Below are 72,089 nucleotides of genomic sequence, written 5' to 3'. Positions count from 1 at the left end.
CCTAAGTATATAATTTATCTTTGGCACAATCTTGTGGAGGTTATATTTCCTCCTCCAAATTGATATCAATATAGGGTGCTCCACTTATTCCAAAAGCTTCCATGAAACTCACTCTATCAATCTTCACTAGGTTGGATTTGTCCCTTTTCCTTATCACTTTGGCTAGAGGGTAGTAATACTTTATTAGGTCCCTAACTAGTTCCACATCCATTATTAAATTAATCATAATCAATTTCTCTAAGTTTATCCACCAAGGGTTGGAAATAGTGAAAGTAACTTTTCAATTGACCAAATTTACAAATTTTCCCATTTCATACAACAACAAATATCTTATAGGTTCTTGGAAAAATCCTTTATTAAGATCAAGGTTATTCTATAAATCCGTGAGAGGAAAATCTCAAACAATAAGGAATACCTTTAAATCTTCCCTAACTCAACATAGTGAGATCATATTGTCATTGGGGTACTTCACTTTGAAAATATACACAGTTTTATGTCTAACTAGTTAGCAATGAGATCTTGACAATAAACCAATGATTATAGGTACACCTTTAACATTAACATTAGTTCTATACTTCATTCAACTATATAGAAATATTAAGGACTATCACATCCACAAGGTAAGGGAGCAAGTACCAAAATTGCATTCAAATACAAGTACCCAGTTTGATTTCACCATAACCAAAAATTGATTAACTTATTCGAAAACCACACCATACCCTTCTACCCCTCTTCACTAAAATTGATTGCATAATATATGCCATAAAATATGATCTTTCAACTTCCTAAAGATTCCTATCCAAGCATACAAGCTTGATGACCCTTCACATTCCAAAATTTTCATTTTGCAAGAAAATATTGTCAGCAACATTTTTGACATTTTATTCTACCACATGCCTATTTCGCACATCAAGTAGGTCCAAAGGCTTACAATGAGAATTTTAACATTAGATTTTAATCCATCTATGGCCTTGCATGGTATTTTACACCTTTAGAGTGAAAGTAGAGTAGCTAGGTTTGGGTTGAGATGGTAGGTGTTAAGAGTGAAGGACAATGTTAGCAAACTGTTCCAAGTAGTCATTGCTAGAGAAATACCTAGGTTAATGTGTGGGAATAAATGAGTCTCGAGGATTCCATGTTCTTAGAAGAAGAAAAAAACTATCCACTGGACAGTAACACTGGCATCGTAATTTCAATAATAATGATTTTGCATCTAGAAATATATTAGAGTAATCAATCTAATGGATACATGGAGTCACATGGTTAATCAATGGGGTATAAAAGAGGATTAGAGCTCAAGAGACTACATAAACACTAGAACTAATCACTATAAGGAGTTTGTTGAAACTAGATGTACAAATGTGTAAGCTTTGGAAATTGTAGAAAGGCATTTTCATAAATAAAGGGGAAATGAAGATGATTTGGGAAGGAATGTGCAAGTTGGTTGGCATAATATTATGAGCATGATTGGTGTGTGTATTTGAAAATTTTGTATAATCTTGTAATAATTTATTATTTATTATTATATTCAAGATAATACTAATGCTTGTATGTTTACATTTTGTATATTTATAGCCTGAATATTTTCCTATGAAGAAAGACCATGCCTACCAATATGATCCTAGAATAAAATAAAGAGACAATTACTAGATTGTGGTCTCAGTTCTAAAGAAAATTTGATAAATTTAATTATCCTTGCAAAAAGTGTAAGGGCTTAAAGAATCAAAAAATTCTAATCACAATAGCCCAAAGTCATTTTAGGCAATATGGTCACATTGAAAGGGGCATGATTTTCATCAATTGGTCAATGTGGATTTCCAACTAGAGGAACATGGGGGTGTGAATATCCAAGCTAAGGATAATGCTCTCATGGAAGAAGATGATCCTATGGTAGAGAACATAATTGAAGACAATAGTATTGGTATAGCTAATAATGTGCTAGAGGACATGATTGAAGAAGATGGTATCGGTGTAGCTGATCAAGATGATCATGATGATGGTACTCGTGCATCTGATAATGATGATGAAGATAGTCTTGATATACCAATACTTGAGCTATCATATGAGCCCCTATATCAAAGCTCCCAAATAACTCTTACCACTATAGTGTTGTTGGTGAACTTGAAGGTTATGAATGGTTTATCCAATGTAGCAATGTCATGTATGCTAAGGTATGTCATTTTTTTCATCTTCAATGTTAGCATACCATTACTATTCATTATATTAACAAAACATATTTATTTTTGTAGGTTGATAGGTGAGTTTTTTTACCACCATCAAAAAAATTTCCTCATTTGTACCAAGAATTATCTACTATTATGAATCAAATTAGAATCAAGTATTAGACAATGCATGCATGTCCCAGTGATCACATTCTATATTATAAACAACATGAATTTGCAAAAAAATGTCTTGATTGTCATATTAGTAGATATTAGTTAGATCAAATAAAAAAAGATGCCTCACAAGGTTCTTCAGTAGATTCTCATTATTCCATGTCTTGAACAATTATTTAGGTGCACTAGCTTGGCAAAATTTATAGATTATCATGCATGCAATAGAAGTCAAGATGACATTATATGAATGTCTATAGACAATTCTACATTTAAGTACATAGAAGATAGGTGGCCAATATTTAAAGAATAACCTCATAATATGAAGCTTTCATTTGTAGAAGATAGCCTCAATCCATTTGGAGATATGAGAACTATTTAATCACTATGGCATGTTTTTGTTATTAACAATAACATTCCTCCTTGGATGTCCATAAAGAGGGAGCGCATAATGTTGTCAATGATTGCACTAAGTATTTTTTTCATTTAATAGTTATATAAATTAATTTAAAAACACCACATCAAATTGGTCATAATAATTATGTAATGTTTCTGTTCATTCAACCAAGCAAGTACCAAGTTAAAGATATGAACATGTATATTGAGCCCCTTATTGATGAGTTGTTAAAGTTATGGAATGGGGTCACTGTGTATGACATCTCTAGACCAATAGGACAAAGAAAATTTCAATTTCATGCAATGCTTGTATGAACAATACATGATGCCCCTGGGCTAACTCATTTTTGTAGTATGTTATATTGTTAAGGTCACATATTTTTGGTATGTTATAGAGCTTACACATTATTGTTGTATGTTTAAGTTGCACATGATAATTGTACATGAGTTTTTAGGTCTTTAGACAAAGTGAAAATTTACATGTCCAATTTGTGGTCCGAAGATGAAATCTTAACATTCAAGAAGTTTACGAAAGAAGGTGTTCGATGAATTTAGGCACTTTCTCCACAATAATCATAAGTATTGAATTACTAAAAAATATCTATTTAATGAGAAAGAGGAGACAACATCAAGGCCATGAAGAATCACACCTCGTTTGTGAAAGTTGGAATACAATAGACTAAATCATCAAGGTAATGTCATTCCATCTGATGATTTTTATTTGAAATTTATATTTTGATATTGTCTTTGATTTACTAATGATGTAATTGATGCTCGCAAAGGTTGTTAAGGCATCAATGACCAACTTCCTAGAGGAATAAAAAGTTATCCTACTCAATTTAGTAGGTTGTCATACTACAGGATCTCTCAATCATCCATTTGTTTGATGTTATGCATATTGGAAAGAATGTAACAGAGACACTATGGAAAATATTGGATGGAAGGCATGACAAAGAAAAAATTATCAAAATTTGTAATGAGATTCATGAATCCTATCATGCACTAAAAAATTTCATTGACTCAAACAAAAATGGAGACTGCATGAATATGAGTGTCCTTCCTTGGTTATTAATGAAGCAACAAAGTGATGCAGTAAAAGAAGTCATAAAAAAATAAAACTTCCCATAAGATTTGCTACAAATGTAAGCAGTCTTGTATCAAAGAAAGGTGATTTTGGGCCAGGGTTGAAAACACATGTTTGGCATACTTTCATCAAGGTAAGTCATGTTCTCTATTTACAATATATTTGTAAAATTACATGAACTTTTAATTTCATTATTTTATAATATATTAAAAAGATAATTTTTTAATTATTGTAGTATGTCCTACCTCTATCCCTCCCACACCAGTTTGACAATATTGTTAAATAAGTTATATATGATATTGGAAAGTACACGAGGTTAGAAGTGTTATTTCTTAGATTTGTTGTACATATATTTACAACTTGTAGTACTTTTTATGTAATTTATTGTATTTCTTTTTTCTTCTAAAATCTCATTTATATGTTCTTGCATGTTGAATCTCTTTTAGATGGCTATCATCTAAAAAAATTGATTATAAAGATATAAAATATTAGAAGAGAAAAATTCCCCAGCTTATGTTTGAAATAAAAAAGTGTCTACTTTCAACTTTTTCAATGCTCAAGAACACTACCTCATACATCAAGTTGAGGAGATTGAAATATGTGGGCCTATACAAACTAGGTCAATATGGATGGTTGAGAAGCACTTGACATTTATGAAGGGCTTGGTTTAACAAAGAACATGTCCTGAGGGATATATGGTGTACATTAGTGAATATCTTTCCAAGTTTGCAACAAACATCCATGTAGATCACATTTGGGATCCCAAATCTATTATAAATAAATTCAAAAGGGAGTACTTGATGGGGAAAGGTAGATTGAGGAAAGTGAGAGGTAATTATAAGATGTTATTGTAATTTATTGATTCTTATAAATCTTCAATATAATTTTTTTTCTAAGTGGTCTATTTGTTTTCTTTATAGTTAATCATGAGTGTGGTGCACTAAATTTTTATATTGCAAGCAATCTTTGGTTGGATGATGGTATGGATTCAAAAATCTCAAAAAAATGGTCACCCATTAACATGGGATGGTGTTGCATCATTGGTTAAAAAGACTCATCATAATGGAGATCCCAATGTTATGTCAATTGTACTTGATCTATCATATGGTTTAAGAGGTAGAAAGTTACGTATAAGATTACTAATCATGACCCATAAGTTTAATATCAACTCAAAGATCAGTGCAAAAAATCTTGACATGTTTGAATCATTTCAAATCAAACATCACAAAGCTATGTACTACCATGGCTTTAAATTTCACATAAAAATGTTACATGAAATGAAGAAAACTTGTGAATGAATTTTACATCATATTAATGAATGTTATGTGATTGTATTGATTAAATGGTATAGTTCATAAATAGATGAATGAATGAATGAAGTATATAATTAAATGTTAATGCAGAATTTAGATTGATGTTAGGGGGAGGGTGGGTGAGGCAAGATGAGCTTCCACCTTCATGTGGTTGGCCCTGTTAAGTAGATAATATTAAACTATTCTTGAAACCAAGTGAAGCTCAAACTAATATACCTTCATTATTTAATCAATTTCATTTGTTCTAGTTCATTACTCATAAGTGCATTTTGAATGTGTCATTGTCAGGCAACTACGTCAATGTCAATGTTGTCTCTCACTTTTTCCACTCCCACTCCCATCTCTACTCTCATTTTTGCAAGGTTCGAACTTATGGCTTCTCCCACCCATTCCCTGGCAGACAATGGGGTTGTTCATTCCAAGGGGATGGTTGGTCCCTTTGTTGTGGATCAGGGTGTGGCTTTTGCTCCTATGGCTCCTATTGGGGAGGCTCATTTTGCTCTACTTTGGGGTGTTGTGGGAAGATTTTCTATATTGTATGACGATGTGGTTGCCTATGAGGAAGATATTGGGGGTCAAGCTGTGAAGTTGGGGGCCCGAGCACTTGCGAATATTGTTGTAAGTAATCTAATTCTAATTCATCTAGTGTCTGAAATAGTTGATGAGATTTTCACATATGTGGAGGACTTCTCTGCCATAGCTACTATTTTTTGTTTTAGGGGATTTTGGCCCTCTTTGTCAGATTCGCATGCTTGGATATCCAAAAATTGGGAGCCTATCATTTCAGATTTATTTCAAATATACCTTGTGGTAAAGGGGTTTTTTATTGTGAAGTTTTCTACTACTAAAGATACAAAGGCCATCTTGTGTTATGGTTTCTCTTGGGAGGAGAGGTTCCCCTTGATGGTTATACCTTGGTATATAGATTTTGAGTCATTGACTAAATCCTTTAATAAGATTCCTCTTTGGGTTAGGTTATCAAATCTTCCCCTACACTTATGGTTGGATTCCATCCTAGAGGCTATGGGGGAGGCCCTTAGTGACTTCTTGATGGTTGATGCCGCATCTTCCAATGTGTATTGGACAATGTATGCTCACATTCTTATGGAGATAGATGTCTCCAAGGGGCTCCCTAAAATGATTAAGTTGGCCTCTCTAAATGGCTTGTGGATTCAGGTTCTTGATTATGATAGTATTCCCTTCAGATGCATGAAATTCCATAAGACCAGCCATCTCAGTGCAAGATGCTCATCTAAAAAGGCTAGATTGAGGAAATCTCCTTCTTGGTGGTTGGGGGTTTCAGATGATCACTACATGGTTCAGAAAGTTTCCCTTGTTGGGGATGGTTTGGATGCTTCTTCTCAAGAAGATTTTTCTTTGGTGAAGGATTATGTTGATGTCTCTGATGTTTCAAATGATGTCCTTATGATGGTAACTAAGAATGTTGCAGTAGCCCCTTCTTTGACTGTTGTAACTGTTGATTCATTTGCTACCCCTCTTGTGGCTTTGTCTCAAGATGGTGCTACTATCCCTTCTTCTGTTGTGGTCCAAAAATCATGTGGTGGATTATTTTCTTCTCCTACTATGAGGGTGTTGGGGGTTGGTGGCGAAGTTGATGAACTTGCGTGGCAGAAGGTTGTTGGAAAGGTGGAGGATGGATGGACAATAGTAAATCTTGAGGCTTGGTTTTTCCTTTCTAAACTTGTTGCTCTCCTGTTCTTTTGAGGCTATCCCTTTTTGTTTGGCTCTTCTAGCCTTTTTGGCCTACTCTTTCTTTGTAGTTTGACATGGTTTAGGACTTAATGACTATTTCTTTTGTAACCATGGGGTTTTAGGCACTTGTTTCAAAACTTGTTTTTGGTGGCAAAAGTGTACTATGACATCTATGAGGCCACCTTGGACACCTAATTTTGGTAGGTGACATGTTTCACCTTGGTACTGTTGTATCTTTTGTTCAAGCTACATTGAAAATATTATGATTTCTAAAGGGTTTGAGGTACTCTTCAAAACTTTATATCCTTAATCAAAAACTAACAAATAACAAACTAGAAGGGCCAATACTCAACTCGTCTAGCATGATTTGGCTTCATGTTTTGTAAGTATTCTCTTCTTGAATGTGTCAAATCTGCGTGGTTTATGAACTATTTGAGATCTTATCAGTCTATTTCATTTTTCAAAACTCCCTTTTCTTCTAAAAAAACTAACATTAAAATTATATTCTATTTCATGTACAAATAAATTAGTATATGGACACATTGACAAGGCTTGCATATAGGGGTACTTTATGTTTAATCTTGAACAATTAATTTGTGCTTAGTGATGATACTTGAGTTATTTTATGTAAATTTGACTATAAATACTCTATTTACACTTATGCTATATTGAACTAATTTTATTAGAAAATCATATGCATGATGCAAACACCAACATAATTTGATAGAGTTTTAGATTTGGGTAGATTAGTTCAGTTCCTATTTTGATGGTATGTTTAGACAAAATGTGGACATCAAATATTCTTTGTGAAATTCATCTTGTACTCATTTTATAATCATATCATTCATAAAAAAGGATATCTTGACTTGAACATCACAAGTCCATCTTTATTATGTCTAATATTTTTTTCTTCTGTTGTCTTTAGGGTTATTTTGTTCTTCTCCCTTAGATGCCAGTATATTTCAAAACTGTAAGATTTCTTCTCATCACAATGTATACTCTTTTTTAAAAACAATTTTAATCAAGAAATATGTCAAACCAAAATCACAAGAATCATGAATACAGGTTTAGTTCATTCATATTGAAATTTTCACTACATTTGAATTCAAGCATAGATGTGATAAAGTCACTTTCATCTTTGCATATAGGTATTTAATGTAAATTTGAAGCAAGTTGCATGGTTTAGTGCTACTCCATGGGGGACAATGGTAGTTGCAAGGTATGGTGTTGGTGTTGTTTCATACTTTTTGGTTCAATCTGGCAGTCACTACGGTGTACAAAACCATGTAGGTTAGTTAAAGATTATTGTGATTATAGCCAAATTGCTTATGTAGTCATAAGATTTTCAAGTAAAAACCTTGAATTGTGACAATTTTAAATAATGCTTTGTTGCCAAATTCTATCTCAACTCCCAATACCATGTTTATCATCATTCTGCCACTTTTTCAATTGGTTTGGTTGATTTACACTATTTAAAAAAAAAAATAGATTATCTGATTTATTGGATTTCATAAAAAAAACATCGGTGAACATTTTATTGATTAGATTTTCACAAAATTTTGAGTATTCACAAAACTTCAAGCCTTCAAATCTTATGAATATTTTTAGTTTTTTGAAATGGAGAGCTCCACTAATTGTTTTATACATTTAAAAGTATCAAAGCCGGTAGTAACTTCTCCCATGTCTCCAAAAACGTAGCATAGGTTCAAGGCTCCTTGGCTCCCAGGAATTCATAGCCTGATTATTTCATTCCCTAGGTTGCCAAGTTCGACAATAGTATAAGGTATATATATTATAAAGAAAAATAGTGAAAATAGATGTACAAAGCATTCAATTGTCACAAATCAATCTTCACAAAGAAATTATCAATGTAGAATTTAGGTTTTTCTTATAGTTGTAAGTGAAAGTGCACTTTGTTGGCCATTTTAGACAACAAGAGGAATAAAAATCAAATTATTACTATATCGTCATTCATGGAAAATTGTCGTCACAATCTTAAATCCCTCACTCTTTGCATGGATTTCATTTCTTCAAAAGGACAATGACCGAGGTAATTTATATAGCGTGCATTTGTTGATAGGAATCAATGTGCATAATGTAAACTTTCTACTCAAAAATAAGTAAAAGCTAAATTTTATTTTTTGGTTACAAGGATGAAATGAAGATGAAACTGATGGAATCAACATGGACTCTTCACACTTTTGATTATGGGGTTAACATGATTGTATTATAAAGAAAATTGAAAATAAAATCAACTTGATATTCTAATTATGTTTGTGGTGATATTATTGAGATTGTTTATCAAAAAGACCATGGAAGAAAGTACTACTAAAGTGATATAGGTCATTACAATATGAGTGAGTATTAAATACTAAATGCATTTAAAATTTATATGAATATAAATTATTTAAGTAGGATACAGGGAACACTGTCTGTGATAGCATGAATCAATTAGAAAATTTGGAAGTGTGGGACTTGTTCTTGATTGCTCATTATCTCCACCACAAGATAAAATTGGTGGAAAATGCAGTAGTATTATGGGAGGAGCTAACTTTATTTTCCCCTTTTGTTTGTTTAAAAAAGAGAAGGTATGGAGTACCTATGTGCAACAAGCACTTGAGTGACAATAGGTGTAAATTACTGAAGTGTGTGCATAAGGGAAACCAAGATCAAGGCATCACAACTTATGTTGCAATTCACAGTCTCTTCCTGGAAAGAATCCAACACTAACACCATGCAACTAGTCTAAAAACCATTTTATTCTTAAACCACTTGGTAAGGTACAACTTGAAAAATCTTGTTGAGTAGTTCATTTTGAGAGATTGCTTACAATATTTGGTGAAGAATTTAGTTTTCTAGTTAAATCACCCTACTGTAGAAAGGCCATAATTTTTTCTTGGTTATTGAGACTGTATCAAGTTTGATGCCTACACTTAGTCAATTATGTGTCTTCCATCTTAGGTGCCTCATACTACTGGTAAACATTATATCAATGCTAGAGAAGACTTATATGATTTCAAAGACTAGAAGGAAATTCATACGAATTGCCCTTGTTACTTATGCTTGAAGGTTAAATAGGATTAGAACTAAACATGCTAAGTTTTGTTTGGAGTTTATACTAGATTTCTAATTCAAGTTTCATTATAATTTATGAATTTATCTTATGAAAATTGAATGAAGACATATCATGATTAACAGTTCACCCTCAAATTTTTTATGCAAAATAGCATGTCATTTGTTTGTTATCTTGTCATGAATGCGAACTAAAAGGAAGCATAAAAAACCACTTTATATGATAAGATTTTGCAGCAAACACATTTTTCAAAAAATTATGTGGTGGTTATTGCATGCATCTTACTTGGTTTCTGTGCTCCATGAGGTGATTGGAATAGTGCATTAAGCATGAAATAGAAATATTATATATACAACTGAATAAAAATGCAATAAAAAATGAGAGAAAAACACAAGCACTTATACTGAAACCTAACATGCGAAGTAGAAAATTTGTTTCCTTATCTCTACTATGTTCTTGCAATTTTAAAAACTTACCACCTTCTTATAACCTTCAAGGATATCGACATTTTTCAACAACATCCTAACACATGCAAATGCTTTTGATCTATGGAATTCACTTTGTCTTCTCAGAAAAATGGTTATTATCATCCATCTTGGTTGTGAATTCTTCAATGTTTCTTAACACTTGGAAAGAATTGACTTGCAACTATGCCTTCTTGAGGCATTCAATTGTCTCCAGGTTGTTCCACAGTCATACATGGATTGGGTATTAAGAATGCAAAGTAGCACCTAAAGATAAATATCTAGATTAATCACCAACCAAGATGTCATTGGTGATTAGTCAAGATATTTATCTTCAAGGGTTTTGTTTTTTAAACCTTCTATATCTATCAAACTTAAGAGAGTGTAGTCAAACTTTCAACCAAAAGTACTTGAACTTTTGATCAACTCACCGACAAGGTCACTATCATGGGTTTAGCATCTTGATTAGATGGGAAACCATTTTCGACCAACATTGGTGGAAGGTTCAACAACCACATATGGAAAAATGTAAATGTCAATTTCTCAACCTTAACCAAGGCTGGTTGAAATAACCAAACTTTGTTGAAATTTTGATGAAATGAGCAACCAAGATATCATTGTTAGTTTGGTATCTTGGTTGGATGAGTCACCCATTTCGACCAGCAATGGTCGAATTTGCGATGACCACAATGGTCAAATGTTGTTATCGATTTTGACAAGGACTTGCGTGGAAAGTTCAACTTGAACAAGGATTCGTCAAAAGTTCAATAGAAAAAATACCAACAAGGCCATTTGTGGATCATTTGACCAAATTAGGTAGAAAATTCAACCAATTTTCGTTGAAAATAGAGGCAAATTTTGCTAGTGTTTGCATGTTTCCTCCTCATTTATGCTTTATTCATCTCCTTTCACGTATTTTCTAACTGCTTTTCTAAACTCCTTTGCATTATCATCTAGTGCTCTTCTTACCATATTATCTTCCGAGATTTTCTCTGCTTTTCAAACTCTGTTCCCCTTATAATGAGCTCAGTTAAAATGGTCTTGTATCATATCTATATCATGATCTATCCTATGCGGTCAAATAAATAAATTGTTCATCATTTCTCCAATGTGGAAGCCCACCATTAGTACTCAATGACCTCAATAGAACTATGTGAAGAAGTAGAAGATTGACAAAAATCAACCATCATTTGGCTTGTTCGAGCATAGAAATTTCTCAACACAAGTTTCAAGATTGAAACCTTCTCTAATGTCATCTTAATTTTTATGTACTGTTTGCAAATGTAGTAGCACTACCTTCTTGGTATGTGTGTTTCAAGTGCAACGATCTCTCTTTGTATTGTGGATGAGATATGGATAGACATTTCCCTTCATGGGACATGTTTTTTCATTGCTATTTAATTTATAATATAGTTTATTATTTAACTACTCTACACACATATATCACATATATTATATATATTATATAGATAAATTCAATTGAATCTCGTGAGTTTATCTAATTGAAGCTACCAAACTTTAACAATCTCCAACTTCAAAAAGTCTTTCTATTTATGTCTTATCTGCATACATTTGTTGATTCTAGGCTTGATATAAATTTCCCTTGAAGTTTTGATGATGTCCATATTTTTCTTTACAAAATCTTGTGCACTTGGTACTATATTGTCTTGGGTGATGAGATTTCCAAAAGATGTAGCTTCATGTCCATAGAGTACCTTAAATGGGTTCATTCCTATTGACATATGGTGAGTCATATTATAGCAATACTCTCCTAAGTGTATCCACTTAATCCATGTATTTTGATGTCCCATTACATATGTCCTTAGATATCCCTCCAACCACTTGCTGACTACTTTTGTCTACCCATCGGTTTGGGGATGATAACTTGTGCTAGAAGTCAAGGTTGTACCTACTAAATGGAAGAGTTCTTGCCAAAACTTCCTGAGAAATTTTCTATCTCTATCAATTACAATATTTTGAGGAAACCCATGGAGTCAAAAACCCTCTTTAAAGAATAATTTAGATACCTGGTGTGCCTTCTATTATGTAGAGATGGAAAAGAAGTGTGCATACTTTGTAAGTCTATCTATGAAGACAAATATGCTATCTTTTCCTTGGATCTTTGGAAGTCCTGTTATGAAATCCATTGATATACTTTCCCATTTTTGGCTTGGAATGAGTAATGTTTGTAGTAACCCCACAAAATTTTTCAATTCTAACTTATTTCATTGACAAGTTATGCATTCTTGTACATATTTTAGTATATCATTTCTGAATCCCTTCCAAGAGTATTTCTCTCTACTATGTTTATATGTTTTGTAGCATCCTTAATGACTTGCTAGTGGGTTGTCATGATATTCCTTTAATATTTTTCTTTTAGTGTTTTATTGTGGAGTTAAGTATACTCTTCCCTTATAATGGATAAGGTCATCCCAAATTTTGAAATCTTCATTGGGTAAATTTCCTTCTAATATATTTTGTGTTTGACGATTCTTGGCATATTCTACTTTGTATCTCCTTTCTAGTCCTTGCAAATGTTTGTATTATTATTAATATGGGGTCTTCTTGAGAGAGAAACTACATCCTTTTTATTAACTCCCTTAACATATTCTATATCAAAGTGGTAGGCTTGGATTCAGCTAACCCACTTCTGTTGTCTATCATTAAGAGCTTTTTGATTTAAGAAGAATCTTAAGTTGTTATCATCTATCTTCACAATGAATCTTCCACAAACTAAGTATTGCAAAAGTTTTCTAAGGCATACATGATAGCTAACATTTACTTATCATATATTGAGTAATGTTTTTATGCTATTGTGAGCTTATGAATTTCAAGGGCTATTAGGTGTCTCCCTTGCATGAATATTGTTCCAACCCTTCTCCTTATGCATCAAATTGTAGTTCAAAGGTTTAGTGAAATTTGCAATAGGTAGAATAGGACAAGAACACATGACTTCTTCAAGTTTTTCAAAAGCTTGTTGGGATATATCATTCCATGAAAAGGCTCCTTTATTTGTTAATATGAGAGGGGATCCTATTTTAGAGAACCCTTTAACAAAACATTGATTGTGGCTACATTAACCAAAAAAACCCTTGAGTTGGGTTAGGGTTTTGGGTCTTGGTCAATCCTTAATAGCTTTGATTTTTTCTCATCTACACTTACTCCTTTTGCACTAATTTTTTGACCTAAGTATATAATCTCTTCTTACCCAAACTCACAATTTGAAATTTTGGCATATAATGATTCTGCTCCCAAGATTTTCAAAACCTCTTCAAATATGTCACAAGTGTTCTTCCCATGTTTTACTATAAATAAGTATATCATCAAAGAATAGGAGTAGAAGTTTCCTTGGTGTCAAAAGATGTGGTTCATACAAGATTGGAAACTTGTTGGTGTATTGGTGAGCCCGAATAAATGGACTAAAAATTCAAAATGTCTATAATGGCATCTAAAAATAGTTTTAAGAATATCTTCTTTCCTCATTCTTATTTGAAAGGTATCCAGATCGTAGATAAATTTTCAAAAAGTAGCATGCTCTATCTAATTCATCCATTAATTTATCAATCCTTGGGATTGGATACCTATTTTTTATGGTCTTCTTGTTTAGGGCTTGATATTCAATACACATCCTCATGGTGTCATCTTTCTTTTTTACCAATACTACTGAAGAAGAAAATGAACCCCTACTAGGTTGAATGTCTCATTTCCAATAACTCTATGATTATTTTTTCTATTTTTCTTGGAATTTCTCGAGGTGTCAATATGGAGTAGTTATCACTAGTTTTACTCCTAATTCTATAGAATGTTCAAAACATCTTTTTTTGGGGGAGACCTTGGGGAATTTCTTCAAAGGTTGTTTTGTATTTTTTCAATATGGGTTTGATATCTACATGCATGGCTTGTCCTTAAGGATTAGACATGTTCATTATTACACATTGTGCAACCCATTTACATATGTCATGACTAAGTATTATGGTCATTTTCTTACACGAGACCACCTTTGGGGAGGAATTAGGTAACCCTTTGAGTGTATTTCCTTCCCTTTATGTTTGAAACATATTTTTGTATTAGGACTGCCCATTATGAATTGTCCTAAGAAGTTTATCCATGGCATTCCTAGGATAATTTCATTTTGGATATCAGTAGGATATTTGGATCTCTCCTAAGTAGGATATTTGGATCTCTCCTTAGGTGTATTCATCTCAAGTTTTTTAGCTTTTATGATGGCATCTTCTAAGTTCTAAGGTTCAAGAGGTTTTACTAAGCCCTTAATAGGATCCTTAAGTCCTTACATACACATATGGGTGAGCATTTTTTTAGAAAGATTAGGAATCATGACTGATAATTCTAGGAATTTACATGAATATTCTTCCATGGTTCCTATTTGTTTTAATAGGGTTAATTCTTGGAAATAGCACCCAAAATCTTTATCATCAAATATATTAATTAGCCTTTGTGTGAATTCATTAAGTAGTAATTTTTATATGGCCTAGTGTTTTGCGGCTATAATGCCACCAATTATAAGTTGGTCCTCTTAAATGAAGTATAACAAATTTGATGGCACCTTCTTCTGTCATAGGACTAAAAGATAAATATGTATCCAATTTATAAACCCATGATTGAGCAGTTTCTTCCCTGGGTTCATTAAAGCGTGTTAGTAATACCTTTTTAACCTTTGTCTCAAGATCTTTATTCACATAGCTTTCCTTTTTACTTTCTAATAATTTTCTTTCATAGTATTCTTTAAAGGGAATAATGTTTATAACTTGTGGGTCCAATCTTGTGTATATTTGGGCAATTTCTTCACTATTCGTGGTTGGTTCCTCTCTTGGGAAAAATGAGGGAAGTGTGTCTCAAAATGATGAATCTTTTGTTGAGGGTACATTTTATGGATGGTTAGAATGGGCCTCCCTTCCTAAATTAGGTTTAGGTCTTTTAATTATTTTTTATTGCCCAATTTTTGTATAGCTTCGAGGATCATTTTATTTGTGTTCTTGAATGTCTAATTATTTTTCTCCATGAAGCTTGTTAGTTCTTGTGCTAGTTTTTTAGCCATTGTTTTTTCTAATCTATTGGTGGTTTTGTATGGAACAAAATTCATAGGATGACAAGATTATGCTCTGATACCACTATAATGTCCCCACTAACTGGAATAAGAATACCTACAAAACCCATGTTAGAATTATAAAATAATAAATCATATTTCATTATTCTACCCTCTAACCTAACCCTAACCTTAAGAAGTCTTCATATCAAGATAGATAACCTTATTGAGGTTCGTTACATCTCAGGATACTTTTCTATCTTCTATGAAGTGCTCCTTTTAAGGTCCTTCCTAGAAGAGGCATTCCTGGCACTATCTATGATGCAACTTATATGCACCTCTTTTCAGTGTATTTCATTTGTATATAAAAAACTTAAAGACTATTTAACACTAATCTGGGTGCATATAAGTTGGACCATAGCCACTACCTAAATACTTGTCCTTGGACCCACTTAGTGAGGTGTCTCATAGACAATTTTTGATCGCACAATCACCCCCTTTCACATGCATGATTGCAAGTTGATTGGTACATATTGATTCATTCATGCAATTTGTTAATAATAATAGTACCGATGTTAGTTTAATTGGTATTTGATCCCCTTCCTTAATTTAATCATTTTTACTATGCATTGCTCGATGACCAAATAAATGAAAATAATAATGTAACAACGTTCTTATAGATGGCATTCCACGTGACACAAATGATAACTTAAATGAGAACATTATGAAATGAAAAATTATTAAGAATACAAAACTAATTCTTAAATAGGCTTAATGATCAAATTTAAATGATAATGAATAAATTGTATTAATTAATTGTTAATGAATCAAAAATGAGATTTTATTTGAAAATCATTGATAATGAGAATATATTGGTCCCATGCCATTATAGCTTAATCAAGGTTCATTGCAAAATGCTAAATAAAGTAAAACACAAGCTCGAGGTATGACTTATATATATCTGATATCATAAACGTTTTGCATGGTTGACATATATCATAAAGACTTGAAAATTGTAGTGTAATGCTTAGTTTTGTAATTATTTGACAGCTAGATGAAAGAACAGGGGCTCCATTTAATTCTATAAGAATGTAACTAGGGAAGCTGCTAATGTTGTGGGAGATTTTCACATTGCAATGTGGGAAACATGCTAATGAGAACGTTAATAAAATATAAATAACATATACTTCATGGAAAACTAATAGGTTTATTCAAAATCTAGTGGGTACCAAACAATTATCTCTTAACCACTGGAAGAGCTTAAACAGTCTGTATGTTGTGGTTGTTGAGGTGGGGAGAGGACCCTACATAAGGAACAACTCCTCAACTATTTGCCTTCAACCCTCAACAAGCAAGGACCCAGAGTTAACCGTGAATAAGTTTGACCTCATTCTCAAATCACTATTTGTTTTAAATAAGATCAGACACAAGTACCATTCACAACCCTTCAGCCATAACTTCCTTTAAAAGCTTGTTAGGCAATTGATTACCAAATTAAAATGTTAACTACAAAATTTTATACCACGTATTACTAGCATTATCTTCCCTCTTAACTGATAGATACTAAGCAAGTTTTGTGCATTAATTTTTTATACTTAACCTTGTCTCATTTCTAAAATAGAATTGTTCAAACTAAAATAATTGTCTATTAAGAATCAAATGCAAGATTATTAGTTCTTTTACAAAGAGAAGATATCCAATGCTAAGTTCGACTCAAAACCAACTCTAAAATATAACTAACAAAAATACAATAATCATCTTGGGCCAAAAAAAATTGAAGTCTTGCTAAATAATTTGTATTTATCAAATGGTCAATTTTTTTAATACATCCAACTTAACTTTGTATGTCAAACAATATGCTATTAAGGTTGCCTGCTGAAAGCATATTTATGAATGAAATAGAAGCTTTTTCAAATGCCACGTGCTAAGCATTATTGTCAACTCAAAAGGAACTGAGGAAACTTGCATAATTCATAAGCATTATTTTCAATGTAATATCCTTATAGTACAATTTCCTTTAAAACTTTCTTATTTGATTTTAATGTATGCCCCGATAAGAATAATTAACCTAAAAGAAAATTGGATGGTAAATATTTCTTTAGTATTAGTTAAAGTTGAAAACATGTAATATCTATTGACAAAATGACAAGAAAGAAAGAAAAAACTGACAGCTCCTGTTGTCAAAAAACAAAGATTGAGAAGTAACTTTTCTAAGTTTTCTTGCCCATATCAATGACACTATAAATCTGACTCTCTTTTCCAAGTTTAACTCAATCTTGCCTCCCATTGAAGTACCTATATGTTAAAACAAACTTAAGTCTTTTTAATTTTTTTTAAAAAGGGTCAATTTTAATTCATAGCTGATGTGTGAAAATCCTTGTAACCAAGAACCTAAAGGTGAAATCAAATTGTTAATGCACCAAATGATGAGTCTACCTTGAAGATGTGAGGCAAAAATGCATGTATCTACAGATAAACACTCATTTCAAGAATTACAATCCAACATGTAGATAAATAGCTAACACTATTAAAATTCATTTAACCTTCAATCCAAGGTTGAAAGCATTTATTTTTTTGAAGTTAAAATACAATGATGCATCAAAGGAAAAATATAGGCTACCAAAGAGTAAAGAAGATAATTGAAGAAACATGTGGTCAGTGCTAGGAAATATTTGTTAGTGCTCCATGTAAGTGGGTAAATAATAATTAAGTGAGTAATTATTATCATGTGAGTCTTAGCATTTAGTAATATTATTGTTATAGTAACACTAGTATATATTATAGTTTGGATTTGTTTTAACAACTCATATAATTTGCGGTGTGTATTGTTACATACATAATAATCACAACTAAATAGGGCTTTGTGGAGATAATATCTCCCTTCATATAGGAGTAGAATCTCCTATATGTGTGTGTGTGTGTGTGTGTGTGTGTGTGTGTGTGTGTGTGTGTGTGTGAGAGAGAGAGAGGCAAACATATATATACATACTAAGTAGCCAAATCTGGTATGGGTACATGGGTATGAAACATTGGTATAGCAAAATGTTTTTTAGAGTGTTCGGTATCGATATCAGTTTGTCCACATGTGTGTGTGTGTGTGTGCACTGCTAAAAAAATACCAATATCAAAAAAAAATTAAATTTAGAATTCACATACCAATACATATGCTAGCAGTTAAACAAAACCATTACAAATTTCAGATTTTGAAGCATAAGTAATTTATTGTGATATTGCTATCAAGATTTAATAGTGTGACTTTTAAGTCAAACTAATTGACCGATATTTCATGAGTAGTGGTTCACTGAACCCATCTCTCATGAGAATGAATGGAACACTTAGATTGGATCTAAGTGAAGCACTAGGACTTCCCAAGAGGTCACCCATCCTAGTACTACTCCAGCTCAAGCATGCTAAGCTACAGAGTTTCCTCCATGGTTGAACCCACTACGCACATAAGTAGTTTAATTTAAAATTCAGTTTTCGATATCAAAATGATCAAACTAGTGTCATGAAATATAGTCATTATTTAAAATAGAAATAATACTAGAAAGGATTGATCAGGTCACTAATCAGAACCATATGGGTCATCATCAGTAGCAAGATTGTCATCAACATTGACATTAGATGATTGAATCCCATAGGTACTTGCACTAAAAATTTGTTGGCTACTTAAATCCTCCATTGGTAAAGTTGGTACACAGAAGACCCAAGTTAGTAGACTCTGGTTCTACATCCCATAACGTTACTGCCCCTTCCTTGTACTCGACATTTTTTGTGAGTAAGAAGGCGCAAGTTTGAATACACATAAACTAAATACTCATCTTTTCTTGATGCCAACCGATTGCACTTCATTGAATGGATGAAGGAGTATGTACTCCAATTTCATTTAACTAAAGAAGAGCTAGCAACCTAATGAAGCAAAGGAAGATCTCATTGGAGCCTCTGAAATTTAAGTAAATCAAATGAGTTTTTTAATTTCAAAATGACAACCAAATTTAGAGTGTATACAAATTCATAAACTTACTTGTGATAAAACTTTGATTGCCAAAATTTGGAGGTTTGGTGATTTGTGGCTATTGAGGTAGCACCAAAAGTGAGCATCCTTCCTATACATGTCATGAATAGCAGCAAGACTATGATCAATGGATGATACAAAATCAGAAAATTCACCCATAAATGCATCCTCCATTTCAATATTAGGGAAGAGTTTAGCAATAGTTTTCCTAAACCCTTCACCTACTTCTCCATCACAATATGGTGGCACCCTTTTTGGCAAAGCAAGAATCTCTTGACTATAATATTTGGGACTTAATGAGAAGGCAAGAATATGGAGTGGGGTGGTCATCTTGCTCCATCCCTCAACACAAATTGATTGCACCTCTTTGAAGAAGGTTTCTTCAGGGTCTTGCTCTTTTGCATTTATGATGGATCTCATATTCTCAATCATAGAGTCTATTCACAAACCTTCCCCAAGCATGGCTTATCCATGTCAGTAAAGCATATCATACTTAGGATAGGATCTATGAAACTAAGAAGGTATTTTACACAATTCCACCAAGTTTCATCCAAAATCCTTTTCCTATCCTAATATTTGTTGCCCTACTCACTATTGGACTACCTCCATATTCCAATGTTAGGTGATCACCATACTAGAAAGTGCATCTCAAACATTCACAATCCGTCTCAAGACAATTGTATTCTATACAAATCTAGTCTTAACAACCTATTTGAAAATTTAAAAACAAGTAATTAAAAATAAAGAATATGTACATATATAATTTTTTTGAAATAAATAACTAAAGTAAAACATAAAAATGTAGTATTTGAATTTTGAATTACCTCCAATAGCTCCAACCGTGAGAATGATCTAAAAATAGTTTGTGAGAAGTGGTGGTTTGTTATGAACATTTGGATATCTTGAGCTTCATCATAAACTTGTTTAATCCAAGCTATTTTAGTACCTAACTTATGTAGCATGAGGTTGAGTGGATGCATTGCACAAGGTGTCCAAAATATATGTGGAAATCATGTCTCAACTAACATACTAGCTGCTCTATAGTTCTTTGCATTGTCCATTGTGACTTGGACAACATTTTGAGGACCTATCTCATTAATGCGTTGTATGAGAATGTTAGCAACAAATTGTGCATCCTTCACTTGGCCCTCACAATCAAAATTTTTAAGAAACATTGCCCCTTTAGGGAACATTGCAATCATGTTAATTAAGGGTCTATTTTTGCATCCTTCCACCCATCAAAAATAATGAACACACATGTTTCTTTCCATGAGGCCTTAATAGGAGTTAATGCAGTTTCTATATGTTTCTTTCCATGAGGCCTTAATAGGAGTTAATGCAGTTTCTATATGTTTGACATCCTTTGTCAATAAAGTGGTACAAACCTTCTCATAACATGGGCCTGTGTACCCCTTTGGAGCTTCATCTATTTTTCTTACCATATCTTGCCAATATGACTATCTAACAACATTGAATGATAAACCATTTGCATAGAGGCATCTAGTAATCGCTTCATCAGCAATATCTCTAGCATCATTATTAAATGCCATCATGATTATTAGTCTCAACTTCATTTCTCCTCATAAATGGATGGCCCTCTACCACAATATCAAGAGCAACACTAGGTGTATGACTATGAGATGATGAAGTATGTGACTTCTGTGAGTCCCTTCCTCTACCTTTAAGCAACAGATGCCCATACCTACTTCCAACCCTTGCATCTACTTCCTCTTGTTCTGTAATATATGGTGTTACTTTAGAAACAAGTAGAGGTACATTATCTTTTCCTGAACAAGCTTTTATTCCTTTTTCAAGAATTGCACACAAATGTACTTTCACTCAACTGTAGGGACTTGTACTTGTATACTGCACGTCACACTAGGGGCATATCCAAATAAATGTCCCTCCACAAACATGCTCTAGAATGTTCACATGCCTCCATAATGGTGAAGTTGGGTCAATAATGAATGAAGAAGTAGTGCCTACCATAATAACTACTAGAACTGGAGCACCCTACAATTATATAGAAAAGCTTTTAGATAAAATAATTTCAATTAAATTTAAATAAGTATACTTAATAAATTTCTGATATTAAATGTGACATTCAAATATTATATTTTTTACTCTAAAATTGATAAAAGAACCATTTTTTTTAACCATTTCAAATAACTTATATTTTTATTATCTACTAGTTTCATTTATCAATTTAAATTTTAAAATTATATATAAGAATATCTTAATAAAAAAAAAAAAACATTTAATAAATTAATACTTAATAATAATAGCAAATATAAAATTAATTGTTTAATATGCACTGTTATTAAAAATTAGAATATGGAAGAGTTCCATTTCTTCAATTGTAACTTCAATAATATTTTAATATACTAACATTAAATAATTTATATTAAAAATTTAAATAAAAATTTTAATTTTAATTGATTTTGTTTTCTTTTTAACTATAAGTCTATAACTTGGTTATAACTTGGTTTTAACTTTTTTAAAATTTAAAACTAATAAAGAAAATTAATTTTTTTTAAATTTTAAATCTTCTTGAGGTAATAACAATGGTCTACGTTAGTCCTTTGTCGCAGGCACGAATTGGAAGCCAACGAAGTCTTAGAAGGCACACTAAACTGGAAGCCAACGAACGAAGTCGGAGAAGCCACCAAAAACGGCAACAGGAAGCAACCACTACCGTCTGTGCAAGAAACGCCACCGAAATGCGGAATTAACACCTCTTTTACGGCCTAATTTTGGTTCCCTGCCACATATCTTGTTTTCCTTTTTTGTCAAATTGTTGAGTATGCAATTAACACCTCGTTAAGTGGAAGGCTCTTCAAAGTTGTAGGACCCCTGAAATTTACACTGGTTTGCGTCCTAAAATAGGTTTTATGCACAGAATGCAAGGTCCAGTGTAGCATGCTCTACTTGTAACTCAGAAATTGCCATGATAATGACATGGCTTAGCACCACTGATTGTTCTCCAGTTTCTCCATGTTAATATGTGTCCATCTAAACAGGGCTGGGAGCAGGTCCTGGGCATATTTTGAATACCCCTTGAATTGGCTTTTAAGCTGAAAGATACTCTACTCTATATGGTTCATTTCTCCTAAGTTTAATAAGATGGCAGATGAAAGTGTTTCTAGCAATTTAGTGATAAGAACAGCTTGAATATTTAAGGTCTTAAGTGATGCTTCTTGACATCACCTCGGTTCTAATCTTATAGAGGCAGCAAATGTATGTTATCATGGGAACATAACAAGACATTTAAGTCCATAAAATTTGGGTGTGACAACACATTCATCACAAAGCATCAAAATGCTTTTGACAGACAATAGCATAAACAATTTTCACATAGCAATCTGTAAAAGAGACGAATCTAAGATGAGAAACAAGCATGGAACCACAACAATTTCCAACATCCCAAAAACCAGGAAACTAAAAGTGGAAAGTGTAACCCTCCAATTATTTCTACCTCATCTGCAAACTTTATTAGAATAGCTGTTCGTGGTCGAGGCTGACCCTCCATAGGGACAAAATGTGCTGTCACTGCAGCTGGGAAACCTGCACCATCTAAGACACCCTTCACATGGCAAAACTTGGAATGTTAAGTTAAAAATTAGTGAAAAGTAAACAGGGAGAGTTTCCAAATTGAAATTTTAAACAGATGAAATTCAAACATAGAAGGCCTCAAAACCAATTTGATTTAAAGGAAATCCTCCAAGTGCATAAAGGAATCACAAATTGAACAGCTCTTGAAACTATTAAAATTCAAATAATATTAAATATTTTCATAGAAGTCCATATTGATATTGTAACATGTACCTTTACAATTCCTGCAACAAATGCTCCACAGTTGAAATTTCCCATGTGATGAGGAGACAACAAAACAAACTCCAAATCTGTATCTCTTCCATAATTTCTTTCTTTAAACAACAAAATAAAGGCTCATATTCAACATAAAAGAAACGGCTCCCTCGGTTATGTTCTTTATAACAGAGATTAAAACCGATTCTTTGCATTGCTAAATTCCATCACCTCAACCGATCCACTTCATTTTACCTTATCTAAAACCCGATTCAAAACAAATAATTCCTCCCCAGAAACATGTAACAAAACAACTGGCACTCAATGCTATATCATAACTCTGCAATAACAAACAACAAGACATCCAACCATGAAAGCTACAGAGAAGACGACACGATGGGAAACAAAACACAAGCTAAAAGAAACCGTTATAATAACACAGCAGTTATTACATTTTGTATGGCCCTCTGGCTGCCGCCAGAGAGCCCCATTATTTAAGCTTATCCTTTCCAACTATCGATCGCCCCCTTTGATTGAATAATCTTGTCTATAGAAAGACAATTGTAACAGTTACAAAACTGTACGTTTTCCCTTTCAGTTACATACTTATTAAATATCCTAACTATCGGTTACATTTATGATTATTTGGCAGTTCTTTAAGAACCATTGCATGCTTACATTTTTACGCCAAGAGGCGTTCTATACAATGGCAACACAAATGTCCAACACAGGAATATGCCAAGATTCCTATCAATAAAAAAGAATTGGGAGCAGTTACAAACTTCCAAATTAAATATTAAAAAAGAATTTCCGAAATAATAGCTGGCCGAAATAATAGGAAGCCAAATGGAGGCCGAAATAATAAGCTCGAAAAAGTAGGGCCCGAAAAAGTAGGACCCGAAAAAATAAGGCCCGAAAAAATAGGGGCGAAATAATTTCAATATGATTTTTTTTTTTTTTGTTAAATATAATTTTGCATGCACATTCATGCTTTTTTTTTGCGGGGAGTGGGGGAATTTGAAACAAATTCGTGGAATGTGAAGAGACGTCTGTTGAGGGATATGAGGAGCCTCTCAGAAGTTATAAAACCAAGGCTACTCATTTCATTTTCATTTTATGTTTTTGCAGGAAGGAAGAGGTGGAGGTTATTGGAGGATTAGATTGGAGTTTTTGAATAGGAGTAAATTGAAGTTTTGGAGTAACATTTTTGCAGGTGAGATTTCTATTTTTTATTTACATTTTCATTTAGATTTAGATGTAGAAGTAAATTGAAATTCAAAATTACTTATAATATTCTACTTTGATTTATATTTCAATTTTAATTAATTTCATTTAGATTTAGAATTCTGTTCATATGACCGAAATTGAGGCCACTGGAGGACCTGTGCAGAGTTTTTCGTGGAGATAAGCATGTGGGTATTGAATCAAGGCACATTAGGCCTCTTGGAGATGTAATTGCGGTGACATCCATGGCTTTTTGAATCAAATAGGGCAATCTAAACAATCTCAGATCTGAAATTCTTTTTTTCCTTTTCAACCGAAGACAGAACAAAGATTGCTTGCAAGAAATTTTGCAGAGTTTAAGATTTGATTGCTTATGGCCGACTATTCTTGGTAACTGATATTTCTATTGTATATTCCCGTGCCCAGCACGAGAAGTTTTAATCTATACAATTTATTTTGTGCATTTAGTGCATAAACTAAAGAATGCATATGCAATCAATTTTTTTATCAATCTTTATGATAGCTTTTTTTTTTAAATAGAAAATAGAAATTATTCTTTTATGTATGTAGAAAAAAATTAGAAAGATTTTATGTATGTAAAAAATTAAAAGAATTCTATATACATCTAGATTTATTGAAAAGAATTCTATTTACATCTAGATATTTTGATTGAAATAACCATAATGTAAAAACAAAATATAAAATAGAAATGTTAATATATGTATGTAGAAAAAATTAGAAAGATTCATGCATCTAAAAAAATTCTATTTACATCTAGATTTTTCTAGAATGGAAAAAAATGGATAATAGAAATATCAATTGCATGTTTGTAGAAATAAATTAGAAAAACATGTATCTAGAAATTAAAAAGATTCTATATGTGTCTAATTTTTAGATTTTACTTTATTCTAAACTAATTATTGATGGATATATATTTTTAAAATATTTATGTAGTTTAAAGTTTAGATTTAATTAATTTGTATGCAAATAGGAAAAAGAATAAATATTTTATATATATGTAGATTAATTTCTATTTTTAAAATTTACAAGTAAATGATTACTTTATTCATTTAAAGTAAACAAGTTTTTAAGTAATATATTTTTATTTTAGAAATATATTAATCATAATGTTCATTTATTATTACTTATTTAATATACTTACTCTCAAATCTAAGACAATAGAAATGATATTTTATTAACTTTGAAATAGGGAAGTGTTAAGCAAGTTCGTTTACAAAAATACCAAAAATATATTTGGTCTTTGATCAAATTGGAGTTAATATTAGAAATATAAATACGATCATTAACAATTAAGCTAAATTTAGTTCAAAACAATAATGTTATTTAAATTTAAATAATTTTTTTTGAAAAGAATTCTATTTACATCTACATATTTTGATTGAAATAACCATAATGTAAAAACAAAATATAAAATAGAAATGTTAATATATGTATGTAGAAAAAATTAGAAAGATTGCATGCATCTAAAAAAATTCTATTTACATCTAGATTTTTTTAGAATGGAAAAAAATGGATAATAGAAATATCAGTTGCATGTTTGTAGAAATAAATTAGAAAAACATGTATATAGAAATTAAAAAGATTCTATATGTGTCTAATTTTTAGATTTTACTTTATTCTAAACTATTTATTGATGGATATATATTTTTAAAATATTTATGTAGTTTAAAGTTTAGATTTTAATTAATTTGTATGCAAATAGGAAAAAGAATAAATATTTTATATATATGTAGATTAATTTCTATTTTTAAAATTTACAAGTAAATGAGTACTTTATTCATTTAAAGTAAACAAGTTTTTAAGTAATATATTTTTATTTTAGAAATATATTAATCATAATGTTCATTTATTATTACTTATTTAATATACTTACTCTCAAATCTAAGACAATTGAAATGATATTTTATTAACTTTGAAATAGGGAAGTGTTAAGCAAGTTCGTTTACAAAATACCAAAAATATATTTGGTCTTTGATCAAATTGGAGTTAATATTAGAAATATAAATATGATCATTAACAATTAAGCTAAATTCAATTCAAAACAATAATATTATTTAAATTTAAATAAAATAAGCCATGTTTACTTTGAAACATCAAACAACTAATTAACTAATACAATAATTAAAATAAATGAATCTATTATGACATAGAAAAATATTTTCGAAGTATAATTTCTTTGTTTTTGAATCAATATGAGTTTTTTTTTCTACTTGAAAAGATAAACCATCCTAATTGTCATCCTTAGTTAACCCTAACAACAACCCCTACCTTAGCCCTAGCCCCAACAATGATGCACAATATAACTATAATCCAACATTAAACTATAATTATAGCACTAAAACATATCCCTATTGATATAATGAAAATCTCAGTCCAAACCATAATCTAAACCAAAAACCTACACACTAATATTGGTTATAGTCCTAACCCTAAAATCTAACCCTTAACCATAATGTAAAAAAAAACTCCAAAATATTGATCAAAATCCTAAACCTACCTATATGGATAACCATGATATTAAACTCTAAATCCAGTCCCAAGGTCCTAACCATGGTGTAAACCTATAACCGAACTCTTAAAAAATTTACTAATCCCTGATCCTAATCACATTCCCAACTTTAAACTTGAACCATAAACCATAGTTGTAACCATAATCATAAACTTAAACAAAACCCTAACCCTAAAGGTACAATCATAAAATTAATCATAGCTTAGACCCTAATCCTAGCACAAACCACAATCATGACCAAATATAAATCTTCACCTTACCCCTAATCATAATTTCAATGTTAACCCTAACATTAGTTTCAATCGTACCATGATATGAACCCTAATATAGACTTCACCTTGATCCTCACCCTAATCTTAAGTCTAATTAAACCCTGACTAAAATCTAATCTAAATGATATATCTAACTATAATCCTAACTGTAATTATCATACAACCCAATGCTAACCCTCATGTATATTTAATCCCTAATCTTAACTCTAAATATTCTATAAACTCTAGAATTGACCTTGATTCTAACCATAACCCTAAAATCTAAATTGTAACCATAGCACGAAAGGTGGGGACCCCCGCTACATGGCACAATTCTGGGTATTGGAGCCTTGCGAAAGCACTACAGAGTGAGGAAATGTCATAAAGGTGACATGCAGTAGCATGATGCAATTTTGGGCTTTAGAGCATTGCAGAAACAATGCAGCTTATGGAGGCGCTAGAATGGAGACTCATGGAAAGAAGAGGAAAGACATTCATGTCATTGGAAAAAAACTATGAAAAGAGATAACATGATGTCTTAACCTCCCACAAAAAATGCAAGGTTGATCCCAAGGGGGAATTTGGTTTCCCCAAAAATGAATGATGGTCATCGATGAAGGTCTTCCTCTCGAAATAGACGGCATAGATGCATCGTGAATCCTCACCAATGAAGGATTAAGTCACAACCGTCGATGTAGATTCTCCCCTCAAAAAGGATGACTGAGATGCAATGAGGAAACTCCTCCCAATGAAGGATTAAGTCACATTCGTTGATCAAGATTGGCTTTATTTCCAATGGATGACTAAGATGTAGTGAAGAGATTCCTCCCAACAAACGAAGCAGATAGCACAAAAGGTGTGAACCCCCTCCATGTGGCACAATTTTGGGTCTTAAAGACTCATGAAAGCATTGTGGAGTGAGGAAATGTTGGAAAGGCAATGCGTGGTAGCATGATGCAATTTTGGGCTTCAGAGAATTGAAGAAACAATGTAGCATGACGATGCATCAGAATGGAGATGCATGGCAGCATCTTGTGCAATTCTAGGCTTTAGAGTGTTTCGAAGACACTGGCATATAAAGAAACGTTAGAATGGGAATGCATGGCAACATCTTGCACTTTTGGGAAGATGGGAAGATAGCTCGCGAAGAAATAAGAGTTATCGAATCTCGCAGCATGAATCAACCCGACCAAGAAAAAATGATCCAGCGTGGTCAATGAAGAAACCGAGCCAACACAAAATGTTAGCCGCCAACTTTAGCGATGTTAACCCTCTGCAAAGAACCTATCCCATTTAAGGTCTCTCAGATCAGACATCAGTGATGGGTTGAATAGGGGAAAAAATAGCACACAATGCCCTCCTAAATGAAATTCTAAATGTAACACTAATAACCACAGTCCTACTTCTTTCCCTAACCTTATCCATGAGCGTGGGAATATACATATTATTATATAGGGCACCTTATATAATAATAAATATAATCTAAAATCCCAACCCTTACTCCCCTCCTAACTATAACTGTGACCATAAGAAAACTTCTAAATATAACCCTTCCTCTAACTCTAACCCTAACCCTAACCCTAACTATAATTGTAATCCTATCCCTACCACTAACTATAACCCTGAATCTAACTCTACCATAATTGGACTTTAACCCTAACTATAACTATAACCCTAAACCTAACTCTAACCTTAACCGTAACCATAATCGTAACCCAAAACCTAACCCTAATCGTAGCTAGGATTCTAATACTCTGTCTACCCCTAACTCAAACTATAGCCCTAACTATACCTCAAACTCTAACCGTAACTCATATTCTAACCCTAAACCTAACCCTAACCTTGACCTTAACCCTAACCCTAAGCCTAAGCCTAACCCTTTGTCTACCCCTATCTCTAACCCTAACCCTAACCCTAACCCTACCCCTAACTCTAACCCTAAATATAACTCTTTCTGTAAATCTAACTCTACCATAATTAGACTCTAACCCTAACCCTAACTTTAATCCTGACTGAAACCCTAACCCTAACCCTAACTCTAACCTTAACCCTGACTCAATCCCCTTACCCTAACCTTAACATTGATATAACTCTCTCTATATATAACCCTAACTCTAAATATAAACCTAACCCTAACCCTAACCCTAACCCTAAATCTAACTCTAACCCTAACTGTAAGCATAACCCTACCCCTACCCATAACTCTAACTGTAAATCTAACTCTACCATAATTGGATTTTAATTTTAACCCTAACCCTAACTCTAACCCTTACCTTGACTCAAAACTCTAACCCTAACCCTAACTCTAACATTAACCCAACTGTAAAATTAACTCTATTGGTAACTCAAACCCTAAAACTAACCCTAATTTTAACCCTAACTCTAACTCTAGCTCTAGCTCTAACCCTAACTCTAACCATAACTCAAACTCAAACCCTAAACCTAACCCTAATCCTAACCCAAATTATAATGCTCTGTCTACCCCTAACTCAAACTATAACCCTAACCCTAACTCAAACTCTAACCCTAACTCATACTCTAACCCTAAAACTGACCCTAGCCCTAACCCTAACCTAGAACCTTACCCTAACCCTATCTATAACCCTAATCCTAACCCTAACTCTAATCCTAATCTTAACCCTAATTCTAATCCTAACACTAACCTTAACCCTACCCCTAACTCTAACGATAAATCTAACTCTACCATAATTAGAATCTAACCCTAACCCTAACATTAACCCTAGCTCAAACCCTTACCCTAACTTTGTCCCTAACCATATATCTACGTATGACTATAACATTTTACATTACAATATCCCAAAAATAAAATATATATTTTTATCTAAATTAAACTCCTTATATTAAATTTAAAATAATATTTGACTCAAACCTTAACCGTAACCCTAACCTTAACCATGAGCATTACTCTAACCCTAACCTTAACCATAAACATAACTCTACACCTAACTCTAACCCTAATTCTAACTCTACCATAATTGGACTCTAATCCTATCCCTAACCCTAACTATAAGCATAACTCTAACCCTAGCCTTAACCATGAGCATAACTCTAACGTTAGCCTTACTATAACCCTAACACTAACCCTAATCATAACCATAACCATAACTCTAACCCTAACCTTAACCATGACCATAACATTAACCCTAACCTTAACCATAAACATAACTCTAATCTAAACCATAACCATAACTCTAACAATAACCATAACCATAACTCTATCCCTAACCTTAACCATAGCTCAAACCCTAACCGTAACTCCAACCCTAACTCTAATGCTAACCCTAACCCTAATTCTATCCCTAAGGTTAACATTAACTATAATGGTAACTTTGTCCCTAACCATATATCTATGTATGACTATAACATTTTACATTACAATATCCCAAAAATAAAAAATATATTTTTAATCTATATTAAACTCCTTATATTAAATTTTTAAAAATATTTTGAAGCATAATTTTATACTAACTTCATACAACTCTAATTATAAATTAATTAACAATTTTATAGTAACCTTATCAAAATAAAAAATAAAAAGTAAATATTTTTCCTATTGCGCCGCGACTGCCACTAGCTATATATACCTCTATATATATTACGCCGAGAGTAATCGTTCTCGAGGCACCTATTTTTATTTTCATTAATCCCAACTTTGATTAAAATAACTTTGAGATTAAATAAAAATAGGCGCCTCGAGAACGATTACTCTCGGCGTAATATATATAGAGGTATATATAGCTAGTTTGCATAACGGTAGATAAATAATGATCAGAATTAAATATTTCATGGGTGCCGCTGCACCACCATGTCCTTGGGAACTGATATAAATTTGCAAAAACGAAAACATTAATTAAGAACTACTTCCATAAAGCTGGAGAAACCAACAAAATGGTTGAGATTCTAATAACTTTCCTGTAACGATTGCCCTTGCAAAACAATTGCCACATTAGCAATCTCCACAATATGTGGAAAAATCAATGAGAGTCAAAGTCAATTGAATATTGACCAGTCAACATTAGTCGATTAACTATTATTAACTTTACATATATGCTCAAATTTAAAAGAAAACTATAAATTCGTTACCAGATCACTGATACCAGATACCAGATACCAAGTGGTATAACCATGGTGACCAAGTTGGAAAGAGCTCCAGAACTTGTCTAAGAACACAAGGGCGAGAATATTGTAGGAGTGCTTTTCCACCCTACCACAAAGCTATTAAGCTTCCCCAGAATCTTTCCTGACATGAAAGATACCCAGCCCAGCAACGAGGGAGACTAAACAGGTAAAAACAAGAAGGTAATGGAATTGTGCAACATATTGTCTACATTTCAACTAGACAAGTAACACATCTTTGCAAGACAAACAATACAATTGATATATTTCAATTAATTACATAGGAAAAGTAATTAAGCTCAATAAATTTTCTTCTCATATATCCATCAGGAAACTATATCACATGCTAAGGAAAACTCTTTCCAAAAATTCGGACCCCACCTCATAATAGTAAGGTAGTACCATCATTCTCTTAAAGACTCATAGTTCATTTCAATTAAATCATGTCACAATACATCTAAATATTGACCACTATCAATACTTAGTTGTCTCTAGATATCTAATCCAAGGTAGGCAATCCTCTTAATCCAAATATTTAATCCACATGAAACAAGTCAACTACCCAGTGTAATTGTGCATCCCTAATGCTGAAGATGCATAAAATATTTCCAATCACTTCAGATCACATTTGTCCTACATGTTTCCCTAGATAAAAGGTCTACTCTTTAGCCAAAAGCATGTTATAAAAAAAAAGGAATTATTGATGAATAGTCATTATGATGATTTTAACATACAATAATAATAACATCAAAAACTTCTTCCATGCTAATGAAAAAAACAAGAGTTTAGGTCAACTCATGTATCGTATGCCATCTAGGTGGATTTTTTACCATGCAAAGAAAAATAGATATGCAATAACAACCTAACCCAGAGCATCTTAATGACCATATTACTAGCAAGTAACAAAATACATCAACCAACATGTTATTCCATCCTAACTTCTCCTATAATAATATCATAAATGATCACACATCAACAAGGATAATTGTTGCAAGATAAAATCAAACTTCCACATATTACATTGTCATGGAAAGCATACCTTGACACAATCACATTGTATTAAGTAGTCAGTACAAGACATTCCTCTTACACATACTAAGATAATTTTAATATTATTTAAAATTTACCAACACCATTTCACTACTATAAGGAATTACTCATCTTTCTCACTAAAATGTGTCTAATTTAACAAAATGTCTTTTGATATGAATCTCGACAATATATTGTTAAATAAAAATAAATATTGACTATCAAGTTCATTACTATTCCATGTCTTTGAAATAAAATTGTTATAATTGGGTCAGCTTAATACATTTTAAAGATATCCATAAAACTATCCACAAAACAGACCAAAAAGGCACACATTCCTCAAATCACAGCTAAGTCCTGGGTGAAGGGAAGATATTAACTGCTCTTAGACCCAAATGCCCATCGTGAATCTCATCTATCCATTAGCTTCAAGGGTTTGACAGGCTAATCCCGTGTTAATAGTGTTAACAGTTCATATTTTCTAAGCAAGAAGTTAAAGGAACCCCACAGAATTCGGTATCAAAACTCTTAAACAAAAATAAAGCGACATTCCTAACCAGTCTACTACAGATTTAAAGTTGTCCCATCTAATAATAGATTATTTCCAGAACCACAACCCATTTTCCCTTTAAGCATCTAGTTAGAACCTTATGAAGCATTTCACACACAAGGCGGTGGAAATATTTAATATACAGAAAAATTAATAAAACCACAAGCAACCACATTTCTTGCATTTCACCCTTCTGAATTCAAAGATAAAACAAGTTCCAATGAATTTCTAATAATGAAAAATAGGAACCTGGGACTTGATGCTCATTAATTCCATATGGGTTGAACTTCTGAAACCTCAACGCTCCATTCATCATTGTCGTCTCCGTCTTCTTCTTCTTTGTCAAGCAGTAACCCCTCTTTTGCCTTGTCCGACAAACGGCTTGGAAACAACAGAATATCCTTACTATTATTGATAAAATCATTTATGCCAGTTACTGCTGGATCTTCTTCAATCTCCTTAGCAACATAGTCCATTTCTGCAATTTGAAGGTCATTCCAAGGTAGTGAAAGAGAAGAGAGACCAAAGAACAAGCATGAGAGAATGCAGCCAACTGAACTTTTCCATCGCCATTCTCAGTGTTTTCTGAAATTATAACTAATCACAAATCCTTAAACGCTTCAACAATCTGTCTCAGGGTTCTCGTCTCCTCCGTGGACTTCTCTACAGTTTTGAGTCCATGAAGCCCCATGAGATGGGTGAAGTCATTGACGGCCTGAGAATCACAAGTGCTTGTGAGGGCAATACCAAGCCTTTCTTAAAAGGGGACATGGGGTATTCCACCACAATAACCAGCATAAGGAATAGGAGATATGTTTTTCTTCTTCCTCGTAAGATCCCATTGCAGGAGCCATGGCGGTTAGAGCGGCCTACAGTTGAGAGCTTCTCATTTACAATGCCATTGCATTGAATTTTCCCTACCGAGGGTATTTTATTTTTATTTTTATTTTTATAAGAATACCGTGGTGCAACTGACCTAACTAATTATGCTATCAAGAATTTTGTAAATCTACGTGGCAATACACATCGAGAATTTTGGCATATGTAAGAGCGGGTTGTGACATTTCCCTTATTAAAAAAATTCTTTCAAGAAAATTTGCAGCACAAATGGTACAGCTCCCATTAAAAGCTTGGATAATCAACCCTACATATAGTGGAACTGCTCACCTATTGACAAGAAGTTCTCTCTCACTGATCATATATTCATCTTCATGTTCTGTCCCTTTCTCAAGGGAGTCGGCCACCTGAAACAGACAACAAAATAAATCATATATTCATCTTTATGTTCTGTCCCTTTTTCAAGGAAGTTGGCCACCTGAAACTCAGATCAAAATAATATCATAAGAATGCACGCTTGTGTAGATTAACATTGTACACAACAAATACCTGTAAAAATTACAAACAACCACTTTGTATGATTGTGTATAAAGTATAAATAAACAAGATAGTAAACTCCAACAAGTAATTTAATCAAAGGCAATTGAGAGTAAACATTTCGGAAGTGTAAATGTAGTGTCCCCTTCTTTATGTTATAACCCTCTATGAGTGGTACATCACCTTATATGACTGGTATTACATTTTGATTGTAACCAAGAACCTAATGGTGCAATCAAATTGGTAAACCAAGTTGGAAAACTTTACAAAAAAAACCTTAATCAACTTTAAATCAAACTCGAATCTGATTAGAAATCAATATGACAAAAGCAGATTACCACTTTCCAAAATCAACTCACAAGTGTAAAATGACGGATGTTGTGCAATATGGCCACCGATAAGATACTCCAAAAGATCTACAAAAAATCTTAAAGCCAGGTACCGCACTGTTAAAGTCTGAAATAACCTTCAAGTTTGTTAACTGTAACAACACCCTGTATGACTAATGTAGCCTTCCAAAATGCTGGAACAGCACCTTATATGTCTGATATAACCTTCTAATGACTCAAACAACACCTTACATGACTGATATAACACCAAGGATGATTGTCAGTGACTGGACTAAACTAAACCAGCAAATGTATAACTGATCTCAGGCCTGGGATTTATTGATTTACTCCTCCAAAGGTCGTATTAGCTAGGGTTGACTGGAAATGTCATAAACAATTCAAGTCTAGCAGTTTTTGATGCATAATAACTCTCAAAATGCCTGAAAACCACCAAAAATGCTCAAATATGATGTGCAACACTGTACCATAACCCTTCAAAAGATGAAATATTCAAGAAATAACTATAGTTACACTATAGCACATCTGAGGGGAACTAAACTGGCAAGACATTTGTGAGTTCTCCCAAGATGCCTCTACCACAACTGCAACTCCCTTGACAAACATCTCCATACAGATCTTTAAAGAGGTGATCCATTATAAAGCATTGCTTTCTTTAAATACAGGGAGACTGTGATATGAATATCAGGATTTAACTGTGTGATTTTTGAGTCAAACTCGATGACCCATGTTTCATGAGTAGTGATTCAACATGAATCCATCTCTCATGAGAATAAATGGAACACTTAGCACTCATTGGATCTAGGTGATGCTCACAGGGGTGAAGCACCGGGACTTCCCGGGAGGTCACCCATCCCAGTACTACTCCAGCCTGAGCGCGCTTAACTACAGAGTTTCCTCCATAGTTAAACCCAAAGCTTGCAACCCCATTTGCAAAACCTTCACCACCTAGATCCAATGAGTGCTAAGTGTTCCATTTATTCTCATGAGAGATGGATTCATGTTGAATCACTACTCATGAAACATGGGTCATCAAGTTTGACTCAAAAATCACACAGTTAAATCCTGATATTCATATCACAATTTGACTAGCTGTGGAAATTATCTCCTACTTATCAATTGATGAGCTTAAGGGGCTTTCTAATGAATGGTTCATAAGGCACAACACTTGGTGAAGGTTTTGCAAATGGGGTTGCAAGCTTTGGGTTTAACTATGGAGGAAACTCTGTAGTTAAGCGCCCTCAGGCTGGAGTAGTACTAGGATGGGTGACCTCCCGGGAAGTCCCGGTGCTTCACCCCTGTGAGCATCACCTAGATCCAATGAGTGCTAAGTGTTCCATTTATTCTCATGAGAGATGGATTCATGTTGAATCACTACTCATGAAACATGGGTCATCGAGTTTGACTCAAAAATCACACAGTTAAATCCTGATATTCATATCACAATTTGACTAGCTGTGGAAATTATCTCCTACTTATCTACAGGGAGACTGTTTTTATTTATACTTTTTTTTGGAAAAATGGATCGCCATGGCTCCTAAGGCGCCATTCTCACCAAGTAGGAAGGACCATGCAATGCTGATTGAAGTGTCAAGACTTCCATCCTGTCAATTACATTTCCAAACCAGAGGCTGGGAATTTCCACCTTATTCATATCCTGACCCATTTTCAATGGCCTTTTAGGCTTAAAGTAATGCTTTAGTTACCGTCCGAATGGATATCCTTTCTCTTGGATGTCCTGACTCCTCACCCATCTCTGAACTAACATGTTTTACAATTCTGGTCAACTATCTAAATCTTGGAGACCATTATTTTTTCACATCAGCCAATCATTGGAGGCATCCTTTTTTTAAATAGAGACTTTTTAGCCTTCGTTCTTGAATTCCATAAAGAATCAACCAACTTTTCTATGTTTTGATCTAACAAGGTCATTGTTTACCCTGTGAATTACTCCATTTTTTTTTACCATATCCTTTATGTTCGTCTGTAGTCATTGAGTTTCAGGGGTACTAGTAGCAGATGTTAAAGCGGTGGAAGAACCAGCTTGAAAAGTGAGTGTTGCAGTCTAGAGGCACAGATGGTGCCCGTGTGATTAGGGGACATTGTTCTATTCTCTTTACCATCCTATTTCTCTTAGTATTTTCTCTAGCATCTTAAAATCTATTTTAATTTTCTCAACATCATACTAATTGAACTAGGTGTAACTGAAGAGAACCTCACAGGTGTCTTAGATTTCCACATCCCCGATATCTAACAAAGATAATTGCCTCTACAGTCAATTCATTCACTGGCCTGTAATGGGTTGGACCATCAGCCCAAGTGACAAGCATCGACCATTTTGTGTAATACTACCATCCAAAAAGGTAAAGGCAAGCATCCACAACTCCTTACAATCTCTACACTGCTCAGGTGTTATACTATCAATGTCGATCTCAGCAGGAAAGGCTTAAATTTTAAAACTAGCAGCCGCAGTATCATGAGCTTCTTCACCTGCTTCATTGCTCTGTCCCTATTCTTTTGATACCAATAGGCCAGCACAAAATTCGTTAATTTCTTAGTTTCGATGAACTCGCCATCACTAAGTGATGCTCAGTGCTTGACTAGCCTCTGGTCTTGCTGCAAGAGTCTCCAGAACTTGGATAATTTCAAGATCAACTTTTTGTTCATGGCATTCTTTTCCTTTATGGGTGGCAAGATAAGTTCTCTCAGCAATACCTTCACCTCAACTGCAAGGGTTTCCTCAGTCTTGGCTGCACCCTGCTATTCATTCTTCACAGTGCCACAATTTCTTTGGCTGTCTGGATTAAAATCTCCTCGCTCCTTAAACTTTCTGAGCTATTTGTTGTCTCTCTGCCATAGTGAGATCAATATACTTGTAGGTGTTATTGTTATACAAATAGAGCTACCATTGTCCAGAAATGCACCAAGATAGGAAGGATTTTCCCTCTTTCTTCTGGTCTTTATAATTTTAAACATTGCCCATTATGATTTTCTTTCTACAATATCTATATAATTCATCATAGTCTCCCCTGTGATCTTCAGTCTTCTCAAAACCATGAGTATATCCATTCCTCAAGCTTCTGGCAATTTTTTTAATTTGAGATACCTTTTTGGATCATGCCTTTTTTATGGTAAGGTATCCAAATTTGATTGCTGCAAAATTTGAGTAGTCAGATGTAGGTGCCTATTGTCAGATGTAAAATCCGCAAGTCCCCCTGAGAACACCATCAATGCTTTCTTGTTGGCTCCTCCAAACAAATTGTAAATAAATGCTAACTGCCTAATAAATTCCAAATACAAAATTCTTAATGTAGTCACAACGCAAATGAAAGTGCACAAATACTGATAATCTTAATAAGCTACCAATCGCTCCAGTTATGTCCTAAAACATTTGGTGTCAAAATGTGTTGGGGTCTCAAAATATTCATTGAAATTCACAACCACCTGGCCTCCTCTCTTCCAAAAATGATTTTGAACAACGGACTAACAAAGTAATCTTCAAATCTGTTGTAACCAACCTCTATGTAGTGTTTGTCCATTTTTGTACTTCATAGCTGGCCAGACTTCTCTGTAATCTCATGTTTTAGCCTCTTTTTAGAACATGGCAATATAGATACAAATGGTACATAAGAGAACAATGCCTAAATGCCTTAAGCGGTGGATTCTTCTTGTATTACTTCATTTATTTGTCAGGCAGCTGAGACAAATATCCAATAGCCATACGTGACTGGATGGTATGGAGAATGTCACATAAAATGGCAGCACAACTTTATCAGCAACTCAGTCCTTGTCCAATCTACCATTTGACAAAGGTGTCAAGTGACAAAATCGCCCTAAAATATACCTTGAGTATTTCAATGTTGAAGGCCTTGACTGTGTCATCGTCCGTGCTCCTTGAAACATAGTCTCCATAATATTGATGGTTCTATAATTCCACATGTTTGTATGGACTCAATCATCTTGTACTCTGTCTTAAGGAGTCACTCATATTGAAGGCTTCACATTATAGCTGTGTAGTCCAAAAGCCTATCCAATTGATACTGCAACAAAATCCAAATCACCTGACACTTGAAATTTTTTAAATCACTATTTTTCTCATTATAATATTCCAGTCCATGAGAGAATACTAGAGTTTTCAAAAATATAGGAACTAGTACCTTCCTCAAGTGATATTCACATATTTTAAATTGGGGACAGCACTTAATCACTTTAATTCCAGGGATTTTCTTTCTTTCCCTTCCATACAGCCTTCCAAATCCTTACAGCAGGCACTATTTTATCCCGGGGCTTTAATAAATTATTTCCAGCAATGGTTCGCCACAATTTATTTATTTTAATTTCAGAATACAATCAAGAATCCAGCCATTTTTCTTCTTTTGACATTTTCATGAACTCTGAATTCAAAATTAAACCCTTTATTTCAAACTTAGATTCAAATTGGTACCAAATAGCCAATAAAAGACCTTAAAGTTGCCTCTAACATCTTTCCATTCCTAGTTCAATTAGCTCCCTGCGATTCCTGATCAAATATGCTTGGATTTCTAGTTTCTAGTTCACTTGGCTCACTCCAAATCAAAATACAAATGAATTGCTTCAGATAAATCAGTTTAATCAAAACTCGCAAAGAGGATACATTCAACTCAGCTTGCAACCAATCCTATTTTCACAATCAGAATTAAATTTGGCTCTGGTTGATCATTTGGGCTTTGCTTTTCGATAGTTGTAGCATTGTAAATTGTGTCAACGTACAATTTTGCGCTCACCTAGGCCTCAGATTAGTGATCCTGGCCTCCCATGCCCAATCATGCTTGATTTTGCTTGCACTGGCTCAGATTCCAGCTTCTCCTCTGCATTATGGACCTCGGATCCTCGACCCCAGCTTTGTCAAGAGGTTAAGCTCGTCTGGGGCCAGGACAAGGTCGCATAAGGCCACCTTGCCCCAATAAAAAGGTCCTAAATCTGAATCAATTAACGACTAGCTTGCGGGAGCCAGAAAACCTTATTCCATGTTGGTTGGCTTAGATATTACAAACACGATTGCTAGGTACAGGTATAAAAGCAAGCTTACTCCTCATTTCATAACCATTTCAAGCAACAACAAGCATCCAGATCAAATTCAAGCATATCCTTAGAGAAAATTATCAAGCATCATCTAAGGCACTGAAGGTGTTGATTCTCAAACCAGCAGTTTAAAAATCTAAGAGCCTACCACTTCTCAGTTCTGGCCAACGAACGAGAATCACTTTGATTCCCCTGCACTTCAGGCTCCGCTACACCTAGGCCGGTAGACTTTCTCCTGTAACCTGATCACTTGGTTCAGAACTTTTCTAAAACAAATTTAAGCTTTGGAGTTCTCCGACTAGCAAGGTCTTCGAACCCGATCAAAATGAAATTGAATTTTGAGTGTTTGATTTATATGAATTGTATTAGGTTTGTCAATAATGGATTTGAGGTTGTAAGAGAGAAGTTATAGATTTTCTAAATTCAAATATAAATCCAATAGAGTCAACTAGAATGAAGAGTATAACGTACAACTTTATAATGTTCACTGCACACAAATTGTAAACAATTTAATAAATCAAGATGCGACAGATCAAATATTGTAATGGGCACCCCTGAATGTTCCAAAAACTAAACCAAATTGCTGAAAGGAATTATGTCAAACAGTTTGCATTCAACCTCTTATTTCTCCGTTTAATGTTTTAAACCCCTTATAACTCCAGAAATCAAACATTTATTTGTTTGTTGTGTTTGTGCATGGAATTGGTATCATACAACATAAACAAGAAAGAAACTACAATAATATGCAAAAGTTGAAATGAACTACAGCCAAATAAATGTAATTTTCAGAATTCATAAAACCAAATACATGGCAGATTTATCAACTCACTAATTACTTCAACATTATTGACATAATACTCCAGCACATGCTTTCGAACTTGCTGCTACAGTACTTTGTCCTTCAATCAGTCCACTACCTTCGTAATATCATTCTCTCAAAGCGGTATAAGTGTCGGACAAGTAGTGAAGAAGATATGAGCAAAATACCAAATCCGCCTGTAGCTGGAAATGCAAATAAATTCTCTAATAATGAAGCCAATAACAAAGAATTCCAAAGGCCAAACCCCAAGGGAATGATGTCTAGAATGTTACAAGAGAGGATAGACGTCCTCAAATGCCAAAAACGGAGCTACAACTCACATACCAATTTCTTCTCATATTCAACCTATCTAATGAAGCCACAAATGCTTCCTTTTATTCTATTTCCAAGGGTCCGCTCAACTCATATGGGCAATGTGGGATAAAATATGTGTAATATATAAAACATATATTAAAATACCCCTTATGTCTCCCTTGGGTACACATCACCATAAAATAAATATTAAAGTAACACTTTAATATTTTACAATTAAATTAGACGTTACTTTAATAAAACTTCAGGCATTAAAATGTATTAGCAATCAGACTCTGAATAATGCGAGTGATAGCTCATCGGAAAGCTCTCACCGAGGAGTATCGAATCCAATCACCAAAATTGACCTACACTGTGTCCTGTCGACTTACTAAAAATAGTAAGTATGCCTGAAACTGAGTAAATCAACTTCGTTTTGGCCGAAACTGGAAATGACTAGGCCAAAACACTCCAAGATCCCATTAAACCCTTCGTTAGCCCTCGGGACCATGTAGAACAATGCTAACGCACACACACTTGGTCAACTGCTAAAATGGGGACATTACAAATATATATACATAATTTTAAACTAGTCCAAATTGCGCTTTAACTCCTAAGGTCGGGGAGACAGACTGGACATAGATTTGAAAACAATTAAATATTTCACATTATCTGTGATGATCAATTTTAAAATGCCATAAATGACCTCATTCACTTATTTGACCAAAATTATTTGCAATTTTTGTTAAATGATTATAAAAGACAAATCATCTGCAATTTAATTCTCCATACTTCAAATAAGAATAAACAAAGGACATTTTATTTTATTATTAAAATAAAATACTTGAATTCATGTTACAAAGTCATATATAAAAGACTTTTTATCTCTCCCTATAAAATAAATATAAAATGCTTCTTATAATTGCTTGTCTTCCAATGTGTTGTTATTTTTTACCAATATCTTCTCCTTTTATATCTTGAGAGGTAAGAAGGTATGTCTTTTTGTTTTGGATAGACACACTTTGTCATAATCCATAATAATAAATTATTTGCTATTAACGAATGTTATTATTATTAGTCCCTGCCTATATATAGGCATGGAACTAATGTTCCTGGATGCCTCAAACAATTAATTTATCCAACTACAATTAATGAACTTCTAAAGTTCAAAATCTATTGTATTTTTAAATTAATTTATAGTCAATAATTCTTTTTTTTATTGGGTGAGAGCAATTTTGTTGGGGTAAAATGAAATTTTCTAAGTAAAAATTTAAAAAATAAATATCTAGAATTTTCTTCTATTTCTAGAATCCTCTATAGCATATCGCCGAAAATGTATTACAAAATGAACAACCTTGCATTCATACCAAAACCCACCCTTCCTCTGATGAAATCAACCCATGCTTATCTAGGTTTGAAAGAAAATTTGTACAGAAATAATATTCCTCAGATTAATTAAATCAGCATGATGCCAAACGCATACCCATTATATTGCACAATCAACACAATAAACTAGATGTCGTTTCTCCACAATGAAATGTTGGCCCGTACACAAATTTTTGGGCATATGAAATGGATCACAGGCCCACAAAGAATAATTGCAAGGCTCTAATTTTGTTGGTAAACAGATTTGTCACTGTAGAATTTTTCCAACGGAGTGTGCGGCAAATCGATGTCTCCAACAGTGACAAATCTGTTTACAAACAGATTTTTGGTGACTCTATTGGGGAGACTGAACAAGAAAGATTGACAGTCGCCTGTAATGAAGCACAATGGTGCTACTGCATGAGAACATTTTTCTAGTTCTCCAACCGAACCTTGGCTTTCAAGACACCCAAGAGGATATCATTTCAAACACGAACACTCTAGGCTAGAGGTGTAGACAAAGTGCACAACAATATCATCAAGTAAATCAAGTTCTTGAAGAAGAAGAAGAGTTTGGAGAAATCTTGCGAAGGGCTCCTATTGGTCAGACGTGGTAGTTGTTGAAAGAATAGTGGTCATCCCAAGAAGAAACAGTCAGAATCTTGGTCACATTCAAGGGCAAATAAATAATAACCACTAAGTTCGTTGACAAACCATACACCCGTGTAGATAGAAAAAAGGGTTTGGTAGACAAAGATTTTGAAGCCCTCCGAAAGTTATATTTCAAGCCAATTATTCCTAAGAAGAAGAAGAAAGTTAAGTCTATTAGTAGGTCATCTTCACCGACTAAGGCTACTATTTCTCCTACAACCTTTCAAGCTTTGATTCTACTAGGTACTCTTGTACCTCTAGCTATAAATTTGCAGCCCTTGAACATTATTCTTTCAGCTATGGCACACCAAGCACTGCAGCCACTAGTCCCATGGGGAGCTGCTATTGGTCCTCTAGCTTTAGGGAACCAATTACATGACATGCCCATTGGCTCTTGAAAAATTCTTCCCAAGTTTTCTGGTGACAAAAAAGTTACTACTGATCAGCACATAAGTGCATCCTTTACGACAAGCAGGGTTCTTGTAATTCAACATGAAGATGTTTTTGTTCGTCTTTTTGTTGAAACACTCACAGAAGCTATAGCTGAATGGTTTGGTCAACTACCAGCTGGATCAATTACTTCATGGGCAACCTTGATTCAAGCTTTCAAGAGGAGATTTAAAACTACTAAAGGTGAACATTTGCTCCTTTCCCAGTTGACTCCAATGAAGAAGGAAATTCATGAGCCAATGTGAGAATTCATTGCTCATTTTAATCAGACGGTGAATCGAATTCCTGTCAACAAAAGACCCACCAAAGAAAATCAAATGACTTTCTTCATCAGTGCTCAACTTTTGATGTAAGCTTTCAAATACGAAGGGCAAGACCTCCTAATCTAGTGGCTACACAAACTTTGGCTATCGAGGTGGAAGATGACTTACTTAGTTTAGGAAAATGGAGTTGTGATCTACAAAAGGGAAAACGTCAAAAAGCTCCTATTACTACCACTGATCCTTTATATCAGAAATTAGCTAATGATGTGTTACAAATTAAGAATTAGTTGCCCCACAATCCTCCACCTCTTTATCAAGATATCCCAAGGAGGAATTATATGCCATATCAGCAAAACAAACAAACTAAATGGCTACCCCAATTAACACCGAGATTAGCCATTGAACATCCTGCATCATCCAATAAACAGGCTAATATGTGTGATTTTCACCTAACAATAGATCATGATGGTGCAAGCTATCCTGAGATGGCCAGATTCATGCAAATGCATTTGACAACGGAGAAAATAGAAGAATATGTGGCTCCTGAAGATGTAACAGAACCTATTGATGGGACCTCTTCCATAAACTTTCTAGAGTATGAATCTAATGATGAAAAAGCCAAAGATATCAACAATCATTCTTGCAATGCGGCTACACCAAATTGGAGACAGAGATTAGAAGAGAAGTGGGCAAAATAAGCAAAGGATAAAGCTTCTGATGAGACTGCTAACCAAATTCTATCTCGGAAGCATACTCCAGAAGAGCTTTCACAAGCCAAGGAGATAGATAAAGGTAAAACTTCTCCCATTGTGAAAGACTCTTTTGATTTTATTGATCATTGTAGGAAGACCAAAGTACAAATTTCTCAGTTGGACTACCTAAAAGCCAACCCTCATCAATTAGAAAGGTTGATCCAATGTGTTGGTAAGGGAAAAGGTTCACCTAAGGTCACTATCAACCATGAGTCAGAAGTTTCTCTGGAAGCAGAAGATAATTTGGAAGGGCCCATGAATGAGAAATAATCTTTTGTTGTAGCTTCTTTGTAAGATAAACCCGATCCCTTCTATGTTTCCCTCTATATAGCTAGATGCAAGTTAAGCAATTGTATCATTGATTGGGGTGCATCTGATAATGTCATGGCTTTGAAGGTGGCCCATGCCCTAGGTCTCTCATTAAACAAACCATTGGGAAAGGTATATTCTATGGAGGTGAAACAAGTTCCACTAGTTGGCCAGTTAAAAGATGCTCAAGTAGCACTTGTAGCACATCCTAAGAAGAAGCTAAAATTGAATATCCTGGTTGCTAATATTCCCGCTAGTTATGGGATGCTTTTGAGCAGAAGTTTTTGCAAAGATCTCGATGGTGAGATCAAGATGGACATGTCTCATGCCCTTATCCCAATTGGAGATAAAAAGGTTAAGCTTAATCCTGAACCTAAAGCTAAATATATGGTCTTGAAATCAGATGATCCAAGGGCGAAAATATTGTATGTTGATACTAGACATGGGACATATATGATGACATCCACTGAAGAATATGTAATTGAGCCTCTTATGCCTGATATAACTAATGAATTATGGTCAATGGAGTTTGATGGAAGTTCTTCTTCTTCTGGTTCAGGTGCTGGGATAGTGTTAATATCACCAAAAGGAGAGAAATTCCCGAAAGCTTATAAGTTGGCTTTTGAAACTACTAATAATATTGCAGAATATGAAGCTCTTCTACTTGGTCTTGAGTATGCAAGAGAAAAATGAATCAAACAACTCAAGGTATTAGGAGATGTAGAATTAGTTGTCAATTAGGTATGAAGACAATATCAAACAAAGAATGCCAAATTGAAGGAATATAGAAATAGAGTGTGGGATTAGATTGAACATTTCTTTTTCTTTATATGCTATCCCTCGTCAACAAAATTCTAAAGCAAATTGTCTTGCAGTCTCTACATCTCTACTTATTCCTCACCCTGAGCTCAACAGAGATGTTTATACAGTAGAGATGATTCATAGACCTAGTGTGCCTAATAATGATCAACATTGGCAATTTTTTGATGATGATGGGCAAATCATTGCATTTCTTGAGGGAAGGCCTCCATTTTCAGACCTAAAATTTGAAGGATTGAGTAATCATAATGGAACACCAGAAGATGACATTGAGGTTATTCAATTGGAGGGTAATGTTATCTTGAGAGGATTAATCACCCTAGAAAGTCTTTTTGATAAAGAAGATAAAAGGAAAGAAAAAGTTGAAGACACTAAATCTTCTAATTGTTCAAGTTATGAGAAAGTAAATATTGGTTTCGAGGAGATTCCAAAGATGATCCTAATAGGGAAAGATTTGACATTAGAAGAGAAAGAAGAATTCACAAAGTTTTTGAAAGCCTACCAAGACGTTTTCTCTTGGGGCTATGAAGATCTAAAGGAATTCACGAATGGGAAATTTAAACATCAAATTCCTTTGAAACCAGGTTCAACTCCCTTCCGGCAAAAGCAAAGGCAATTCAATCCCAAGGTAGCTGATGCTATTTTCAATGAAGTTGATAAGATGCTTAAAGCAAAAATTATCTATCCCATTCACCATTCAACATGGGTAGCCAATATCATTCCCGTCAGGAAGAAGAATGGTGAGATAAGAATATGTGTTGATTTTCACAATTTGAATCAGGTGTCACTTAAGGATAATTATGGACTCCCTGTCATGGATCATATTCTTTAGTTGGTATCTAGCTCAAAGCTCATGTCAATGCTAGATGGCTTCTCCGGTTATAACCAGATCAATGTCGCACCGGAAGACCAACATAAAACAACTTTTACCACTCCATGGGGCATGTTTTCCTACAATCAAATGCCTTTTGGTTTGATAAATACTGGGGCTACCTTTCAACGAGTGATGGATCATTCATTTGCAAATCTCAAGAATAAGATTATTGTGATGTACCTTGATGATCTTACAGTGTTTTCAAAACATAGAAGAGATCATGTGCACCATCTAGAAGCTATCTTGCATCGATGCCAAACTCATGGCATCTCATTGAATCCTAAGAAGTCTATATTTGGAGTGACAGAAAGAAAACTATTGGGACATATTGTCTCTAAAGTGGGTATTTGAATAGATCTTGAACGGGTGAAAGCTATCCAGTAGTTGTCACTTCCCATGAGTAAACCAGGAGTCAGGTCTTTCTTTGGGCAGATAAACTTCATAAGGAGGTTCGTACTAGACTTCTCAGAGATTACAAAGTCAATTGTGGATATGATGAAAGGGAATACAAATTCTAAGTGGACAAAGGAAGTTAAGGATTCTTTTGAACAAATCAAATCTGTGATTGCTAATGCTCCTACCCTTTCTTATTCAAATTTTTCTAAAAATTTTCATTTGTATTGTTAGGCATCTGAGAACACTTTATTTGCTATACTTACCCAACCCGACAAAGACAATATCGAGGCCCCAATAGCATTCATGAGTATCCCTCTTAAGAAACATGAATTGAAATACTCTTTGATTGAGAAGAATGTATATGCTCTAGTCAGAGCAGTGAAACAATTCAGGTTTTGCATCCTGAACTCTCACTCCAAAGTGTTTGTTCTTGATTCAGCAGTGAAGACTATTTTGACACTACAAGAGATTAGAGTGAACCAAAGGGCCTCTTGGATAGCTAAAGTACAAGAATATGATCTCGATATCAAACCTACAAAGCTTGCTAGAGAAAAATGTTTGTGTAATGCTATTGCAGAAGGATCTTCCTCAACTAAAGAAGATATAGAGAAAGAAATTCCATTAGTCTTATTCATTAGTAATACTGATGATTGGGTTTCCAATATCACCTATTTTTTGACTTATGCAGAATGCCAAACTCATTTGTCACCTAAAGAGAAGAGGACCTTAAAATTGAAATTCGTGAAGTATGTTATTTGGGGTGACACTTTGTACAAGAAGGGAATAGATGGTACCTTCTTGAGGTGTGTAGATTCTGAATAGAAGAAGGAGTTGCTCCAATTATTTCATAATGAAGCGTGTGGAGGTCATTACTCAGCAACAGTAACAACTTACAAAATTTTGAGAAATTATTTTTACTGGCCTAGGACGTTCAAGGATGCAGAAGAATGGGTCAAGAAGTGTGACTCTTTTAAATATTTCAAAGGAAGAGTCCAATTAGCAGCACTACCCTTGAAGCCAATGGTGATTGAAGAACCCTTTCAACAATGGGGTTTGGACTTCATAGGTCTTATCCATCCTTCATCCACTGCTGGACATACTCACATTTTAATGGCAACTGATTATTTTACTAAGTGGGTAGAGACCATCCTAGTCAAACAAACAACTTTAGAGGTGGTTTGTAGTTTCATCAAGCAAAACATTTTGGTTAGGTTTAGGGTCCCTACGAAGATTGTTACCGATAATGCTACCAACTTCTCTTCCCAGGAGATATCAACCTTCTGCTATCAATATGGAATCATTCTCTCTCACTCGGATTATTTTTAACAAGGAAATGGTCAGGTGGAATCAAGAAATAAAAATATTATGACCATTGTGAGGAAATTGGTAGATGTTAATCAGAGGTCTTGGCATAAGCACTTGTATGATGCACTTTGGGCAGATCGTACTACTAAAAAGAGAGCAACAAGATTATCTCCCTTTGAGATCCTATATGGAACTGAGCCATCTCTTCCTCTTCCTTTGGAATTATCTACCTTGAAGTTACAAGATGCTATTGAGAATCATGAATTCAAAGATGCTCTTGAAAAATGAATGTTGTATTTGACCAAGTTGGAAAAAGAGAGGGATGTGGTTGTGGATAGAATTCAGGAACATCAATCCCACGTTAAGAAGTTATTTGATAAAAAGGCTAAGAAGAAGGTGATCTTTTCTTGCTTTGGGATAAGCATAGAGAACCAAAGGGCTTACATGGAAAATTTGACTCCTTATGGAGAGGCCCTTTCCAAATTAAAGAGGTATGTGGAAAGAACTCCTTTATTTTGTCATACCTAAGTGGTACCCAGTTGCCCTTACCTTATAATGGGCAACACTTGAAGCATTATCATCAGTAGAAGGTGTTGTACACCTTTTTGTATATAAGTTGTCTCATTTTTGGTGTGCTCCTGTCAGCTTGTGTTGCTTTAGGTTTTCTTTCCCTTGTCCCATTTTTGGTGTTCGTTCCCTCTTTTGTAAATTGGTCCCTCAAATGACTCTATTTTTCAGCCCAATGGATAAGGCACTATTCTAAGTATTATGGATTTGAGCTTCGTCCTTATCAGTCCTTGTCCCCAGATAGAGCCAGTTGTTACTCGGTCATCAAAATGCCTCAATTTTGACATTGTTGATCTTATGGTTATTTGTGAAATATACCTTATTTTAATCATTGAAATGGTTCTTTTATCTTTGAATTTTTGTGAAGTTCCGACTCTTCATATCTTGGGCTCGTTCCTAGCCCTGTCCAGCACTTGAAATTTTCAAAATCTCGCTTATGAGCCCCAAGTTATTGCAGGTTAATGGAGAGACCCAAATTACACATTTTCAAGTTTATCATTAACCAAATGTTAACCTCTCAAACAGGTTAATGATAACTTTCAAATTACATATTTTGGAGGAGGTTAATTAACCTCTCCAAAATCACGTATTTTCTCTCCTACCATTAACCCCTCAAAAAGGTTAATCATAAGACTCAAATTATGTATTTTAGAGGAGGTTAATTAACCTCTCCAAAAACATGTATTCCTTAACCTCTTTGAAACAGTTATTAACCTGTTTGAAAATTTCTCTAACTTGTTTAAAATTCCTCCATGAGAAGTCAAACACGTAAATGTTTTTTTTTTAAAAAGGGGGCAATCAACAATAACAATGAAAATAAATTAGATGAAGTCTTTGATAATTTACCATGTGTAGTGGGTGGCAATCTAAATTATATAAACAATATGGAAGTTTCTTAAAGGCTTGAATGTAGTGAGAACCACACACATATATGGGGTAAAAGTGTTGGTCGAAAGATGATATACATTAGCAAAGGGATCACTGAGTTTGAAAAGCTAATAGCTTCTTGGGAGCAGCCAAAAAACAAAGTTACAGATGAATTAGTCTCTACTATCATAGGTGGGGTGGTAGGAGGTGACCTTTAGCATATTGATTGCCAGTTTCTCCTTGATTCCTTTAGTGTCCAAATTCATTCAGAAATAGAGAATCGTGTATCAGATGCGGAAACTATGATGAAGCTCAGCCTGGTTGCAGTCACTTTGGAAGATTGTAACATTTCAGCCTATCGATAAGAGTCAGAAGAGATTTAGGATAGATACTTCACAGCCAAAATCAGGATGGAAAATGTGTTCATTCCGAACTATGAATCAATGATGATCATCCTAGATGCTTACAAGACTTTTTGGGATAAGTCAATTGTGTCTGGATAGATAGAGTTAGGAGCTAGAAGATCAGTGATTGAATATGTATACATCTTTAGAAATTCTAGCTAAAAGTTTTGTTTTTGAAATTTTTCCTTGTATATGTTAATTTTATTGAAGTTAATTAACCTCCCCAAAATCAGATATTTTGGAGGTGGTTATTAACCACGAAGAGGTAATTATTAACCTCTATGTCTATATAAGGACTCTTTTTGGCTCTGTAAAGGGACTTTTTGGTTTTAAATAATGGAACACTATGCTGAAATTTTGATCAAGAGATAAATTTTGGAAAGTATGTATAGTTTTTATCTCTGAAATCGAAAAATCTCTATTATCTTCTTGGTGCAAGGAAATGATATGTGACATGCTCTTGATTTCTTGTTCTAAAATTAAAATAGTTGCAGTTGTAGTAGACATTCTCATGGTACTGTGCCAGTGTTTATGAATAATGAATGTGCTTGGTAATACTGGTTACTTTCAAGCGTAGTTCTTGATCACCTTTGTTATCATTCTTGTTTACCCAAGAAAGTTGTGAGGTCATGTGGTGCATTCATCCTTAACGACTTTCTCTTGATCTTTGAAGTTTTAGATTCTTTATTTGAAAACCTTTCAAAAATTATATCATACGAGGGAGCTACCCCTCTAAATGCAGAGGAAGGCTGCATACCAAGGGCCTATCCAACTATTGGAGACATCAATTTGCCACACACTCCATTGGAAAAATTCTATAATGACAAATCTATTTCCCAACAAATTTGAACCGCATGTCCAAGGTAAAATATAGAACCTTCGATCTGCAAACACAGGGGTGCTAACAATGTGTCGTCCACTCCTTGAAACCACAAGAAATTTGGTAAAAAACACCATCAGCCATGCCCTATGAGCATTGTAATCCTTGTCGGACTTGAGCAGCACAATTTGTGGCAACAAATGCTCTTCACTTAGTCTAGGTTCACCCACTCTACGACCACATCCGAACATCACGCACCTCACCATATTCCCCCTCTCATCTCCTTGTATTGTCATGATGGACAAGGCCAGGCAAAAATTTAGGTCCCACAGAAGATTTGACTGAATTTGCAGTGTTCCAATGCCGTAATAAGCGGTAACAGACTGCACAAACAAGCAAAGAAGATTCAAATAAAAGGCAGCAGAGCATTGTAAGCAACGTTATCAAAAACCATGGAAGTCTCGAGAAGTAGAAGTATAAAATCAATGATGATGTTAGGTGTGATAAGATTTTTTTTAATGTTTTGGGTAATGCGACTTCTATTTTAATTCTTGTTTTTCTTAAACTTTTCAATTTTTTCAACATAGACATTAATAATATTTTTATTCTATTTAATTATAAGTAATGTTTATATTGTTTAGTAAATATTATTTTGTAGTAATATTATTATTCATGTATATATATTATAACAAGTATTAGTTATGTAGTATCTTTCATAAGTTATTGAATTAATGTTAGATTTAAAATAAAAATAAGAAAGTCTTATCTTTGAAAGTGCACAAGTGATAAGAAGTTTCGAGATGAATGTTCACCAAAAACATTATCAAATTGATATACTATATAAAGATAATACAATATAGTCTATACAGATAGTACAAAGAAAAACTAGTCCTAAAAAAAAACTAATAAACTATAACAATTTATACAAATATTTTCTTAAAATTAAAGTATTTAATATTTTCTCGTCTAAAGAATTTTTTTTAATTCAAACTTAAAAAATTATGATAAAGTATTTATATTATCATTCTTATATATTGTTTCATAGATTTATAATGAAATCTAAATCTTGTAAACCTTTTATTTTGAATTTATATATTTAAAATATTTAAAATTATTATTTTCAAATTGTTTAAGCAAAATTTTTAACAATTGACTATAATGCAAAATGTTATACACTCCGTGCTTAATTACGTGGCAATACACTCCGTTCTGTAAGTTTTTGTTCTTCAACGATGGTTCTTCTGCAGTCGATGCATGGATGTTAATAATGTTCGGTTCTTAGCAGTGTGTGAAATTGACGGTGGCAGCAAGGCAAAGTCTTGAGCCCGATGAAAGTTCTGCTGGTACTGTTGAGTATATCCATCATGGCTGTGACTCTTTGTTTTATCAATTTGATCAAGATATAGCATGTTTTAACTTACAACCTTGCACGGTAGAATGATTTCCAAATATCATAAGTCTGGAAAAGATCGTCGTTTCTGTATTGAATGATGAATGTCGTCTACGTCTGTTTACTTTCAAATGATCTCCTGATTCATGCGTAATGGGGTCACAAACTTATTCATATGCAACATAATCAATCATAGGCAATAATACATAGATTTCCAATGTTACAATACTTAAATAAATATAGAAATGGTGAGAAGATTAGAAAAATGTGCTCAAATGGAAGCCACAAATTTTGTTGTGAAATTGGGGCTCCACAGAAGGCAAGAAGTAAAGTTCAGATCTAAAACATTCGAGATGGGATCCGTGATCAATTTTTCATAACGTCAACCCTACAAATCAACATCAGCATCTTCATAAGAATTTGACATAAAGAATATATGTGAAGGTATAATCAATTCAATTTTCATATCTAATCTCTCATACTTTACCTCACGCTTTCCTTTTCAATTCAAATTATTTTAGTTTCTTGGTTAGTTCCAAAGTTGGGGTTTGATCTAGGCAAAAACCCCCATCAACCTAACAAATTTCCTTCTTTTTGTGAGCAAGTAACAAGCTAAGAAGGCACGATTTCATATTCTATTCAAGGAGATAGAGACCTATAGTTCCCCTTTTCATATATCCAAAAAAGTAGGGTCAAGGTTGCCCCGACTAACACTGACCTGAAGTTTTTTAATGTATCTTTTGAGAAACTTCTTGATCAACACTCTGATCCCAAATCTTCCAGTTTTGTCCGCATTTGATGCTCTTGGGTCAAGGTTGGCCTGGCCAATGTTGTCCCTCAAATCTCATCCTTGATTTTGTCAATAAGTCTCCGTTTGTCTTTCATTTCCAAATCTCTTGCTCTTTTGCATATTTGTTTTATGTAATTCTATATATGTTGAAAACCCTCATTTTTCCACCTCTAACCCTAGCTTCCATATTGCTTTCTCATAACTCTAATAACATTTTCAGCTCCTCAAAAGTGACTGTTGAAACCAATTTGTGCTAATACCTTGACTAAAGTGGATCACTCCCCTCTTAATGTAAACCAAAGAAAGCCCTGATTTCTTAATTTGCATGCAAAAGCTAGTGAACCCTATTTCTCACCATTACATTCTAGTAAACCCAATGCATCTTACAACCCTCTTACTTCTAATTTTCATGTTTAGATCTGATATATATACTCTTAAGAAAATTCAAATTTGCAATTATATCTCATTTATGCAACGGTTAATTAAAAAAATCTATTAAGAATTGCATTGTTTGGACATTTTTTTATTTCTAGCTTTGTGCATGAGTTTTATGACCTTAGGCCTACCTCTAATATTCTTGTAAAAAGTTATAGGCTTATGGCTTCTCATAGTTTAATTATCAAGGTATAGAGCCCAAGTCAACTAGCATATTCCATGGGAGCTAAGCAAAACCTTTGTGCCAACAGATGACATACCTAATATAATGGAGAACCATCTACCCCATACTTCTCATAATGAGAATGACTCCTTAACATGAGTATCTCCCAACCAATTGGGAAAGCTTGCCAATGACTTGTAAAAGCTTGGACAATGGGTGGTCAAGAATACTCTAGTAACGAGGCAATAAATTTGATTGAAGAATTGATGAGAATGATTCAAAGTGATGGAAGTGTTGCATAGCATTTCTCATATTACTAATAATCATATCATGTCTATCAAAAGTTGTGTTAAAGCTCTTAACTTCTTACCCTACAAATCATGTTAACAATTCAATTCCTATATTCCTACTAAGCCTACTTATACACCACCTATCACAACTGCCTAAACACAAAAAATCAATCCTACACATGCTAGTCTTGGAGAAAATCCTATCAATGAAAATTATTGCATGCCTCGTTTCATTAGTTTTCAATCTCCTTTACCCACTTACCATAATTTCTCACTTGCCTACTTAAATGCTCCATCAATTTCTTACAATTGCACCTCCTACACATTTAAACATGTCCAATATCGATTTATCCACTGAAACCACTATCAATAACCTAGCCCAAAGTGTCTCATCCTTACAACAATGATTGACTTCCATAACCCAATCCAAATTCAATATTCCATCATGTGACATAGCTAGCCCACTTTCTCATGACATTGTCCCTACCATTACCTCGCAATACATGGCAAGTCCTGAATTGGAGATATACAATGGAAAAGATGATCCTTTGAATCATATGAAAGCACTTCAAACCTCTTGTACTAACTTCTTAAATGATCATAGACTCATGGCTAAATTGTTTGCTAGAATCTTTGCAGATAAAACCTTTCAATGATATTATTCTTTTCTGAAAATTGGCTAATGCATGTATACAATAATTTCAAAATAATATTGGTCCTCAAATTACATTGACTAACTTGATTTATTGTAAACAAGCAGTTAAATAAAAAGTGATTTGTTTTATTAGTAGATATTAATATCAAATTGCTTATCCTATGCATGATGGTGATGTTCAAAGAATTTTCATTTCTAATTTACAAACAAACATTAGAGATAAGTTGTTATTTTTTAAAATTACATCCTTTACAAACTTGTTTCTAGTGCTTCATAATTATCAACTTCAAATGAGCCAATTTGATTCATCTTCGTCAATGGCTCTAGTTGATAAGAATGATGCCACTCAACAATCATTTCAAAAGTTCCAAAAGCAAAACACAGATTCATAAAGATTCATAATGACTCTTGAGATCATGTTGATACACAAGTGGCAGCTGCAACATCAGGTGTGGCTCCTTTATCATCAATCTTTAAATACTATACTTTTACTCCACTTTCTAGGTCTTTACATAATATTATGCTCAAGTTGATTAATGCTAATGCATTGAAACTTTCCTTAATCAAACCTAGCGATCATTCCAAACCATTGGTAGCTTCGCGTGATCCCAAAGCCACTTTCCAATATCACTGTTGAACCAATCCACACTTTATGCTGAAAGATCTTATCCAAGAGCTTATTTATTCAATAATATAATTGTCAAAAATGTCCACAATAAAGGGAACAAATCTGAAGCACATCCTAAACAAAACTTGCAAATCTTCACTAATGCATTACCTTCCCATTCCACAAATTTTGAGCCTAACACCTTAAAAAAATGAAAGTTGATAACTTGCTTGACAAGGCCAACTATGTTGTCAACTTTATTGGGCAGCCATAATCTAAGCTTGAACCTCACATTACATTTGATTATGAGGAAAGTATTAAGGGAATCAATGGAGTTGTATATGATTTCTTTTGGTTTGGCTAATAATTTGTGAAGGTTTGGGATCAATCAATATTAGGTTCTTCTCTTTCTTTGTAGGAGGAATACAAGAAGCTTCATTAGGTTAAGAGATGGGAGGTGTTGGAAGTTTGTAGGATATAGGACATAGTAGGTGGGATTGAAACATATATAGAAGGTGTGGAGGGTGTAGGAAGGAGTCCAGTCAAGGATGAAGAGGTGGAATATCCTTAGGTTTTCTTAAGGTTGATATCATTTCATGTTTGAATTTTTTATAGGATAGTTAAAAAATACCTTCTCAAGGTTCCAATGGTGTAGGTGTTTGAGGTTAGAAGAAGTAGAGAGCGAAGTTTCCACATCTTGATAATGGTGTATAAAGACTATGATTGATTATGATAATTTATCCATAATGAGGGAACTCCAAACACTTATGGATGGTAGAAGGTATAGCTGTCATGGAACTAAGCCAATTGTCTCCTTATGAGCACCTCCCCCCTCACTCATGTGATTTGCTCAAGGAGATCCCAGATCTAATGTCAAATATTGTTTTCCCTTCCTTCCTACATAAACCCCTCTCGAGGTTTACCACATGTATAATTTCTATAAAAGAAGGTTGTCTCTCCTCATTTGGGCATCGATGATATCACATATACACTCAAGCTCTTCATGCTCAAGCTCTCAAAGTGCACTCAAGGATTTTCCAAGCAAGAAAGCATGGTATTCTTCATTCAAGCATTCAAGATCATTAACAAACATCATTCATTCTTCCTCCTAAATCTAACTTCATTGTGGAGTTTTTCCATCAAAGACTTGATCTACTTCTATACAAGCATTCATCACTAAGACATATTGCAAGCATCTAAATACATGAGGTGTTGTCTTACATGATTCCATTTTGTTTTTTATGTGGAGTCAAAGCTATTGCAATTACATACTTGATAAGTTAGTTGCATTAACATGTTATGACATTATACATTGTTATATTTGCATCTACCACATGTTAGCATTCTATTACCAATATCAATTTCAATTTAATGTTGATTCCTCAACCAGGGCTTCACCGAGGCAAATCCCTTCCCCATTAACAAAATTTCCATTTCTATTGTGTTTAGATTCAATTTTACAAGTGCATAGATCAGATTTGCAAATCTAGGGTTTTAGGTTGCAAACGAAGCTTTGAATCTTTGAATTTTGTATAGGCCAAGTGAGGGACAACCTTGCCCTTGACATCTAGGGTGTCCCTATCTAGAGGCCTTTAGACTCCAGGATTTTGCATCTACTTTTCCAATCCAATTTCTAATCAAGTCAAGATTGACCTCAACCTTGACCCCATCTTGTCCCTTACCTCAATCAGGACCGGGGAAGTTGTTTCTGACCTTAGGTCTCTATATTTTTGGGGTTTGAAGATTCGAGTTTGTATAGTGCATATCTCCAACAATTTCAGTTTCAGACACTATTTGACAAGTTATTTTTAGGTTTGTATCTTGGTAATCATCTTCCCCTTTTTGTCATTTCTATTTCTTACTTTCTTCATTTCTAAATTAATTCACAGACATTTTATCATGTTCTTCATAACTTGGAGATCACAACCAAGGAAAGCCCACCAAATTTGAAAGGTTAAGGTCTCATGCTTTAGGCCTTTTCCCTTAGCGGCCCTAGGTATACCTACTTTGTGGGTTTGGTCTCTTCCTCTTGATTCCCACTTGCAAAGGAGAATAAGTGCATTCCTTTTCTTCCTATACATTTTGGTGATCCTGAGACTTTCATATTTTATATACCTTTGAATTGAGTAGTTAGATTTCTCCTTGTTGATCTTATATCTGTATTCATCACATTGATTTCATTAATCAACATGAACCTCTCTAACATGGTTTGGTGTGCAATCATTTCTATGGTTACTTTACTTCTCACATCTCTTTATCATGCCTATGATGTGCTTGAGAGTTTCTTTCATTTCACACTACTTATGTCCATACAATTTTTCTTGCATATGGTATTATGAGATTGACTAATACAAGGTTTCTAGATAAAGCATATTTCAAAACTAACATTACAAGTTTGTGTGATTTTCTTATTTACATTCTTGATTGCATAAGAGATTTTGTTAATGATGCTCTATATCCTAAATCTAATATTCCTAATCCTATGCGATCTATTCATGATCAATCCTCCCCAACCTTTCAATGTCTTCTAAATATGGTTCATGATCCAACAATTCAACATTTTCTAAATGAGTGATCTCCTCCATCATTTTCCACAAATAAACCTACTACTCCCAAAGACTATATTCCTTTTGCTATTCCTCCATATACCACATATGCTCATTCACCTAAAGACCAATCACTTTCCCCATCTACCCTTAGAACTACCTATACCACAGGCTATAATATTACCACTTGAGAAGGTTATTAAGGTTTGGGACTTGGTATTAATGAACATGGCATAAAGGTACCTATTAATCCTCCTCAACAAACACATAAAAATAGTCCAAGTTTTCTTCCCATTCATCATTTCCCTACATTTCCTTCACCTAGAACCCCTCTTCATCTCCTTTTACCAACCCCTTACATATCCCTTATTGGTTCTTGTCAAAATTTAGCTTAAGAGGGTTAAAAAAAATCTCATCTTTGAGCCTAAAGTAGGATTTAGGCCTTATCTTGACAATGCTATCCAATTTTTATGTCCTTTTCATTATAGCAATGCACATTTACTTGGTGATTGTGAGGATTTTCACTTATGCATTCATGATAAACTTGAACAAGGTGAACTTCCATAAACACATGATAGTTTACATCTCCATAAATTAACTTAGCATTATTAACACCTACAGGGGTCGCTCTCTATTATTTTCTATGAAGTGTTGACGAGTGGCACAATAGGTCCTTCCCCTTGTTTCTCTTGACAAGGGGACAAGGTTTATTTCTTTTATCTATTATTGTTGGGGTCTATTTGGCTTCCTTTATGTTCACATGTTTCTTTGTACATTGATATCTTTTCTACTCAGATATCGATGCGTCCTAGCCTAGGGTGGATGCGAAAGTTGGTGCGTGTGGATGCTTGGTGCGTTTGGAAGCCCAATGGATGCTGGCAAGATGCATGTAGGGTGGAACAACTATTTACCGACTCTATTTTCTCAAAGCTTCAGTTGAAATCCTACTCCATTTAATTTGCTCTGTCTTTGTTGAGATTTGTAGATGAGCTTTGATACGCCAAAGTCGGAAAGCTTTGTTGTGAATTGATTGTCAACTCTCCCCAAATTCTCATTTTCTACCCCACAAAACTTTTTTTTGAGCGTGGGAAAAGATGGAAAGTCTAGGAGAAATAGCAATTTGAATGTAAAGGGAGGAGAAATACAGCAGATTAAACTTTTATTAGCATCACACTTTTATTATTTTTTGGTTACTATTTTAGTTTTTAAATAAAATTTTACTTAAATAGAATATTATTGGCAATATTATATTATATAGTCTATAGATAATATATATGTATGTATATATGTATATATATGTGTATGTATATTTCTATATGTATTTATATATAGATATATAAAGATAAAGATGCATCCATACACATCTACATCCCCTCATAAAAGAATCACACTTCCCATGTCTGCTTCTCATATCTACTTTTGAATCTGCATCTGAATTGGTAACTTAGCTTTTCTAGTGTGCATAACTCTATGTTCATTAGAATGTGTATATTCTAGAAAAACTATTTAGGGACCTTAATATGTTATCCATGTTTTCTCTATCCTTTAGGATTTGTATACTTTATGATGTCCTTGTTTTGCATTGATTTGTTGTGTGTAACTTTATCTTTGCATTACAAGTGTATGGTGTAAGGAATTTTTCTTTTGAACTTATCTTCTCTTTAGGATCCATTGTCTCTTTATGGTGTTTCCTTATTTTTCTAGTGACATGGGTTGCTTTGTGGTTTAGGATCTTTCTCCCTAGGAGAATAGTATCCTTTTTTGCAAATTTCTCCTTATATAAGGAGGCATATCCAGTTAATATGGTGGCTATTTTTTATGATATAATGTGCCATCATTTTCTCTCTTTCTTCATTTCCTATAGTTTGCATTATTTTATGATACATTTATCTTTCTGGCATATGATACTTTGTTTCATGCAAGACATGAGCATCTTTACTTAACAAATCCTCCTCATGCCTTAAATTGGTATGTTCATCATTTAGATAATCACCTATAATGTCACTCGTTCCTAATTGTTTCATATGTGTTGCATTTTCTAGCATATACATATTATGTTGCATCTTTCCCCTACTCTTGGGGGGGAAGGTTGTTTGTAGATTCTTTCTTTCTTCTTGTCTAAGTATCAACTTTCCTTAGTATAGTGGCATTTGTTTATCATGTGACATTCTTTTCCTTACATTTTTTTTTGTTTTGATTGAGATTCTCTCTTACATACAAGACATGTATATCATTAATCATCACCTCTTTCTTTATTTGAAAAAATACGTCCAATATAGACATTTTCTGTAATTTTGTACTTCAATGTTTGTCATCCTTTATCAAGAATCCCTCTTTCACATGGAAATAGAGGGCTAAGTGGGTGCATTCTTGTTCTCCCCCCCTTTTTGGTCTTGAAGATGTTATCGTTGTTCAGATACTCCTCTTGAAGGTAGATGTCTTGCAAAAAAATCTCTTCCTTTCAAGGGTCTTGTCTGATAAGTGAAATATCCCTTTGCAGTTATCTACTTTCTTAGCTTCTAAGAGTCGACACCCTTTGCTAAGTTTGTGGCAAACATTGATGTCTAAGGATAACTCCTTGTTGTTAGATGTATTTACCCATGATTTTATTTCTTATAATATCTATGACTACATTACCATCATAAAGAGGGGGGTATACTTATGCCCTCCATTGTATTATATTTATGCACTTTTACTTTTTTGCAGGCAATCCCTTATGGGTATAAGTGGACCTTGCCCATCCCTAGGATTTATATTTACATACAAATATCTCTACAATAAATTGACACACATACATTTCTTCATAAATAATGGAGAGCAATCCATTCAAGTACTTATAGGATCAACTACTGGGTATACAACCCCACTAGACCATTCAATTCTACCCTTTTCATAGGATTGACTATTAGGTACAACCTTGCTAGACAATTTGATCCTATCTTTGATTTTTTGTGGGATTGCTTAACAAGAGCACAAACCTACTGGACTATTCAATCCTACCCCTTTCATATAGGATTGACTATATAGCATACAACCTTGCTAGTGGTCCTAACTGAATCTACTTTATGGGTGTGGTCTCTTCCTCTTCATTCCCATTTGTAAAGGAGTTTTTGAATCCCTAGACTGTATAGCTCCTAATAGGGCTTTTGTAATAGCTTTTAAATAGGCAATAGATATTATTAACCTAGAATGCCCCTAATAGGGTGATGTAATGCTCCTAACAAGGAAAATCTTATTACTATAGTAGTAAGACTTGTAGGTGCTAATTCCCACCATGATTTATTTAGAAGATAATTGAAATTGAAAAGGCTTTTAGATTTGTGTTTGCATTAATTCACCCCTCCAGTGTCTTATAACAGTAACAGTTCCGAACCTTCTTGTGCAAGCTCAATGTACAAACAGAGTCCCAATCAGGTCCATGTTTCTTGCAGTGACATAGACATGGTGATGAAAAAAGTGGTGTGATCAAGGATGGAATTTCCAACATTTTCGGCAAAATTTTCCCAAGAAGGGTGTTCTTGGGCATTTCCATTGAAAATGAACTCTAATCCACCTCAATTGCTTCACTAATCAGACCCTTTAGCTCAACTCTCATACATTTTCTTCCAATTAGACTTGAAACTCAAATCCAAGTTGAAACCATGGGGCAAAAGTAATGATAAGGGTCAGATTCTGACCCTATTTGGGAAATTGAACCATGGAATTTTGCTCACTTCTATTAAATTCCATCCCCCAATTGTTTTTTTCCTCTCCAAATTTGTAAAATACTTAATGTTTCCTAACCTGAAGACAAAGAATTGCTCAATATGGAAGGTCTGAAATCGAGGAAATTTGAGCAAAATGCCTCAAAAGGGCCAGCTCCAACTCATTTTAGGCAATCCTAGCCAGCAACAAAATATTTCAAAGTCCACAAACCAACCAAAATTTTTTCTTTCAAGTGGCTTTTCCATCAGATTTACCATGTTCTCATGATTTTGAGATGACATCAAATAAATTGAGTTAAAGTGGAAGGTCAAAATTCTCATGATTTTGGGCAAAATGTCTAAAAGGGGTGGGGTTCTGACCCTGTTTGGGAAATCCCAGTTAAAACCTTAGCTATTTCTACAACAAATTTAATCATGTGTCCATTGAATTTAGCCAAGATTTAAACAAATTTTTAAGGCACTAAAGTTTTGACATAAAATAATAAGGTTGAACTACCCATCTTGGGAAATAATGCCCAAAAAGGGTCGGAGTCCAACTTGTTTTGGGCATACCAGCCATTGTACAAAAAAAATCTAAGTGTAAGCTTCAAATCTACTTCATCTACCTTGAAATGACCTTCACTAAAGGGTGCAGGACTTGAAGAAATGTTGCTATAAGATGCCCTACGACCACTCAGCCTACTGCAGAAATGAAAAGAGGGGTCCGCATTGCAATGGGACGATGGTGTGTAAACCCCACAACAGAACCCATTAGAAAATGTAGAATCACATTGCCCATTGCATCAAGTAGATCAATGACTAGCATCATTTCAAACAATGCATCATGGACCCCTTATAAAAAAAAAGAAACTAGGTGATCAAAGTGGTTCTTCAGAATCATTGGCAGGTCCCTCTATATTTGGTCTACCACTGAATTTACATTACCTTTTTATAGTGATTTCATTATTGCTAATATCTATCTTATAACACTGAGTTGATTTCATTCTATATCATTACAGCCCAAGGGAGCTAATGATTGGTACTAATTTTCAATCAACTCAACCAATTTTCTTCTTTGACTGTAACCATAACATCTTGTATAAGAAAAGGGAGAAGAATTATGGTATGCTTGGTAGCATGTATTATTTTATGTGTAATATGTGAGATATGCTTGGAATTAATAGCTCAACACATGAAATGTTACATATGAGAATTAAATAAAAAAAATGTTCCATAAATGCATCACAATCCACGCAAAGCAAAGATAATCATTTGCAATGTATAACCTTAAGAAATAAAGATCTCTATTATTAAGATAGTAATTTGTTTCATAAAGTAGCATTTAAGCATTATGTACTTTTGTAAAAACTAATGGTGTTGTGTATTTAAATAGAAAAGTCATTATTTGAAAGTTGGGCACACGACAGACGAACCTAACTTTCCCTAGCATAAAATGATGTACATTGATAGATGACAGATCATTTTTTCCTTTATCAATGCTCTCATCTATCTCTTGTGCCTACAAAGACAATATCTATGATATACCATTAGTGTCAAATTCTATTTTCAAATGATTTTCTTAAAATAGTCTCTTAATAAGGCTTAAGCAATAGTGCACTTACCCCATCACAATCCTAAACTATAGTGTACTTAGTTTCTTCCAATTTCAGGAAATATTAGGAGAACAAATACAAAAAATAAGTTAATTTTTTCAATGCATCACTCTGTTCTTTTAGAAAATTTAATTATTATACTATAAATACATAATAGACATATTCCCTTCATCCATGGGCAATAATATTATTTATTTCTTTATTTCTTTTAACCATTGTTGCTCCATGATACATCTACTAATTACTAAAAGAGGGGTAAAAATTTTATTGAATACCAAAGAAAACAGAACAACAGAAGAAACAAAGAGAACTACAGAGATTTATCCTAGTCCACAAGTTGGTCTAGCATCTGAGATAAATCAAGGGGAAGCATCTTATGATTAGTAATGTTTCAATCTGGCACATGCTCTGAGGCTCTTTAGCCAAACAATCAGCCACACCGTTCCACTCACGAGGGATATGCATAAAAGACATAGAATCCAAAGAATTGCATAACTGAGTGATCTGCTAAATAACTAGAGCCAAATGCCAATCCACATCCACAAGGTTCCATCTACTCAATAAATTCACAACCACGTGCGAGTCAATCTCATAGATAATTTTTCTCTAGCCATGTTGACAACATTGTTCCACTGCAACCAAGATAGGAAGGGCTTCCATGAGGTTATTTGTATGGTAACCCTTGTATATAGAAAATAGAAACTGAATATCACTAGAGCTATCATGCCCAACTCCCCCAATTCTAGTTGGTCTAGGATTTTCCCAAGAAGAACCATCAATGTTGATTTTAAGAACTCCAGCCTCAAGAGGAGATCAATGCTCCTCACAGTTAACACATTGAGAGTGCTGCCTAGCTCTATTCATTGCTCCATGATACATCTACTAATTACTAGGCAAACAAGTACATGAAATTAAATAATTCCTGTCAATCACCAAAGTTAAATCATATCAGGAAAAATGGACTAAAAAAATATTAAACAAATCTATCAAATAACTATTATTGCAAATAACTGAGTTTATTTAAAAATATGATTTTTGATTACTAAAATTGATGGGAATCAGTACACAAGATTAATCAAGTTAAAGAGTCTTCCAAGGACCAAAGTAATATCATGATTAATCTTAGTCAGTTCCATCCATTAGCTTTTAGAAACTAGGATGCTTTTCTCTACATTAACAAATCCTTGAAGAATCTTGTTCATTGATCTTATTGGTAACTCACACACATCATGTCACTAGAGTTGTGAATCCTCCAAGGTTCACAATATGACTAAGCACAATATGTACTGACCATATAAATACTTATATTTATCACTTGAAACATAGAAAAAGTATTTTGTGCACCTTTATAAAGACTCTCGACACTACTACGAGATAGACCCACACATTCATGTCTCTAGTAATATATTGGACACTCGGATGCATTATTATAGCATCCTTAATGATGTTACACAAACTAATAAGAAAGTAGTAACCTAGAAAGTCCAATATTCTAAACTCTTAATAGTGGTCTCAAGTATTTTAGTGTGCTTTCAATATTTTTTATAACTAGAACAAGAAGAAAGTTGATTGCATCTTTTGCATCATAAAAATCAAAGTTGAAGAAACAAAATAAACACAAATTTGTGTTGCAAGTTCTACCTTTGGCTTTGTCTCTGTAACTAGAATGAAGAAGAATCACTGCTCAAATATTTAGGTCCACCATTCCTAAATTATCATTATAATGGTATTCCTCTACCAGCTTCTGGTCATTGTGAGCAATAAGATTTCAAGATACTTCTACAAACTATACAGTCTCTCAAGGTGGAGCTTAGGCTAGGCAATTTCTTTCTGGCATATTCAACAAAATCAAATAGATCACTAAGATTATAAATAAGGAAGAATCAAGGATGATAATACTCAACTATATGGCTCTCACATATGTGCATCCAACCAATTTTTGTTTATAATCAATGAAAAAATTTGATAGCTTTTCTAGCTATTGCACCTACCAAGTTTTGTAATGAGATACTGATATCAAGCCAATGAAGACCTCCTAAATATAGTTTCTATTCAAGGAAGCTAGAATTTTCTTCATGATGACATAATCCTTTCCAGTTCAAGTGGAAACAAAAAATAAAACTTCAAATAGCCTTTAAAATTTTAGTTTTGGAAAAGGGGAGGTTCCTCGTTTGATTGTTCAACAATACCATTTAGAACTTTAGACATTAGAGTATCTAATTTTTTTGGCCCCAACCAATGGGGGACTTCTACAAGTACATCTAGATGAATAAGTTGAGTAAGGCTTAGAAATCTACCTGAGTCTATAAATCCAAAAGATCTTGGTTTGATTTCCAATTCATTGTAGCTATGTATAGTTTTGGTTTTTTTAAAAAGAAATTTACATTGCTCCTTATCCACAAAAGAATTGTTTGTCCAGTAGATTAGATATTTTAAATTGTTTTTCATACCTTTCTAGACAAGGACTTCCACAATGTACTGTGCACAAATGATAGTATGCCTAGTAGTCTTGTCTCCCTTCCGTTTCCCTGCAAAATATAATATCCTTTCAGGGAAAGTGGAACAAGAAATGAGGAGCAATCTCTAAATTCATTGTCATCAAAATTCCTATAATAATTTGGCTTGAATTAAATATCCATTAGAAGTTAACTAGAACACATGACATAAGACATGACAGCCAAAATGATTAGTATATAGAACAGAGACAAAAAACTTCTACCTTCTCTCTATGGCATAGGAGCTTCAATACTCTCAACCCCACACCATAACCTGCATCCTCAAGCCTGATCTTGATGTCCAGACTAGAGAAAAATAATCAATGATGTAAGAAGTTTCAAGAAAAGAATTCCATGTCTATGTATATCTTCAAAACTAGAAATTCTTGTGATTTCAATTTTTAAAGCTTTTGGCATCACATAAATATCACACAAATAACACACCCATTTCATGTTCTTGGTGGAAAAATCCAAAAACCAGTTAACTATAAAAGCCTGATGGTGTTTTCAACATTATAAATTCAAGTTCATGAGTTGTGAAGGCTAGAACAAGAAAAATAAATGTACAGCTATAGGAAACAGCTGTAGGAAAGCTACAGGAAAAGAAAGAATAGTTTAGGAAAAAGCTGTAGGAAAGCTATAGGAAAAGAAAAAAATAGTTTAGGAAAGAAAGCTCTTTCAATATTAGAAACAATCTAATATTGCAACACTCCCCCTCAAGTCGGTGCATAGATATCCCACATGCCCACCTTACCCAAAAACTTCGAGAACACTCAACTTGAAACCGCTTTGGTAAGAATATCGACCAACTAATCTTTTGATTGAATCTTAGGCAGCTCCACAATCTTCTCATCCAACTTCTCCTTAATAAAGAATCTATCTACCTCCACATGCTTTGTATGATCATGTTGAACTGGATTATGAGCAATATCACATGTTGCTTTATTGTCACAATATAGTTGAATTGGCTGCCTAGGTGGATAGCCCAAATCTCTCAAGAGAAGTCTTAGCCACAATGCTTCACATACTCCAAGTTCCATAGCTCAAAATTCTACCTCCACACTTGATCGTGCAACAACATTATGTTTTTTGCTTCTCCATGTAACAAGATTACCTCCTACAAAGGTGAAATGGCCTAAAGTAGAACACCTATCATCTACTGCTCTAGCCTAGTTAGCATCAGTATATGCATCCACACTTTGATAATCCTCATTTTTAGTGAATAAAATTCCTTTTCCAAGAGAAAACTTTAGATACCTCAAAATGCGCATAACTGCATTCATATGTTTCTCTCTAGGATTATGCATAAACTGGGTAACAATACTTAATGCATAGGCAAGGTCTAGCCTTGTGTGTGCTAAGTACATCAATCTTCCTACGAGTCTCTGGTATCTTCCTTTATCAATTGGTACCTGATTAGACTCAATACATAACTTCAATCCTTATTCCATGGGGGTATTAGTGGGTTGACATGCTGACATATTGGTGTCCTATAACAAGTCTAAAGCATACTTTCTTTGAGACAGAAAGATCCCTTTATCAAATTGAGACACTTCGATCCCAAGGAAATATTTCAAGGGACTGAGATCTTTCATTTCAAATTATTTGAACAAGTAATCCTTGAGAGCCCTCCTTTCTTCAAGATCATTTCCTATAACTATCATGTCATCCACATACACAATAAGTGCAGTGATCTTACCCTGCTAATTCTTTATGAATAAAGTATGGTCTAAATTGCTCTGATGGTAACCAAAGGCTTTCATTGACTTTGTGAATCTTTCAAACCATGACCTTGGAGATTGTTTCAACCCATATAGTGACTTCTTTAATCTGCACACCTTTAGATTATGTATTTCTGGTATCATGCGCCTAGGTGGGAGTTCTATGTAGACTTCTTCGGACAACTCTCCATGTAGAAAGGTGTTCTTCACATCAAACTGTTGTAATGGCCAACACAAGTTCATAGCTAGAGATAGCAAGACCCATACTGTATTAATTTTAGCTACAGGTGCAAATGTCTCTGCATAATTGATCCCATAGGTTTGGGTGTACCTTTTTTCCACCAGTCTCTCCTTAAAGCTTTCAATTGTACCATCTACTTTGTACTTAATAGTATAAACCCACCAACATCCAATTGGTTTCTTTCCTAGTGGATGGTCAACAATTTCCCAGGTATTATTTTCCTATAATGATTTCATCTCCTCATTCATAGCTACTTTCCACCTTGGATCAGCTAAGGCTTCCTACACATTGTTAGGAATAGATATAGTAGATAATTGATTTACAAATGACTGATTTGATTCTCACAAACAATGGTTAGACACATAATGACTCATAGGATATTTAACTTTACTAGAAAGTTCGGGTTCATATGTGGATTTAGGAATACCTCTGGTGAGACATTGAGGTAGTAGTTTTCTAGATGGGTCAGGAACATCCTTGGTAAGCGATTGGTGTGGTGTCAAGGACTTGGATGGAGGTGGACCCATAGCTTCAATTTCTAGGTGTTCATCACTACTTTGATCCAAAGTTTCACCTACTTCTTGATTAACAATATCAATTTCTATATTTTCATCACTACTTTGATCCAAAGTTTCACCTACTTCTTGATTAACAATATCAGAGAGTTCCCCTTCTTTAGAGATGTCCAAGCTACCCACATCTTCAAAAATGTGAACATCCACATTTTCAGAGGTGTTATCCATATCTTTAGAGATGTTTAAGCTACCTACATCTTTAGAGATGTGAGCATCCACATCTTTAGAGATGTGATCATCATAGTCTAAAGTCTAAATTTCCTTCTGGTACTCCCCCTGAAGTTCAGGCTCAGAGGAAAAATACATAGATTCTTCATGAAAAACTACATCCAATGTAATAAACATTCATTGATTTGGAGGATGATAGCATTGGTACCCCTTTTGATAAGTAGCATATCCTAGAAAGACACATCACAGTTCTCGAGGAGATAACTTGTTGCGCTAATGCTTATGGAGGTGTATGAAAGCTACATAACCAAAGACATGAGGAGGTAAATTTGGGAAAACAGGAGCAACAATCACTTCAGTGAGAGCCTGGGATGGTGTTTGGAAATCAATAGTGTTGGAGGGTACCTAGTTGATCAAATATGTTGTAGAGGTAAGTGCTTCACCCCAATAGGATAGTGGCATATGGGCTTTTATCAAAGAAGCATAGACAACCTCCAACAAGTGACAATTTTTCCTCTCATCTACCCCATTCTGTTGAGGTGTATTGGAACAAGTAGTTTGATGAATAGTTTCGTGTGCTTCCAGATACTATTGAAGTTCAGAACTCAAATATTCACCTTGAGTGTCACTACGAAGAACTTGAACTTGTGCATTGTACTGAGTATGAATCATGTTATAATTTTTTTGAAAATAACAACTTCACATCACTTTTAGACTTCATTAAGCATACCCAAGTCATCCTAGTACAATCATCAATAAAAGTAACAAACCAACATGATCCACCCAAGGTAGTGACTTTGGATGGACCCCAAACATTAGAATGTATGATCATAAATGGAACTGGACTTTTATTCAAAGTTAATGGAAAAGAAGCACGATGGCTTTTTGCAAGTTCACAAACTTCACACCAGAAGCTAGAAACATCAAATTTTGCAAATAAACTAGGAAATAATTTCTTCAGATAACCAAAGGAAGCATGTCCTAGACATCAATGCCATAACCAGATTTCAAATTTCTACTTGTCCCCCTTAGAGCCATCCATCGCTAGAGCTTGACATAGCTTGTCTAAACTTTTTGACTCCAAGTCCAATTAATATAGCTTCCCTCACCTAACACCACAACCAATCATTTGCCTCATTTGGATGTCCTTAAACACATAGAAATTAGGCCAAAAAATTACAACACAAAGTAAAGTAGTGGTGATTTGGGAAACTGACAACAAATTGTAATCCAAAGATGGAACCACTAAAACAGAATCTAGATTCAAAGTATCAGTGAGAGGTAAGGATCCTTCTCCAATAACTAGGGTCGGAGAGCCATTGGCAGTGGAAACAAATTTTTCTGAGGATGGTTTAATGGATGAGACCTGTCTAGAATCAAACGTCATATGATCCATAGCACTGGAATCAATTATCCATGCACTATTAGAAACAAGTGTAGACATATTTAAAGACTTACCACCATTACCTACCACTACTACTAATTCCGAGATCTATCTAGCAATAGTTTGATTGCAATGGGTGTATTTGTAGGTGAATTTTTTAGCACCATTAGTGATCCCTGCTTTGAACAATGACCCTTCGGATTGAATAATAATGGGAGTAGATTTTCTCTCAAATGATTTGTTCTTAAATACTTTTGAATCTAAATCGACCATAGTTCAATGAAGGGATACAAATAATTCAAGCTTCAAAGCTCTGATACCAACTTGAAAAACAAAAATTGAGAGGAATATTTCCATTCATAGTATTCACATAAAACTGTATGGGTACATATATAATTGTGTGCCAAATACATAAAGCTACAGGAAAGGAAACAACTATAGGAAAGCTATAAGAAAAGATAGAATAGTTTAGGAAAGAAAGCTCTTTCAATATTAGAAACAATCTAATATTGCAACAGCCTGATGGTGTTTTCAACATTATAAATTCAAGTTCATGAGTCGTGAAAGGCTAGAACAAGAAAAGAAAATGTACTTTGGGCATCTCTGTGATGTAAGGAGACATGTTGAAAATTGTGTATCTTCATAAAACAAGTAGCCCCTCAGTTATATATAGTTATACTATCCTACACTGAAGTTCAAAGTCTAAATGAAGAATCCAGACTACAATACCTGGTGTGAAACCTGCAGTATTGTGATTTAATTGAAAATAATAAAATCTAACAACAAATTTTGCTAGCCAAAAAGTGATCCATTCTATTTGAAATTGGAGCTTATACAAAGTCTGATGGATCCAAAGGTTCACCAATATCTCTTGGAAATGAAAATGAGATGTCTACATATTGATTAATTACAAAATACACTCTAAAAACTACAAAAAACTATGAAATATTATATAAAAAATTAGGTCTACTTGGAGAAGCCGTAACTTTCTAATCCAAGGTCAAAATTGTGAACCATTAACTTTGTCAAAAAGATCTCCAAGAGTTCTATGTTCAGTGTCAAAAGGGATAAGCGAAGCTCCTGGAGGCTACAAAGTCCTAAAATGCAAAATAGTAAAACATAAAAAATACCAAAAAATTAGAGATCAATATTTTCCCATTTATGCATGTGCCAACATCCTTTGCATCATAATGGATTTTGTTTTGAAGATTCCTTCCCCCTTGAGGGGAAATGGGTCCCATTTCGTCCACACTTTGTAGCAAATGTGGAAAACAAAGCTAGATTTGTTCATGTGTAAGCCACTTGCCCTGATGAACAAATTGTCCCACTTTCAACACACATTACAAATAGATAGTCTAGTTTCTTAAATTTTCACAACAACCTCCACCACTTGACCACTATGGAGTGGATTAGCCACTTCTAGATTCTAATCTGCATGACTAATGTTCTCAGCAACATCTACAATGTCTAGTAAAAGAGAGAAATAAGGCTTTAATAGCTCTATACTGAAGACTAGATGAATAGCCTATAGAATGGAAAGTTGTGTGCTCCTGGAAATTCCTCATTTGCCCCACTACCTAAGGCTTCTCCTAACTTGATTCTTGATAATTGATAAGAAATTACATGGGTTTTTCCTGGTCAGACTATGATTTTGAATGTAAACTCTTGTAGTAGAATTAGCCACCTACTTACTCTCCCTTGAATCACCGGCTTTTTTACTAAGTACATTAGTGTTTGGTGGTCAATTAAAAAGGTAAAGGGTGTAGCTAATAAGTAATGTCTAAACTTTTTTACTGCATACACCATACCTAATGCTTCCCTCACGGTGGTACTGTAGTTATGCTCTTCTTTTGACACAAGCCTACTCACAAAATACACGGGGTGATCAAGCCCTTCCTTCCCCATTTGTGCTAGAGTGGCCCCTATTGCATAATTGGATGCATTCACATGGACACAAAACTCTTTGTTCCAATCATATATGAGGACAGGGTCCCCGACTAATCTTTTCTTTAGTTCTTGGAAGGCATCCTCCCGTTCTTCCTTCCAGTCAAATGGCTCTCATTTCCCAGTTAATTTATTTAGGGGTAGTGATACTTCCATAAATCCTTTTATAAACCTTCTATTGTATCCTACATGGAAAGGATTTGACACTTGTTACATCTGATGGAGCTTCCATTTCCAAAATGACCTTGATTTTGTCAGGATTTGTCTTTGATCATTCTTTGCAAATGATATGTCCAAGAAGTCTGTCATGTGGAACCATAAACCTGCAGTTTTTCGGATTGAGAGCCAACCTTGCTCTTTGACATTTCTCCATGCATTCCCCAATGATTTTTTCCTGGTACCCACCTTGGATATTTTTTTGGAATTAGGGCATGAATTAGTTTAATGTCTATTTACCTTTTTGGAATATTCACATTCCTCCAAGTCGCATTCCCTTGTCCTCCTTTCAACAAACTATTGGAGTGCTTGTTGTCTCCTTTGTTCCCTTTCTATCTTGACTCTTTTCTCCTCCACGTGTAACAATTTGTATGCCAATAGGTGAGGAATATGTCCTAGGAGATCATACATCAGTGGTGGCACCAAAAGTTTGTCACGTACCATACCTTTAGGAACTATTCTCTCATAGGTTTCC

General features: G+C 34.1%; 1 protein-coding gene across 1 annotated transcript; it reads right to left on the bottom strand.

The window, feature by feature from the left end:
• Positions 1-17,685: 17,685 nt before the first annotated feature.
• LOC149533768 (uncharacterized) lies at positions 17,686-69,466 on the bottom strand. The gene is made up of 8 exons (XM_089805908.1): positions 69,288-69,466; positions 65,590-65,671; positions 65,321-65,398; positions 34,131-34,207; positions 31,076-31,097; positions 23,261-23,305; positions 22,911-23,018; positions 17,686-17,715 (listed from the first exon to the last, which is right to left on the bottom strand). The coding sequence occupies exons 1-8, from the start codon at positions 69,464-69,466 to the stop codon at positions 17,686-17,688; spliced, it is 621 nt and encodes a 206-aa protein (XP_089662034.1).
• Positions 69,467-72,089: the final 2,623 nt, after the last annotated feature.

The sequence above is a fragment of the Cupressus sempervirens genome, chromosome 10, assembly GCF_028749045.1.
Source record: "Cupressus sempervirens isolate cs-2001-9-10 chromosome 10, ASM2874904v1, whole genome shotgun sequence".
In the NCBI taxonomy this organism is placed as follows: Eukaryota; Viridiplantae; Streptophyta; class Pinopsida; order Cupressales; family Cupressaceae; genus Cupressus; species Cupressus sempervirens.
This window is presented reverse-complemented; position numbering and strand designations above follow the sequence as displayed.

Coding starts and splice junctions, on each gene's coding strand:
- LOC149533768 (XM_089805908.1), bottom strand. CDS start 69,466: ATGGATCATATGACGTTTGATTCTAGACAGGTCTCATCCATTAAACCA. Junction 23,019..23,260: donor TTGTTGCAGGAATTGTAAAG/GTACATGTTACA, acceptor TGCCATGTGAAG/GGTGTCTTAGATGGTGCAGG. Junction 17,716..22,910: donor TAATAAAGTTTGCAGATGAG/GTAGAAATAATT, acceptor TTTAACATATAG/GTACTTCAATGGGAGGCAAG.